Below are 71,740 nucleotides of genomic sequence, written 5' to 3'. Positions count from 1 at the left end.
ATGTTTAGGGAGCAGCTGTGATTCTCTCCAAAATTTTCCATTGAATTACTTCCCAAAACTTAAATCTCTTAGTCTGTGGGACTGCAGAAATCTTGAGCATCTCTCAATTGAGAAGGGATTGCAGAATGAACTTACTTCACTTGATTCCTTGGAAATCAAAGGTTGTCCTAATTTGAGGTCCTTTGTTGAAGAGGAATTTCAAGCTCCAAACCTGACATCACTGGTTTTCTTCAATTGCGGGAGTCTCAAGTCACTGCCAGGGATGCAAAGCCTCAAATCTCTTCAGTCACTGTATATAAACAAATGTCCAGCACTGGAGTCACTTCCCACAGAGGGCTTGCCATCCAGCCTAATCATACTTTGCATTTCTTTTTGTGACAAAATCACTCCCCAAAAAGGGTGGGAGTTAGATAATCTTCATTCTCTAAGTCATTTTGAGATTGAAGGTGGATGCCAAGAATTGGAGTCATTTCCAGAAGAGGGATTGCTGCCAACAAATCTTAACTCTCTACGCATCAGCAGGCTTTCAAATCTTAAGTTTCTAAATGGTGAGGGGCTTCAAAACATCACCTCTCTTCAAACACTTGAAATAAATTGCTGTAACAAGCTTAATTGCTTACCGGAACATGGGCTGCCTTCCGCCTTGTATTCTCTAAGTATCACAGACTGTTCTCTGCTGAATCCGAAGCTTCAAAATAGGAAGGGGAGGGAGTGGTTCAAGATAGCTCGTATTCCTTCCATCCAGCTTGATGAGGTAAAATCTCACAAACAACTCTAGAAGAGTTTGTATGTGAAACACAGTGAACAATACTTTGTCAATGTTTTTCTTAAAGCCTAATCTTGTTTTCATTTTTCAGGTCAGTGATTAATACAATTGCTTGTCGATTTCAAACCAGGCACAATTCTACAGGTTTGTAGTCTTAGATTCTTAGTCAGCTTTAGTTTCTTTCATCTATCTGTGATTAATACACTTCTTTCATCTAACATTTACTAGATTCTGCTTAAAATTTTCCACCTTCTACAGGCTTATCATGTCTTGTTAGTTATAAATATGCAATGAAAAAGATGAATTAATACAGATCATTTAATATTAAAAATTTGGTTATGCACAAAATATTTTTCATTCATTTCAATTTTTGATGGTTGATCTATCAGCATTCTCATTTTTAATATTTCGCAGTTGACACAGGTTTATGGAGAGTGATCCTAAAAGTTCTGTTCATTGGACTCAAGCTGAAGGTTCTTAGATGGCAAATCTTATACTTCCCAAGATCGGGCAATGAAGTTGCGGATGGGTTGGTGAAGTTTAGGGTGGAGAGAGCTAATGACCTGCTGTTGGTTTTACCATAATGTCTACCTGGTGCATGTGGTCCGTGAAAAGAGTTTTCTGGGGGTAAGAACTCTGTCTCATACTCTGCTGCACTTTGTGTTTGCTGGCCTCTGGTTGCAAGTTGAATTGCCCTTGTGCCTGCTAAATATTTGGTATGGCTGGATAGCAAGGTGTTGGAGGGTGCCATCTCCTTGTGCTCTCTGTCACTAGTTTCTATAATTCAAGGTGCCTGGAGGCTTTTAAAGATATGTCACAAAAATGTATAAACATGTTCAGAGTTGGGAGTTGAATTGGAAAGCAGATTGTTTATGGTTTGGTTCTAGACTTGCTTAGTATCAATGCTGTCTTTTTCTGCTTACCCATATGTTACTTTTGCTTTTGGGGATTTAGGGGCATGAAATTTTCCTTTGTAATTGTCTTTTGCAGCTGTGTTCCTTTTGTACAGTAACTAGCTGTTGCTGGTAACAAGTATGAACATCTGTATCTTTGAGTGACTTCTGAAATTACTTACTCTTATTGTGTACAAATACATAGAATATATACTTCTGATGTGTGTTTCTATCAGTTTAATGTATCACTTGAGATTTGTTTGCTTCAAATGGACACGGTGAGCCATTCCATACTACTTTGTCTTCCAAAAGCATTCCAAGATGGAAATCCTCCAAAGTCTGGATTTTTAAACCTCGATTTAGAAGCAACACTTACTGTTTCGTGTTTGTTTAGCTGATCATATGTTCTTGAACTTGCAATTTTTGTCAATGATTCATCTGTTATAAATTTCAGCAGTTTGTTCATGCAAAGACATGGAATGGATATACCGTTAATCATGCAAAGATGGGACTAGGAGAGGAGACAGGAGCTGGGCAGGCCGGCTGGCTAGGAAAGCCAATTAATATTTTGGAAATGTTAAGAAAGTGGCTAAAGGTTGGATGTGCTAGCCTTGCACATCCTTGCTGTTGTGAAGTTGGAAAGTCTTTTTTCTTCTTCCTAACTTTCTGATTTTTCTTTTTCTAATCAAACCCCCTCCCTCCCTCCATTGTTTAAGCCCTTCCAGGCTTCTTTGAAACTCACTCAAAACACATTGTCCAACCAACTTCCCATCTTTCTTTGACCGACAACAACATACTTCTACCTTCCTTTTTGGTATACCTTCATCTATTGTCTCCTCTACCCCTCTCACAATCCTTGTATATAAGTAAGCAGACCAATCTTTTGAAGGGTCGATTGGTCATTTCATTTGAATTAAAATATGTAGGCCATCATCATGAATAGAATAAGGTTTTAACAAACTTCCATCATTATCACAATTATTTAATATGAGTTCAAAACAAGAAATAGCATTCTCCATCTCTCTCAATATTCATCCTCCTACTTTCTGTTTTTTCATATGTTGTTTCTGCAGAAAGTTGAGGAAATTAAGGCAAGAATGAATTGTTCTATTTCTGGTATGAAGTATGTATGGACTCTTGTATCTTGGTGTTACTTTTGAATGATACATTGTTGGATATAAATATGCAGAATATACTTTTGAATTTCTGGTGTGTTTCTAATCCTTTTATATCACTTAAAATTTGTATGCTTTAAAATTGTTTGCTGCCATTGGAAACAAAAATGGCAATCAAACACATAATCATCCTCCAAATGACCCAAGCTGAGCAATTTCTTACAATTGGACCTCAGATTGGAGAAAACAAAAAATTCCCCTTTTTTTTTCTGATAAAAACAGAAGTTAATTTCTTTATCATATATAGGCAATATATAAGCTAATTTATCCTTTTATATATAGGCAATATATAAGCAATATATAGGCAATTTCTTTATCATATCATCCAACTTGAGACTTAAAACATATTTATAAGTTAATTTTGAGCACTCTATGAAAATGTTTGTTTAAGCTCATTCATCTGCTAAAAATTTAGCAGTTTGTTCATGCAATACACAAAATGGCAGATTGTAAGGCAAGCTCTGCCTTTCATGTTCTCCTCTTGCTTTTTTCTGGTGGCCTGGTTCATGCAGTCAATCATTTTTAGAACCTAACTCCATGTTTTCCTGTTGCATTATCTGTTTGTATCAATGCAGTTATGTATGCTTAGAACTTTTATGATTCTGTAATTGTTGCTGGAATTCTTACATTAGGATTATTTCACTATGGTATATGATGCCTATATATATATATATATAATTGAGCCCAGTTTTAATTGAGCCTAGGCTACAAAAGAAACAAAGCTATCTCCCCTCTTCTAGTTATGGGGCAAAGCCCACTGAAAGTGATGCACCGATCCAACCCCCAATTTAATTAATTGCAGGCTTTCTTGCTAGTCTAGGGAAATGTAATATCTTTCTAAATAAAAGGTAAAATACTTAAAAAAGTTACTAATTTATTTTTAAAAAATTTAAATAAATTTTTATTCTTTTATTTGTTTAATCAAACTTTTATACTTTAATTTAAATCAAATAAATTTTTGTAATTAATGGATGATTTATCATTTTTTATCATGTCAGTTAATGTGGTGTATAGATTTATCATAATAAATGATGAGGTGACATGATAACATATCATATGATGTTTTCATCTTTCGTGTTAGTATTATATGAATATAAATAAAATGACAAGTGGTATTTTGATTAATAATAATTATTCAATAACTAGTTATAAGAGTTTATTTAATCTAAAATAAAAATATAAAAATTTGATTAAATACGATAAAAGAATAAAAATTTATTTAAAATTTTTTAAATAATTTAGAAATTTTTCTTAATTATTGATAGGGTGCAATGGGTGTAACAGGAACCATCTGGGCATCAGCAATTGGGGCATCACTGGCTTATAATACTCGAGCAAGAGCTCCTCTTAACCCAAGTCTGAGGCTTAATCATGCCAGGTACCTTCTCTCTTTCAAGCATAATTAACCTGCCCAAATTGCATATTTTCATCAGCAATTTTGTGTTTGAAATGACTTATAAGATGCTTTTGATTTTGATAGGATGCATGCACAAGCCTTAACCCTGGCGGTGCTGTCTGGTGCATCAGCTTACCATTAATATGAGAAGAGTAGCAGCAAGGAAGAGAAGGTTGCCAATGCCTAAAAGAGATTCAGACTACTTAGATTATGTAAAAGTTATGAATGAAAATAGTTTGGTGATGATTGAATGGTTTGATGATGATGAAAATGGTGGAATTAATGATTTAGCTGTAATGATATTGTGCAAGCAGCTTCTTTTCTTAAGAGAACCTTTTGTCTACATGTCACCCTTGTTGATCTTCCATCAGTTTCTCTTCAGTAAAAGCAGGCATGCCTGCTACAAACATTACACTGTGCATCAAATGCAGAAAGAATTGTCTTAAACTATACAAAAAATATGCAAACATGTCCTCCTCTAAGCCCCAACTTGGACATAAACTCTTGTTGATGCTATCTCCTGCAGTATTCTGCAATCCATGAAGCCTGCACCTCACTGCATCTCTTTAATTAGGGTATAACACGTATTTGGGTAGATTTCAACGTAATTGAGTATTTAATGGATTTCAATAATTAACCGATAATGTTTTACCATTAGCATTCAATTTTTCTTTGGATGACATGAATACAACTTCAATTATACAAAAATGATATAAACAAACACTTAAGACAATGTCCCTGTGACAATTCTGATGCTAAAAAAAATCTCACCATTAGATGGTGGAAAGATACAAATAATTTCACTCCATGAATCTGATATTGGTTGGAGAGGGGGTAAAGAACTGTTGATAGCAGTTTATATAGCAAGATTACACCTGTAAGAGAACATATAGCAGTATATATAGCACGTTCCAGTTCCAGCCACCTCTTCATATGCTCTACCGCTCGAAATTTATTTTAGAATACTCAGCCACTTTCAGATTCTTCAAGAACCCATATTTCGGCTTATCTCCAAATTAAATTTGTGTTCGTTGAGACTTTGCCACTGCAAATAACCAATGTAAACATGATAGGGAGTTAATTTTGTGTGTTTTGTTTTTCACGTAGTTAATGCGTAAAGACACACAAGGCAAACAAACTGTAACTCAAGTTTGTACACTCACCTTCAACCAGTTGGAAACAAGTTTGCTCAGCCAGGTCTCTTAATCTTCAAATCTCCACCGTTGCTTGATCGGGGTGAGGCCAGCGAAATTGTTAATTGAAAGTAATTCAAAGGTGGGAAACCAACTTCCTCAAGGTATGCTTCTATGTATTGAGCGTGTCATTCTAGAAAACCGAAGAGATGAACAAACAAACAATACTGGACTTACTTCGACATCTTCAAGTTGGGTCAAGAAATCAGTTAAACTGGCTGGTTGAAGATTTTCGCAGCTTGCCATATTGCAATTGCTAGAGAAGAGGTTATTCGTTTATCGGACCTTGACATCTTTTTAAATTGTCACACTCTTGGATATGTTCTTCCAAAGTGAGATGTTGGGTGGGAAGATCCCCAGTCAGTTTCCTACATCTAAACAAAATGAGAGTGTGAAGGGACGGGAATCTTGGTTCATTGCAGAAAGGTAACCATTGCTCCCAATTTTCCATATTTTCGAACCATATCGTTTCCAGGGACTTGAAGGCGATGACACCACCACCGTAGAATTCGGGGCCCACGATTTTTACTCCCGCCATGCCGTATATGGCGAGTTCTTTGAGCGAGGGTAGTTGCCCAAGTGGTGGCAGTGAGTTGCAATTTTGGCAATTTTCAAGGGTTATGCTCTTCATTTTTGAGAATAAAGCATTCCCTAGCCATCTTGGTAAACTCATACCGAAGAAGTTTTTAATCTGGAGCCTCTCCAAATTCTTGGCAGGCTGTAGCTTGTCAAGTACATTCACTGCATGCTCCGCACTACGATTCTGAGAATCATCCACTGCATTCTGTGTATTACCATTAATACGAGGACTGCCTGCTGCAATCTCTGCATCACTGTTTTGAGGATCATTTGCGGCATTCCTCACATTACCATTAGATGGATCACCTACTGCATTCTGTGCACGACCATTAAGAGGTTCATCTTCTGCATTCTCTGCATGGCCATTATGAGGATTATCCGCTGCATTCTCTATATTTCCATTACGAGGATTACGTGCTGCAATTTGTGCATTGCCATCACGCGGATCAACATCCCATTCCAAAATTAACTCACGAAGGTATTTCTTATCCTTTAAATTGGCCTTTTCTGCATCTGCTGTTTGAGAGACATTCTGTAGTCGCAAGATGGAAAGGTTGCCATGTAGAAGAGAAAGATCCTTTACCTCACTAATAGTTGACCCAATATTGTTGCCCACAACAAAATTAGTCAACAGATGAAGACGTTTCAAATTACCGAAATTTGGAGGCATTTGCGAGATAGGCGTCCCCTTGATGTCAAGATGCTTCAATTTGGTAAGATTTTCCATGCTTGTTGGCAAACAAGTGAGGTCAGGACAATTAGTTGTGTTAATTAGTGTTGCCTCCACCATGCTTCCTGCGCTTGTTCACGATTTGAAGAGGTTATCTAAAGAAGATTGCTGGCCATTATTTTCAAAGCATGCATTTGGAAATAGAGACCCGAATGAAGATTCTACTCTGAAAGCAATTGGTGGAAAAATTGTGGAAAAATGCAAAGGTTTGCCTTTGGCTATTCAAACACTTGGGAGTCTGCTGCATTCTCAAATAGAAGCTGAGGAGTGGGACAATGTACTGAATAGTAGAATATGGGATCTACCTGATCACAAGAGTGACGTTCTACCTGCCTTAAGATTGAGTTACCACTATCTTCCTTCTCAACTAAAGCGCTGCTTTGCATATTGTTCCATATTTCCTAAGGGCCACAAATTTGAGAAAAGGGATTTGGTTCGAATGTGGATAGCTAAAAGCCTATTGCAGCAGCCAAAAAGTAAAAGAAGAAAGAAGGAAGTAGGCGAGCAGTACTTTAATGAACTGTTATCAAGGTCAATTTTCAACAAAGTCATGATCAATCACGTTTCGTAATGCATGACCTTGTCAACGATCTAGCTCAATATATAGCAGGAGAATTTTGCTTCAAGTTCGAGCATGATAGCCCTCCTTAAAACCCTCCAAGGGTTCTCCATTTGTCATGCATATTGAAGCCAAGTGACAAGCCTAATAGATTTGTGGCCTTCTATGAAAAATATAAGCTTTTGTGGACCTTCCTTGCACTCAGATCACCAAATGATGGTAAGACTCATTTCAATTCTCAAGTCTTCAACAAATTGTTTCCAGTGCCCAATTGCTTGCGTGTGTTGTCATTATCATCTTACAATATCATTGAGTTCCTTGATTCAGTTGCCAACTTAAAAAAACTACATTATTTGGACCTTTCTGGCGCTGATATTGGATGTTTGCCTGAAAGAGTAGGCTATTTGCATAACTTGGAGACCTTGAAGTCGTCAGGTTGTCATCGTCTCAAGTGCTTGCCAGCAGAACTGAGGAATCTTACCAAATTAGAGCATCTTGACATCAAGGGGACGCTTATCAGGGAGTTGCTTGATTCAATTGGCAACTTAAAACAACTAGGCTACTTGGACCTTTCTGGCACTCAATAAAATAATGAGATACTAATAGAAAATTATGAATCCCTTTATTCTTTGAAGTGAACACAATATTATTTAATAAATATTGTCATGTACATGGAAGAAGTTACCATAATAATTTATACCAATCACTATTCTAATTCTAAAGATAACTTTGTCCACTAGAAGTAGATGGATAACTTTATCTACTATAAGTGGATGGATAATTTTACCCATTAGAATGTGGGTAGATACCTTAACCCTTTAATTCACTGAAGTGGATAACCCACCAAAACTGGATGAATACGTTTAACCCACCAAAACTGGATGAATACCTTTAACCCATAAAAAATGGATGAAACTTTAACCCACCAAAAATGGATGAATACTTTAACCCACCAAAAATGGATGAATAATATGAAAAGACAAAAATAGACAGAATAAAAAGAATATAGAAAATATATTGTCATCGATATGGCATGAAAGACTATTGGTAACATACTTGTTGTATGTTTTGAAATTTATCAAGCATGATTGAAAGCTACAACATATTATGATGATTTTAATCATGGCCAAGTTGATATAACACATCAAGATGTTGTTGATTTTCTTGTCCACCTTGAGAAAGAAATTATAATTTGATTGATAATGAGAAATATTCAAGAATGAAATTTCTTAATAGTTTGTTGGTATATTTTAGTATAACTCTATTATAAAGATGCTTTTATATGTTTTCGTTATATTTAAATGATATGTTCTTATTATGTGTTTTAATTCTATATTCAATGTTCTTATATGTGAACTTATAAGTTTCTTATTGTATATATTTTGTTTTTATTGAAGAAAAATATAGATATTCATCTTATTGGATCAAAGATTCATAATGTAAATATATGTCTAGTAGACACTAGTACAACGCACACTATATTTAAAGACAAAAAAATTTTTTTCCACTTGATAGTGGAAAAAACCAATGTCAATATAATATTTGGTAGTGCAAGATTAATTGAAGGCTCTAGAAAAGCCAATATTTTACTACTCAGAGGAACAAAGTTCATAATAGAGGAAGGTGCATTATTTTCTACTTAATCTCATAGAAATTTATTAAATTTTAAAGATATTCAGCTAAATGGATATCATATAAGACAACAAATAAATAGAGACTTAATATCTTTATATTACATCTATTATCTCGAGAAAGAAGTGTGTGTTGGAAAAATTACTCACTTTGTTCTCTAGATTGTACTACACAAATATTAGAATGATTGAAATTCATGCTATAATAAATCCAAAAGTTTACTAATGATTTTAATGTTTGGCATGACCCGTTGGATCATCCGAGATCAACAATGATGCAAAAAATTATTGAAAATTCATGTGGTCATCCATTGAAAAATCAAAAGATTTTTTAATCTGATGAATTCTCACGTGTTGCTTGCTTTCAAGGCAAATTAATTATAAAGCTATCACCATGTAGACTTGAGACTGAATCTCTTATATTTTTGAAACGTATTTAGGGTGATATATGTGGATTCATACATCCACCATTTAGACCATTTATATATTTTATAGTTTTAATCGATGCATCGACTAGACAGTCACATGTGTGCTTATTATCAACTTATAATTTAGCATTTCCAAGATTACTCGCCTAAATCATTCGTTTGCGAGTACATTTTCCTACTTATACAATCAAGACTATTCGTCTTGACAATATTGATGAATTTATATCTCAAGTATTTAATGAATATTGCATTTTAGTCGAAATAACTATTGAACAGCTTGTTACTCATGTTTATGTACAAAATGGTCCAGCGAAATTGTTTATTAAACATTTTCAACTAATTGTAAGGCCATTGCTTATGAAAACTAAACTCCTTATTTCTGCTTGGGGGCATGCCATTTTGCATAAAGCAACACTTGCATGCATCAGGCCAACAAGTTATCATAAATTCTCCCTCATGCAATTGGTTTATGGTCAGGAACCAAATATTTTTCATCTAAAAATTTTTGGGTGTGCGATATATGTCCCAATTGCTCCACCACAACACACTATTATGGGTCTTCAAAGGAGGTTAGAAATATATGTTGGATGCAAATCTCCATCCATAATTAGATATTTAGAACCATTAACAGAAGATTTATTCACGGCAAGGTTTGTTGATTGTCATTTTAATGAAACAATTTTTCCAACACTAGAGGGAGAAAATAAGTAGCTAGAAAAAGAAATATTTTGGAATGTATTATCATTATCTAATTTTGATCCTTGCACAAATCAAAATGAACTTTAAGTTCAAAAATAATTAATTTATAAAATATAGCAAATTAGTTGTCAATATATTTATTGACCTAAAGAGAATAATAAAATCTCATATTACAGCTGCAAATGCTCTTACTAAAATTAATATCCTTGTAGGACAAAGCATGCTAGAGGTGTGGGAAACCAATGGGTTGCAAAGATAAAATCTTCAAAAAATAAAGGAGCAAATATACAAAATGGTCAGAAAGATGAAGTAGAAACTCCAGAAAAGGTACCTGACATAATTGATAAAATTTAAAAAAAAATTCAAGTACCTGAAACAATTGAAAATAAAAGTATCTCAATAAATTATGTCATGACGGGAAAAGATGGAACTATAGTGAAATAAACATCAACGATATTTTTATATAGCATTTAATATTATAAAAGGAAATAAGGATCTTGAACTTACATATATTGAAGAATGTAGAAATAGAAATAATTGGCCAATGTAGAAAGACGTAATCAAGATGGAATTGAATTCACTTGCAAAATATGAAGTTTTTGGACCTATGGTCCATACACTAAATGGTATAAAACCAATGAGATATAAATGGGTATTTGTGAGAAAACAAAATGAAAAAAATAAGATTATAAGATATAAAACACAACTTGTCACACAAGATTTTATCCAAAAACCTGATATTGATTATGAAGAGACAAATTCTTTTGTGGTAAATGCAATTATATTTCTATATTTAATTAGTCTAGCAATATATAAGAAGATTGAAATGCGTTTAATGAATATAGCTACAACCTATTTTTATGGCTAACTTAATATGGATATCTATAAGAAAATCCATGAAGGATTTAAGTTGCCAGAAGCATTAAATTTGAATTCTCTGGAAATTTATTCAATCAAATAAAGCTTAATTCTAGACAAGTTACTTATTCAAATATGGAGGTACGACTATTTTATTGTATTTTGTAAAATAATCTATAGTTGCTACTTCTTATAACCATGCAGAAATTTTAACAATTCATGAGACAAGTCGTGAATGTATTTGGTTAAGATCTATAACTTAACATATTTGAGGAACATGTGGTTTGTTAATCAAGAATGACATTTTAATAACTTTAAATGAAGATAATATTGCTTGCATACCCCAATTAAAAGAAGGATACATTGAAAACAATAGTACAAAACATATTTCATCAAAATTCTTCTTCACTCATGATTTCCAAGAAAATGTGATATTAGTGTTCAACAAATTCGTTCAACTGAGGATTTAGTAGATTTATTCACCAAAGCCTTTCTTACTGCAATATTTGAAAAGTTGGTATAAAAGATTGAAAATCATTTTAAAGATCTTAAACAATGCAATCATTAGAGGTAGTAAAATACGCACAATACTCTTCATCAAGGTTTTTCACACTAAGTTTTTCTTGATAAGGTTCTTAATGAGACAGTATTTCAAAAATATATTTTTGAAAAGAATTATATACTCTTTTTTCTTCACTCAGATTTTTTTCCATGAGATTTTTTTCTAATAAGGTTTTAACAAAGTATATTCTTAATACAATGGATATTCAATGGGGAGTGTTATGAATATGCTTATGAATATCTATTTATGTTATGTATATCTAGATTTTGAAGCATATTAGATTGGATTAAGATTAGGATTTAAATCCATCCATCTAATCTCTTAGTATTACTTTTATCTTGTAAATTCTATCTAAATAAGGGGTTATTAGCTTATAAATAGGCCTCTAACTTCATTTGTAAATACACACTTGAATAAGGTCTTCTTATTCTTTCTAAATACTTTATCTCTCTCTAAATACTTTTTCTTGTACTTCTCTAATAGTTATTATTTTAAGTTAAATTTTACAACACTCCCTATTAGGTTCATGTTGGTTATTTGTAGTGACGAAGTCTTATTGAAGACAAGTTTTAGTTTGGATATAAGCCGAAAGGAAATTTAAAGCGATAAAGCATATAAAGAGGTGGTTGGAACTAGAAATTGCTTTCTCATGTGTAATCTTGCCATGAATACTGCTGTCAACATTTTTCATTATCCTTTCCAACCAATATCAAATTCATGGAGGGGCAAAGTTAATCAATTTTTATTAAAGGGTCAAAGGCGAAGAGGAATAAGGGCTAAAAATTTCTAAAACAAATATATTAAATTTAACCAACAATCAAAATATTTATAATAGATAATAATTTTATATAATATATAAATTAAAAGTAATAAAAAAAGAAAGACTTACAATAGTTCTTTAGAAAAGTTGTTCTCAATGATGTTTCTTGGATTCAAATTTATCATTATTAACTTTGTATTCAAAAGGGTAGCTATGTCTTTCTCAATATAAACAACTAAATTATCTACAAAAAACTCATCATCTATTTTATTTCGAAATCTTGTCTTCATAACTTTCATTACTAAAAAGACTCTTTTTATAGTTGATGTAGAAATCGGAAGAGTCAAAACAAGGCGAATTAATCTATCAATCAAGATTAACAAAAATTATGATATATTGCTGAAATTTTAAGCAACAACCAATAGTATAACACTACAACTTATATTTAAAAATTAAATAATAATTTTTTAAATTTAAATACTAAAATCATAGAAAATAAAATTTACATACTAGATAAAAGAAAAACATAGGAACATGACAAACAAAACACAGAACCCATATAACAAAAAAGAAAGAAGAAGAACATGTTTGATGGTTCATAGAAATTTGGAGAAAAAAATCTATAGAAACTTAAAACATATGAATAAATAGAATAGAAATGAAAAAGATACACAAATATAAATAGTAATAATAATATAAATAGAAAGAATAAAACAAAAGAAAACTTTACCATTTCTTAATTTCACACAATAGTGGTTAGTAAGTTCCGTCTTTCATTATCCAAGCTTACAAATCTCTCTTGAAGAATGAATTGTGTCTTAGTGGAGAGTTACAGAGAAAAAAGTAAAGTAAAAATGAAAGGACAAAAGAGAAGAGAAAGAGAAAAAAAGAAAGAGAGAAAGGGTTGTGGAAAAACTTAGAAGTTACGATAAAGCTAAGTGAAGCTTATGAGATCATTTATTATTCTTTATTTGTATTAATTATTAAATAAATAAATTATTTTGAATGGACCTTAAAAGCAAAACATATAATGAATAAAAGATTTAACCCCCTCATAATAATGCTACCATCCCCTGTTCATGGAGGAATGAAATTATTTGTGTTTTTCCACCATATAAAGTTATGAATTTTTTAACTTCAGAATTATCACAAGGATATTATAATTGTATATAAGGATAAATTTCACTTTGTTTTTATTTGTGGAAAGGGGATTCAAACCTTGTTCTGTAGACAGGGGATCATGCACCAACAAATGAGCCAAATGCTCGAGTGCAACGATAAATTTTACTTAAGCTTAAAATGAAGTGATTCTTAGACCATTGGAAAGATAAGAGAAAAAAATACAACTTTCATGTTTACCACTTTATCCAATTCGATCTGGAAGATGGTCAAAAATCATGTCAAAATTGACACACTGTAGTAGTCCTAGGGCAATTATGATTTTTGTTAATTAATTGGGTAAGGTTGCGACTTGCATAGTTTGATGAGGAAATCCCAGCTAAAATTGACTTATTTTTCACCCAACTTGGCCTAACTTCAAAGCCTATAAAAATAACCTTTCGGATGACTTAATAGGAGGACGAAAGACGAAGAAACACCATATTAACAGCTGAAAGTCAAGCTACAAAGTCATTGAAGCTAAGTAGAATTTGAAGGATTCAAGTTGATTTGGAAATCAAGAATACAATTCTTCAGTTTTTCTATATTTTCTTTTATTCTCTTATTTTCTTGGTTTTGTTTTTAATATTTAGATTTTATTCAACGATGATGTATGACTAGATGGAGAACTAAATTTTTAATCTAAGATTATGATTGAACTCAATATATAGTTTGAATTATTTATCTCTCTTTTACTTATGTTTGAGGGATTTAAGTTGCTATTTTATTCTGTTCTTAATGCTTCTAGTTGACTGGCCACCAATTAGATTAAACTGGAAACCTATGTTAAACCTTGACGAAGAAGATTTAGGTGGACCTTGAATAAGATAGCGTATGACCGAATATACTTGGTTGAGTTGGTGGTTTGATTTGCATATAGGGTAGATATACACTTATAAGCCATACGTAGCCAAAATTAGAGAACAAACTTAATGAATCTTTCTTTACTTTAATTTGCATAGACATATAGTAAATTAATTAGGAGATATATTTTTATAAGAAACTCGACAGAGACTTGTAAATAATTTAAGACTCTAGGTTAGCAACTTAATCCATTAAACTAAGTTAAGAAAGAGAGATAATAATCAGATGAAGTATTAAGGGATATCGTAATCTTAGGTCTGGTAGTCATTCACATTTAATAAAGTAAATTTGCTAATAGATTTTAGATTAGTTTTAGTTTTCATTATTAGTATTGAGGGATACGTACATTTGCATGAGCAGAAAAATGAACAATAAAGATATATCCAAATGTTGACTTTTGAGAATAAAAACATCCAGCAAAGTTTGAATTCGAATATTCAACAACTTCTAAGATGTCAAATCTTTATATGTAAACATGAAATCTTCAGTCCTTTGAAGGTACCTTATGACCTTTTTTGCAACACTTCAATGATTTAAGCCTAGATTACTTTGATATTTTCCCAACATTGCTACTGCAAATGCAATGTCCAGTCTAGTACAGACTTGAGCATATATTAAGCTTCCAACAGCCGAAGCATATGGAATGTTTTTCATTTGTTCCCTCTCAAGTTCATTGTTAGGACATTGGTTCAAATTAGACTAGTCACCTTTCATAATAAGTGCAGCACTAGGTGAACATTTTTTCATCTAAAATCTCTCTAAAACCTTATTGATATAGGCTTTTTAAGACAAACCTAAGATATGAATCTTGATGCCAATGACATAAAACGCTTTACCCATTTCTTTTATGTCAAAATGTTGAGACAAAAATTGTTTTACCTCATGTAGCAATCCCATATCATTAGTTACAAGCAAAATATCATCAACATATAGAACCAGAAAAATGATTTTACTCTGACTAACCTTGTGGTATATACATTGATCATAACATTCTCTATGAAACTAAATGAAGAGATAACATTATGGAACTTTAAATACTACTGACGAAAGGCTTGCATCAGTCTATGTATGGACTTTCTAAGCTTTCAAACCAAATGCTTACCTTTATTTGAAATGAACCCTTCAAGTTGTTTCATATCAACCTCGTTCTCTAAATTTCCATTGAGGAATGTTGTTTTCACATCCATTTGATGTAAATTTAAGTCCAAATGTGCAACTAATGCCATGATGATATGGGAAGAATCATTTTTCGAAACATGAGAGAATGTCTCTCGATAATCAATTCCTTCTTTTTTTGAGAATCCTTTAGCAACAAGATTAGCCTTATGTCTATCAATGTTGCCTAATAAGTCTTTCTTGGTTTAATATACCTATTTACAACCAATGGCCTTCCCCTAGTTAGGCAACTCAACAAGATCTTAGATTCGATAATTTACCATAGAACTCATCTCATCCTTCATGGCATCATACCAAAATTTAGATTTATCACCTTCCATTACTTGTGAAAACATCTCTAGGTCATTTTTGATACAAACGTCCTAGTCAGATTCTTGTAGATACATGACATAATCAGTAAAAATTACTAATTTTCTTGCTCTAATAGATCTTTCTTAATGTTGTGTCAACAACCTCTTGTGGAGATTGTTCCACAATAGGTTATTCCTCTTATGGTAATTTCTCAATAAGATCTTCTAAAGCATTTTCAGTAGATGGAGCTTGTATAATTTGTTCCTTAATGTCCACTATATTTGGATGAACAACCAATCCGCTACTTGATGTGGGAGATATATAAAAAACACAAACTTCTTCAAAAACTAAGTTTCTAAGTTGATCACTCCCACTAACTGCGTCATTCTCAATAAACTTAACATTATTTGATTCAACAATTCTACTTGTATGATCTAGACAATAAAACTTGTAACCCTTGGACTTTTACAACGTATCCAATAAAATATCCACTTATAGTCCTTATGCCTAACTTTTTTTTTTTTGGATTATAAAATCTAACTTCAGTTGAACAACCCTAAATATGTAAATGTCTCAAACTTAGTTTCCAACCTTTCCATGATTCAAATGGCATTCTAAGAACCACCTTATTTAGAACTCTATTTAATATGTACGTTGTTTTAAGGGCTTCACTCCATAAAGATAAAAGAAGTTCGGAGTTGTTAAGCATACTCCTTATCATATCCATTAATGTTTGATTCTTTTTTTTGCTACACCGTTTTGAGATGGTGAGCTACAATACCTTACTCTTGACAAAATCAACAAATGAACCAAGTGCTTGTCCAATTCCTTTGTACCTTCTATAGAAATCACCACCTCCATCTGACCTCACAATTTTAATTTGTTTTTCACATTGTTTATCTACCTCTACTTCATATATCTTAAAAACATCTAAAGCTTCGTTCTTTTTATGAAGCAAGGATAGATATATAAATCATGAGTAATCATTAATGAAAGTGATGAAATATTTTTGACCACTTAACCACATAATAGGGCAGCAAATGTCTGTGCATATGATTTCTAATATTTCAGAGCTTTTCATGGCACCTTTTTTAGTCTTGTTAGTCTGTTTTCCTTTAATGCAATCTACACAAGTATCAAAATCCATAAAGACAAGAGTTTCCAAACTCCATCATTTACTAACCTTTTGATTCTCTCAATGGAGATATGTCCAAATCTTCAATGTCACAATATGGAAGATTTCTCATTCATAACACAATGTTTACTACTACCAGTACTATCGTGTGAAGCCATCAAACTATAAGGAACACTATCATTTAAATGAATTTTGAATAAACCATCATCCATTGTACCATTTACAACAATAGTTGCATTTTTTAATAAATTAAAAAATGTTCCAAAAAAGTTGAAGGAATAATACAAAGGTATAAGTCTTAAAACAAAAATTAAATTTATAAAAAAACTTGGAATGTAAAATGTTCATTCTAAATCCAAAACAAAACTAGTTTTTAAAACTAGTCTATACATTCCAACTGCTTCCACACAAGAAGGCATCTAGTTTTCAGAATAGATGTTGTATTCACTCTTTGTCAATTTCCTTAGGTTTAGAAAACCCTGCATCATATTAGAAACATGGATTGTAGAATTAGAATTAACCCACCAAGTGTTATGGGAAACATAAACCATATTAAATTCATAACACACACAAGATATGAGATTACTTTTCTTTTCAAGCCAAGCCTTCAGTTTAGGACAATACTTCCTCATGTATCCTTTTGTTTTACAAAAGAAACACGTGGATTTGTCTTTCATTCTAGTATAGGTAGGTCCATTAAATTTGCCAGTTGCATTTGATTTTCCCTTCCCTTTCTTGTTAGAAGCTTTCTTATCAACTCCTGTTACAAAATGTGCACTTTCACCCATTTCCTGAATCAATTTTATTTTCTCTTAAATATACATGTGTTACAGGAGATTTTGAAAGCATTATATTGAGATAGAAGAGAATACAAAACAAGGTGCAACAGGAAATCATCAGAAATCTCCACTTTTAAGGACTTTGATTGAACAACTCTATCCCTCATTCGCATAATGTGCTCGTGAACACCTTTAACACTAGCAAGCTTCATTGATGTCAACTTGCTCATTAGGTTGCTAGCCAATGCTTTATCTAAAGACTCAAATTGCTCATCAATAGCCTTCATCAGTGTTGGCTCCATTAGTTTTTTATGAAAATAAAACATTCCCACTCATTTATGTCTAACTATGCTACTTGAGTGTGCAGGATGGAAAATGGATACTAATAATAAATTAATCATCAAAAAGGGGAATATCAAAACTCATAAGAATGAGGAGCTACAATTGAACCACAAAATAGAAGCCACTTAGTCGAATAATCAAGGGAGTTAGTCTACTAAAACTCAAAAGTGATGATGGCTGGTTTAGAGATAGAGACGACTTAATCGACTAAGAGGTATTGTTAGTTGACTAAAAGCTTACTACTAGAAACTGGGTTCAGAGACAGAGATGATTTAATCGACTAAGAGTTGTTGTTAGTCGACTAAGAGCTTACTACCAAAAACTGAGATCAGAAGACAGAAACAACTTAATCAACTAAAAAGTATATTAGTCAACTAAGAGCTCTCTATCTAAAAATTTGAATTTGAATATTAGAAGACAGATTAACAACTAGAACCAACTCCAAACTGTTTCTAATGGTCAAAATCTATCAAACATCCATCAAAGTTGATTTTCCAAGTATTTAAGGCACTCCCAACGGCTAAGAAACATATCGAAGGCTTCCAAGATTAAAAAAAAGCTCAAAAATAGCAAAAATTCTCTGTACACTTTCTACACTTCACTCCAATCCTTGTAATTCAGTTAAGCACTTCAACTTGTACCATTCAGATCAGGTTAATGATCATAGGTACATCTTTATTTCTTTTCTCCTTGATTACTTAGAGTGTGCGAGACATTCTAAGGGGATTGATCAAGCTTGGGTTGCTTGATTGATTGTATAGGTTCTAACTCAGCCTAGAAAAGTTAGTTTTGAGTTTTTGTTGATCTCGGGAAAAATCATTGTTAAAGGTTGTGGCTGAGCCTGTGAAAAGCCATTGTTAAAGCTTGGTAGAAGTTTAAGAATTCCACAATTCATAGTTTTTTTGTTTGAAAAATCCTTGGTTGAACAATCAAAGTAGTGGATGTAGGTTTTTGACCAAACCACTATAAATCTTTATGTATTATCTGCTCTGTTTTATTTTTCAGTTTCATTCTTTCTTAAATCATTCCTTCATTTTGTATCAAATTTCTCATCATTGATATTCAATTTGTCCCCGATTAAAAGTCAAGTTTTGTAAGAGCCAAAAAGTGTTATTCACCCCCTCTAGCACAGTTATTTGGGACCAATAAGTGGTATCAAAGCCTGACCCTCATATTTAAAGCTTAACATCCATAGGGTAGATTCAAATGGCTCTTCAAAAATCAATAGTTACTGAGGGACAGACTACCTTTGTTTGATGGCCCTAACTACCCCTATTGGAGCACTAGAATGTCAATCTATATAAGGGAAATAGATTATGAGATGTGGGATGCCATCACTAATGGACCTTTCATTCCCTCGACCATAAATGTAGTGACAAACAAATTATTCCTAAGCCAAGGGCTGTATGGACTGAAGTTGAAACCAAAAAGGTTCAGACAAACTTCAAGGCTATAAACACTTTAGATTATGCCTTAACTCCCATTAAGTTTAACAAGGTGTCAAGTTATACCAAAGCTAAACAAGTTTGGGACAAACTTAGGGTCATCCATGAAGGGACTTCACAAGTCAAGGAGTCCAAAATTGCTCTTCTAACTCACAATTACGAAATGTTCAAGATGGAACCTGATGAAGACATCACCAACATGCTGGATAAGTTCACTAATATTACAAATAAACTCAGTCAAATAGGAAAGCCTATCTCTGAACATGAACTAGTGAAAAGACTTCTTAGAAGCCTACCTAAAACTTGAAAGCCAAAAGTGACTGCCATTAGGGAAGCCAAGGATTTAAATATCATCACTCTTGATGAAATATACAAGTCTTTTCTTACTCATGAGTTAGAGCTTAAAAAAGAAAAAAAAGAAGACAAGAGAAAAGCAAAAGAAAGAAGAAAAAACATTGCCTTAAAAGTAAGCACACTTGAAGAAGAATTAGATAATCTGTCTTATGATGATGATGAAGAATTTGCAATGGTAGCAAGAAGATTCAAAAAACTTATGAGACAAAGAGATTGGAGGCTGGCTAAGAAAGGTTATAGAAGAGAACAAAGCTCTTCATGGAAAAACAAAAAATAAAAATGAATCCAATAAGAAAGAAGATGTCATTTGTTATGAGTGCAAGAAGCTTGAATATTTCAGATCAGAATGCCCCTTGCTGAAGGAAGAAACTCCCAAGAAAACTAAACAATCAAAAAAGGCTACTGTGGCTGCAATGTGGTCTGATAGTGATGTTTCAAGTTCTGATGTTGAAGAAGAGAAAGTGGAAAAAAGAGCAAACTTATGTTTGATGGCCAAAAATGATGAATCCAAGGTATTTTCTGCTCTTTGTAATATCTCAATTGATGAACTACAAAAAGAGTATGAATGTCTTTACGATGAGTTTGAAAAACTAGCATAAAAATATAAAAATTTGAAAAGGAAAACTGCATGTCTTGAGATTGATTTGCAAAAGATAAGACATGATTTCAACTCTATTTTTGAGCAAAGAAGTTATCTTCAAACTGAATTAGAACATTCAAAAACAGATTTTGAAGTTCTAAAAATTGAATTAGATAACATAATTGAAGCTTTACAAAAAGTAATTGATGAAAATACTACTCTTAAGAGTTTGAAAAAAGAATCAGCAAGAAACAACACAAATTTCAAAAGAAATGCTAATGATTTCTCTTCTAGATATTATGTTTGTGATAAACTTGGTCATTTATCTTATAACTACTATAGAAGACGAAGCACACAGAAAACAAAAATGATTTGGGTTCCAAAAGGATCCTATGTTGCAACTAACCTTCAAAGACCCATCAACGTATGGGTACCTATTAAGAAGAAATGAAAATTTATCTTGCAGGCTGAGCCAAACCAAGAAGACATATGTCAAAAAGCACAATTAAAGCAAAAGCAACCATGGTACATGGATAGCGGCTACTCGAGACATATGACTAGAAATGAAATGTTGTTTGCTCAGCTGGACAAGAAAAATGGAGGTACGGTGTCATTCGGAGATGATTCAAAAGGTAAAATTTATGGTATAGGAATTGTTGGTAAGAACTCTCATGCTCAAATTAGTCATGTGTTGTTTGTTAAAGGATTAAAGCACAATCTCTTAAGCATCAGTCAACTATGTGACAAAAGGTTTAAGGTATGTTTTGATTCAAACAAATGTGAAGTCATTGATATAAGTACCAACAAAATTTCATTCATAGGAAAAAGAATAAAAAACATGTATGTCATATTTCTCGAAGATCTTGAATTAAATTGTGAAACATGTCTTTTGGCAAATGATAAAAATGATAGCTGGTTATGGCATAAAAGACTTGGACATGCAAGCATGCATACCATCTTAAAATTGATGAGAAAAAAATCTTGTTATTAGATTGCCTAAACTTAAATTTGAGAGTGATCAAATTTGTGATGCTTGTCAACTAGGTAAACAAGTTAGAACATCCTTCAAATCCAAGAAGATTGTTTCAACCTCTAGACCTCTTGAATTGTTGCATATTGATTTATTTGGTCCAATCAACACAACTAGCTTAGGAGGTAAATCATATGGCTTTGTGATAGTTGATGACAACTCTAGGTACACTTGGGTCTACTTCCTTGCTCACAAAAACAACGCATTACCTGTATTTGCAAATCATTGTAAGAAAGTTCAAAATGAAAAAAGACTTGTAATTGTTAGCATTAGAAGTGATCATAGAGGTGAATTTGAAGGAGATGATTTTGAAAACTTTTGTAATGAAAAAAGATTAGATTATAGTTATTCTGCACCCATAACACCTCAACAAAATGGGGTTGTTGAGAGGAAGAACCAAACTTTAAAAGAAATGGCTCGAACTATGCTTTATGAAAACAACCTACCAAAGTATTTTTGGGCAGAAGCTATCAACACAGCAGCCTATATTCTCAATAGGGTCTCAATAAGGGCCATGATATCAAAAACCTCATATGAACTGTACAAAGGTAGAAAACCAAACATCTCTCACTTTAGAAGCTTTGGCTATAAATGCTTTGTATTGAATAATGGAAACATTCTCTTGGAAAGTTTGATGCTAAGAGTGATAAAGTAATATTCTTAGGATATGCATTGAACTCAAAAGCTTATAGAGTTTTTAACAAAAAGACTTTAACAGTTGAAGAATCTATCCATATACTTTTTGATGAATCTAATGCCTTGCAAAATGAAGTTCTTGCTGATGAAAATGATGTAGAGGACTTTGAAAGACAAATGAAAGAAATGAGCCTAGGGAGAAAACTCCCTCGGAAGAGAAGCAGAATCTCCATCCTTAGAAACTTTGCAAAGAACTGAGAATCAACACCATGATCTTTCAAAGAGTTGGAAGTATATCAGGGATCATCCACAAAGGCAAATCATAGGTGACATTTCTCAAGGAGTCAAAACCAGGAGAGGAATTAGAGAAACATGTGAATTCTTAGCTTTTATCTCACAAATTGAGCCTAAAAGCTTTGAAGAGGCAAAAAAAGAAGAAAGCTAGATATTGGCCATGCAAGAAGAACTAGAACAATTTGAAAGAAATCAAGTACAGACACTAGTTTCCAGGCCATTCAATCACCCAATTGTTGGCACAAAATGGGTGTTTAGAAATAAGGTAGATGAGCAAGGTAATGTTATTAGAAACAAAGCTAGGTTAGTGGCTCAAGGATATAACCAAGAAAAAGGCACTAACTATGATGAAACATTTGCTCTTGTTGCTAGGATAGAAGCCATAAGATTATTGCTTGCATTTGCATGTTTCATCAACTTGAAATTATTCCAAATGGATGTAAAAAGTGCATTTTAAATGGTACCATTCAAGAAGAAGTCTATGTCAAACAACCCCCCGGATTTGAGGATTTTGAAAAGCCTGATTATGTTTTCAAACTGCATAAGGCCTTATATGGATTGAAACAAGCTCTTAGAGCTTGGCATGAAAGGCTTTCAAAGTTTTTAGTTGAAAAAAGGTATGTTAGAGGAAGTATAGACACAAAACTATTCATTAAGAAATACTTGAATGATTTAATTGTTGTTCAAATATATGTGGATGATATTGTATTTAGTGCTACTAATGAAGTTTTGTGCAAGAAATTCGCTAAAGAAATACAGGGTGAATTCGAAATGAGCATGATGGGTGAACTGAAATTCTTTCTTGGTCTTCAAATCAAACAATGTAAGGATGGTATATTCATCAATCAACAACGATATACTCAAGACATGCTAAAAAAGTTTGATATAATGAAGTTGAAGTCAATCCACACTTCAATGAGTCCTTCTACAAGGCTTGATAAAGATGAAAAAGGAAAAAGTATTGATCAAAAGCTTTATAGAGGTATGATTGGATCGTTGCTTCACTTAACTGCTAGCAGGCCTAATATGCAATTTAGTGTATGTTTGTGTGCATGGTTTCAATCACAACCTAAAAAGTCACACTTAACTGTAATAAAAAGAATCTTTAAGTACCTATTAGACACACAAAGTCTAGGACTATGGTATCCAAAAGGATCATATTTTGATCTCATTGGATATTTTGATGCTGACTTTGCAGGAAGTAAAACAGATGAAAAAAGTACTAGTAGCACTTGTCAGCATCTAAGAAACATACTAGTATCTTGGTCAAGTAAGAAACAAAACTCTGTTACACTTTCAACAGCTGAAGCTGAGTACATCTCTTTAGGTAGTTGTTGTGCTTAAATTTTATGGATCAAACAACAATTAAAAGACTTTGGAGTAACCATGCATAATGTACCAATATTGTGTGATAACATGAGTGCCATCAATATTTCAAAGAATCCGATTCAGCACTCTAAGACCAAAGATATTGAAATTAGACATCACTTTATTAGAGACCACGTGATTAAAGGAGACATTAAAATTGAGTTTGTTAACACCTTGCAATAATTAGCTAATATATTCACCAAGCTCCTAAATGAAAAAAGATTCTGTGAGATTAAGAGAAATCTAGGAATGATTAATGTACAGGAGCTTTAGGAAAATTTCTGAGCTTTTCAATCATAAGACAGTAGGCACTTAGTTGATTAAGTGTATCGCTTAACCAACTAAAAGCATTTTGTATATTTTTGTTAATAGACTTAGTCGGATAAAAGCAACACTTAGTTAGTTAAGAGACTGAAATAAAACTGATAAGATTTAAGGAAAAAAGGACAGGTATATCGGGTGAAAAAAAAAAAGAAAAATCGCTAAACTAAAAATAAAAAGAGAGGTAAATTTTTGAATTTTGAAATAGGGTAACTGACAACATTTAAAAAGGGGAGTCTAATGGTTTCCAAAGGAAAAATAACTTCTCTAAACTCCTTTTCACTCCATTCTCTCCCATCTGAAGCCACTCCTCTCAAAATTGAAACGCTTACCTCTCAAACTCTCAATACCTTAAGTCTAATACCACTCAAAATCGATGGCCAAATCCACATTACCCAGTAATATTCTAGAAAAGAAGAAAGGAAAATGACCCATGGAAGGAAGTCCACCAACCAAGATTCAAAAGAAGAGAAAGAAAGATGAGTCAGCTTCGATGATAGAGAAAATTGGGAAGAAACAGAGAGAGAAAGAACAAAAATCAGAGAAAAAGAAGGAAAAAGAAAAATCCATCAGAAAGGTACTCCTCTATCCTCAAAATTTAGAAATAACACTTATGAGGATAGGTTTAGGGAAATAGAGAATGCACCCATTTCATGCAGGAAGTAAATTGACCGGGATAGCTTCAATGAGGTTCTAGAAATTAAAAAGGGTTTATCGAATTATTTTGAAGAGATAAAATTGAAAAAGTTGAGCATTTTTAAGAACAAAACTTATAGTGCTAGCCTTGTGAAGGAATTCTATGCTAGCATTGCATTAGATGAAAATGAACCTCAAGATCTTGAGGATTTTGTTGATAATTGTCTGAAAAATGGAAAGGAGTTTATGGTCACTGCCACAGATTTGAGCAGTCTACTTAAGGTTAACTGTGAAAAGGGAGAATATGAAATCCTTGAAGATTATGATCCCTCATCTTTGTGGGAAATAATCACAAGGAAAAAGGAAAGATATTCATCCAAAAGTTATGCCAGTTTCATTGAAAGCCCTCAGAGTAGGATCCTACATTATTTCATTACCACAGCAATTCATGGAAGAAGCGGTAGCTTCAACTACGTAAGCCTTCAAGATATGTGGCTGATGAAGCATGCCTTTAATGCTACTCCCCTCAACTTAGGTAGATTCATGATAGAAAGGATGAGAGGAACATGTCAAGTTGAGAAGGTGAATCTGCCCTATGTGAACATAATCATCTCATTGGTGAAGAAAAAGGGGATATGGTGCTCGAGATATGAGAATGACCAAGTTAAGAGTAGGGACCAAGCAATCTATCTAGGAAGTTTACCAAAGATGGGATACAAACTAAAAGGAGAAAAGTTTGTTAAAACCCCCAAGGTTACTCCAAGGGATGAGCATTCCATCTCTGCTCAGACAGAGGCTACTTCCTTCTTTATCTCAAATGAAATGATTTTGAATTTGCTAATGAGAATTAATGAGAAGCTCATTGACCAGTCAGCAAGAATATAGAAAATTGAAGATAAATTGAAAGAGCTAGAAAATGTGATGAAAGAAAAAGGAAAATCACCTTTTGGTCCTGCAGCTGAAGACACTTTTGTAACACCAAGTCCAGCACCGGCAGGACAAGCTGCTGAAAGCCCTATTTTCCCAGCTAAAGGAGATGAACCAGAATCTGGTCCAGCAAAGAGATCACCTACCCCTGAACTTGAAAAGCAAAAAGAATCCAATAAAGGTACTAAAGTGATAGGATCTCTTAATGGTGACTCTCCACAAAATGATGAACCACAACGAAAAAAACCATTTCCTTCTAACTCTGAGGAAGTTTCAATAATGGATGTCTTTCACCAAATGGTCAGAGAAGAACAAGCAGAAAGAGAAGTAGCAAAGAACAAGGCTCAAAAGTCAGTATCTACAAAGGCTTCTCTTGAGTCGGTTCACATTATCAGAGAAAGTGGACCTACTGATACAGAACAAGGGTAAGCAGCTGCTTCCACAAAAGCTAAATCCAAACCTACTAGTAAAGGCAAGAAAACCATGACAACAAAGCCAAAATTCCTCAAGAGGAAGAAGTCTTCCAAACTAGCTGATAGAGGCAAACCCTCAATCAAGTCTTCTGCTCAAGATCCATTCTAAATTTCAGACAAATCTTCCCCTGACTGCTCACCACAAAGATCATCACCTATGCCATCTTTTGAATCCCTCAATGTCCACTTTGGAACTAATGAGTCTACCCCCTCTAATTCCTCTTAAGCCAGTGCATCACCCCTATTTTACTGATGACAAAAAGGGAGAAAAAATAGAAAGTTTAGGGGAGATAAGGAAAATAGAAAGCTTAGGGGAGATAGAGTAATTTAGGAATCTAAATCTGACTATGATGATTGGGATGTTATTTTGCTGAAAATTGGATACTGATAAGCTGTTTATGTTATTTTGTTAATTGGATGCTTATGTTATTTTGTTTACTGATAACTTGCTTTCATGATATTCCTGTTGAATTGTGAATGGAATTTGTTTGTGAATGAATATGAATGTCGATTATGCTTTTATGATATGTGATATTTATGTTGGATGGTTAATCGCATTTGTTTTTGGAATGGATATGATTTGCAGATGACAGTGATTGATATTCTGTCACCTATAGATGATTGTTTTATAAGGCTATATAAAAATATTTTGTCAAATGGTTGAATCTATACCTATCATTTTCATTAAGAAATAGATAAAAACTTGTAGAATTGACTAATAAAATCATGCATACATTAAGGGGAAGCCCACACTGAAGGGGAGAAAATTTTCATTTTGTGCAGAACAAAAAGGAACTAATAGACACTGTGCTGTTAATTAAGGAATGTTTTGTCATCATCAAAAAGGAGGAGATTATTGACTCCATTAGTTTTTTATGATAATAAAACATTCCCACTCATTTATGTCTAACTATGCTACTTGAGTGTGCAGGATGGAAAATGTATGCCAATAATAAATTAATCACTAAAAAGGGGAATATCAAAACGCATAAGAATGAGGAGCTACAATTGAATCACAAAACATAAGCCACTTGGTAAGATAATCAAAGGAGTTAGTCAACTAAAACTCAAAAATGAAGATGGCTGGTTCAGAGGCAAAGACGACTTAATCGACTAAGAGATGTTAGTCAACTAAGAGCTCATTGCTAGAAACTGAGATCGGAAGACAGAAACGACTTAATGCTCTCTGTTTGAAAATTTGACTTTGAGCACTATAAGATAGATTAACAGCTAAAACCAACTCTAAACTGTTTCAATGATCAAAATCTATCAAACATCCATCAGAATTGATTTTCCAAGTATTTAAGGCACTCCCAACGGCTATGAAACATATTCAAGGCTTCCAAGATCAAAAAGAGCTCAAACATAGCAAAAATTCTCTGTATACTTTCTACCCTTCACTCCAATCCTTGTAATTGAGTTAAGCACTTCAACTTGTACCATTCAGATCAGGTTAGTGATCATAAGGACATCTTTATTTCTTTTCTCCTTGAATACTTAGAGTGTGCAAGACACTCTAAGGGATTGATTAAGCTTGGGTTGCTTGATTGATTGTATAGGTTCTAACTCAGCCTAGAAAAGTTAGTTTTGGGTTTTGGTTGATCTCGGGAAAAACTATTGTTAAAGGTTGTGGCTGAGCCTATGAAAAGCCATTGTAAAAGCTGGGTGGAAGCTTGGGAATTTCACTGTTCATAGTGATTTGGTTTGAAAAATCCTTAATTGAACAATCAAGGTAGTGGATATAAGTCTTTGACCGAACCACTATAAATCTTTCTGTATTATCTACTCTGTTTTATTTTTCATTTTCATTCTTTCTTAAATCATTCCTTCATCTTGTATCAAATTTCTCATCATTGATCTTCAATTTGTCCCCGATTAGAAGTCAAGCTTTGTAAGAGCCAAAAAATGCTATTCACCCCCCTTTAACACAGTTATTTGGAACCAATAATCAATTCCTTGACATTCTTACAATCAAGTATCGACCCACGAATACTAGTCATAATGTGAGATTTGATAAACATCATACTCAAACGATTTGATCGTTCCCACTGTTCATACAATGCTATCTTAGTTGGAGTACTAATACTCGTAGATATAATCAGCTTATCTTTAAGAAGAGTATAGTTAAGGTCCAAGCCTCCTAAATGGAGAATAACACTCCCTTTTCACCCTTTATAGTTGTCACCAATCAAGTAGGGAACTTTATCATTAGAAATCATAAAAGTTTGATTAACTGCAGATAAATAAATAAACATGCTTACTTAATAATAAATGAGGCACAAACCATCAACCATAAAGATAGACTTATTGATGTAAGACAAACAAAAAATATACATGAATCAACATGTCATCAAAATTTACCCATGGACAAAGATTCTAACACATAATGATTCATTATCTTTTATTATGAAACTAAAAATTATTAATATTTCCCAATACCTGTGGGCTAATTAAGGAAATAAAAATAACTTCAATTTCATCCTAATTAACCATAAAAATAGAATAATATGTCTATGGAGTAAAAATAATTATATAATATGTTTATTTAGAAAATTGATGTCATTCAAAGTTGATGTCATCAAAATAAAATATTGTAAATTTACTTAATGTAAATCTTATCAGAATTAAGATATTGTGGTTAATCTCAATTATTCAAATGTATACTATTATATGGCATCACAATAATAATCAAGATATATAAAAATAAGTATAACACAAATTAGATATTAATTAATTTATTATATAGATAATAATATCTTGATCAAAAATCAAATGGGCTCAATTTAGACTAAATAAACTCCTTCCATGACTAAAATAGTCAAACTAATTAGATCTAGAAAACACAATTAGATCCAAAAATTAGTTTCATTTAAATGAGTTTACCTTTTCTAATTTTATTAGTCCAAAATTTTAGATACGTTATAGCCCATTCAACTTAATAGTTTATAAGCCCAGACAAATTTCATAAATAAACTAAGCCCAATATTATTTATTCTAGCTCAAATTAATTAGTATAAATATACTGAGCTCAATATTGTTTATTCTGGCTCAAACTAATAGCAAAAATAACTAAGCCCAATATTGTTTATTGTAACCTAAACTAATAACATGAAAAGACAATGTTCAATATTGTTTATTTTAGACTAGACTAATAACATAAAAAGACAAAGTCCAATATTGTTTATTCTGGCCTAGACTAATAACTAAAAGACTATGTCCAATATTGCTTATTCTGGCCCATCTATGCAATATAGATAATAAATAAAGAATTTAAACTAATATGATGGTCCCCTCATTCAGTTTCAACCCCCAACCGTTATCCAACTCTCTCATGGTGGGGGAGGAGAGTTAGAAAAAATAAGTGAACCGTCTCCAACCTTCAAATTTTTTCATATCAAGTCTAATATATATACAAGCTATCATATAAATTTCACTTGCATGTCATTGCTTTTTTACCAAGTTTTATCTATTCTGCACACCTACTTCTAAACCAACAAAGCATCTAGTTCATTATTTCTCTAAATAATTTTTAAAATATTATTTTAGAAATATATAAAAAAATTATAAATATATAATTAGTATCACATCTCAAATATGTTAGGCAGAGATTATTCTAGCTCTGGTATGTTTAAATTCTCAAACACATAAATATATACATACATACACACATACATACCCATATAAAATTAATAAGGCATAGTGGAAGTAGAAATTAATAATTTTGAAAAATATTAATTAACATAATGTTTTTTTTGCTAACGAAAAGGATTTGATAGTCAATATTTGACATTATGTCAAGATTGGAACTTTCCATCATTATAAAATAAGAGTTTTAAATACGAACAATCATGATAAATAACCTACCAAATACTCATTAGGATCATGACACTAATCTCCAACCATAGCAAATATCAATGTCTCTTCTTTTTGAGTTCCTAGCTTTTTCCTTTTCAAGTTCTTCAAGCTGCAAGCTTTTCTTTTTCCAAGTCTTCTAACCCAATAGTAGTTTTCAGCGATGGTAACAAGGTGTTTATTTTCTAAAATTGCCTAGGCTGGGGACCCATATCTTTTTCCTTTAAATGAGCAGAACTCTTCCACCAAAGAGACAATGCTCTCTCCAAATTAGGAAAGTTTCAAATAATAGGCAGTCATCACATTCCCATTAAAACTATAACACTTATTCCATTAATATTATGAAATCTTAAAATTAAGACCATTTAAGTTATCGGATATTTGAATTAAAAAACCCAACACTTTTAACATAAGTTAGTAAATTGAAGAGATCTTCACATAGCAGAAGGTAGAGAGTGGCCTTGAAGCCGATGCAGACAACAAGAGCACCAGAAACAAAGAACAATACGAGTTTAAATGAACATTGTCACAACTGCTGTCACTGTGTCGTAGCTCCTTTCTTGTCATTCAAAATAACCATGAAAGGAAGAACATTTGCAAAGCCATGAAAGAACGGTTAATACTTTATGTTACATGACACAATTACGATAATATAAACACGAATTGTCAGGTCTTTAATACTGAGTGCTATTTGGTGCAACAGCTTACCATTACTATGAGAAGAGTGACAGCAAGCAAGAGAAGGTGACCAATGCCTAGAAAGATTATGCTAGATACCAATGAATCTTAATTGCTAATGTTTCTCTATGCTTTAATGGTTTGATAATGATGAAAATGGTGGAATCTCGTAGCAGGCAGTGACATGCATTGTTTCTCCAAATATATTTCTCAATAGTTAAAAAAAATTGAGGAAAATATTATTTTCCTTTCTTGTGTAGGAGGAGCCCATGTCCAATGAAATTGGACTTGAGTAACGTGGGATACAATCAGGCTTTGAAAGAATTAAAGGGGGAGAGCCGTCGAAGTAAGGCCGAGCCCCTGTCCAATGTAATTGGACTTGAGTGTCGCGTCGAATTGAGTTAAGATTATGCTTGGAAGCTTTCCTTTACCTTGTGATTAAATAAATAAATAATATAACGGAAGAGCCTTCGAAGTAAAGCCGAGCCCCTGTCCAATGTAATTGGACTTGAGTGTGGTGTCGAATTGAGTTAAGATTATGCTTGCAAGCTTTCCTTTACCTCGTGATTAAATAAATAAATAATATAACTAATATATATGATTATTTAATATTAACAATTAGGACTTGGAACTTATTTATTATTATTAATTTAAGTTTTAATTTTTGAAGTAAAAAAAGTATTTAAGTATTATACATCAATAAATGCTCAATGAAATGATTTTCAATATTTTCTTCTATATTGTTTTGGTGTTAAAAAATCTTGTAAAAGTTTTGATTAATCTCATTATACGTCAATAAATGTTTAGTGAAATGATCTCGTCAGTACAAAACATAGAACTAACAAAATTACCAAAAAAGGAGCAGAAGTGGAGTTGGACACCATAGTGTCAAGAAGCCTTCGAAGGTTTGAAGGACACAATAATGATGGATCCTGTTTTATCACTCTCCGATATTACAAAGCCCTTCGAGGTACAAACGGATGCATCAAACTTTGCCCTTGGAGAAGTGTTGCTACAAGAAGGACATTCGATTGCATTCAAAAGTCGAAAGTTGAATGAAATTGAGAGGAGATACATGACACAGGAGAAAGAACTACTAGCAATGATTCACTGTTTACGAGCCTGACGACATATCTTGCTAGGATCGCAATTCATGGTTAAGACCAACAATACAACTAAGTCATTTCCTCACACAGCCAAAACTTACAACTAAGCAAACAAGATGACAAAAGTTCTTAGTCAAGTTTGATTTCTCCTTTGAGCACAAAGCTACAAAAGCGAACCATGTGGTAGACGCCCTCAGTAGGAAGGCCGAATTCGTAGCTCTAAGGGTGATCACACCAATGACAACTAGTAAAGTGACCACAGATATCCATAATTTTATTAAGAAAAATTTGCATCAAAATCCTCAAGCAGTGGCCATTAGGAAGTTCCTAGAGAGTGGAAGGTCGAAATACTTTTGTGTGAAAAATGGACTTCTACTAATGAAGGAACCACGCATATATGTTCGAAGCGTGGAAAAGCTTTGGCAAAAATTAATGCGGGAATGTCACGACACTCCTTGAGCAGGACATCCTGGTTGGTAATGGATCGTTGCACTACTGAAACAGGGTTACTATTAGCCTCGTATGCGGCAAGATGTGATGGATTATACGAAAATATGTCTCATTTGTCAGCAAAACAAAAGTAGATAGATACAGACTGATTTTATTATCTTTTCAAAATTTATCATTTATAACTTTTTTAACGTTTATTAAATAATCATTGAGAACAAATAAAATTTTAAATCGAAGAAAGTGACATTACCTTGGAACTTTGAAGCCTTTCCTTGATTTATAATCTCACATGGTTAACCCAAGTTTGCGATCATCACATCACACTACACATGCACGACACAATCATGCAACTCTCACGAGCATTTAAGATATCCAAAACTTAAATAATTTAATTCTGTAAAAAGTTTTCAATTTTAAATAAAATCGAATTTCATCTAATGAATTCATTTAAAGCAAAATTTATACATTTACCATTATCAATCAAAAATTTTTAATTATGATTAAACCACTCCAAGAGATACGCTCTTTAATAATTTCAAGAAATGAAGTTCATAAACACTTAGTGATATACTAGAAATTGTACAAGTTATATGTAACTAAGTTGACTTATCATAAATTACTATTAGTAAATGTCACTCTTCGATGATCCAATAATAATATTTTTATCACATTAGATGAAACAAATAAAAGAGACAAAAGTGTAAGAAGCGTAAACTAGATGGGCGACTTTTGAATTCATTACACTTATACATTCCTGAAACGTGATAATATTTTGTGCCGTACCACAGAAAAAGAATTACTTTGGTTTCGATGAAGCCTTTTGAACAATGCAATTGCTTCGAAAGTAATCCGACCTCATCATGAGAAACGATTTTTCAGTTGTATTAATTAATTTCGTTATCACTTTCTTAATTATGCTAAAAAATTGATTATTATTTATTTAAAAAAACATACACTTTTTGAGATTAATGTACAGTGTGCCACATGGTCAAAAAGTGAATTATTCTCATCAAACCATAGCATTATTAAAATGACACATCATTTATATTCAAGATAAAACTTTAACACTATAATTAATTGTTATTAAATTAACTTTAAAAAGGTATAAGAATTAATTTCAAAAGCAGGCCTTTGTCTTAATTTGATAGTCTACTTTTTTTTATGCTTTATTCCTCTTTTGTTTTCCTTTTTCTTTGTCTAGGGAACATTAATTGTTGAAAATTTCTAAGGAATTGCTTTATCATTAAAAAGAATAAAGCAATGGACTAATACTAGTTTGTATTTTCCATTGACGAAAGGGACAATCGATAAATATTAGTGGGTATCCGAGAAAAAGCCTAGAAAATAAAACAAAAGATAACACCAGCATAAAGAATAGTAGGAGTATCAAAGACAAAGTGGTGAGTGGAGGTCACTTTATCCGATGGTATCTTATACCAAAAGGAAAGAATTCCTTGGCATCTTGGAAGGACGATGTTGCCTTTGCAAAGACTCTTTTTTCTTTTCCTGAATTTCATTCGATTTATTTGTGGCTAATTACAAAAGCAGAAGCATCAGGCAGTTGATTTCTCCAGAAAAGCAATAAGGTCAGCACTTTCCTGTGGCTTCTTCAGATAGCTGATTATAGATACTTTTTGTCAGGGTATCGATACTTTCAAGACAAAATACTGTCTGTCTGAAATGTATCAATACTCTTCCTTTGGGTATTGATATTTTTGAAGTTGACACTTAATCTTTGACATGTCCAACAAAAGTATCGATACTTTTATGCATGACATGAATGAGGTATCAATTCTTTACCTTTAGATATTGATACTTTTTAGATAGAATGGTTTACATAGTGAGATATTGATACTCTTGACTTAAACTGCATGATTTTGAGCTTTTTTAGCATTAAAGCATGTCCAAACACTTGGCCATTTTTCTTGAAGGTTCATGGGGACTTTGGATGAATTTTAAGAATTTGTTTTTGCAATTTTGATCATTCGTTTAAGTCATTTTAAAATATAAGATCAATTGTTAAAGCTGACAATCTTATATTTTTTTATATGACAAAATCAATGAGCAAAATTTGTTAAAAACCTTTTGAAAACTCCCCTTAAATTTTTAAGTTGAAACTTTGTTGATTTTTCCAGGATTGATTTTGAAAAACTCCCCCTCACTTTATGCTAAGTTTGGAAATTGAATTTTGGATCAAAATTTCATTTAAATGCAATGTCAAAGTTCTAGACTTCATTTAAGTCCAAGTTAAAAACCAAAATAACATGTGCAAACTTGCTCAATACTTCTTCCCCTTTTTGTAATATCAAAGAAAAATGTCATTTCAAAATCATGTTTCAATTGTTAAAGTACCAAAATGATATGAAATTTAAGCATATATATAGAATTATAATCAAATAAGACAACAAGGAAATACTTGAAAGTGATTAGTATTGAGATGAAAAAAATAGAACCATATATAGATAAAAAAATATATATAGCCAATATCCAAAATAAAACATGCATAGAGACTATCCAAATAGTGCCTATATGAGATACAATTGCTTTTCTATAATCAGGCATTTGAACATAAACATTCTTAATTATCCTTGATGATATGAAAGATTTTAAAACATGCTATATGATTAATAGCACCAGAATCAATTATCCAAGTATGACAGTCAAACTTGAATGCAGGCTCAGCAGATAGTCTAGTTTGTGAACAAAATGAATTGGATATCATACTAGCGAGTGCCAAATTAATAATTGAAGGATTATGTTGGTAAGAATCCATACCAAGGTTGTTATTGGAGTTGTTTGAGGGTGGATTATCAATTGAAGCATTTCCTTGCTTGTTGAGGAGGACCATGAGTTTCTTATATTGATTTCTTATTAGAGACATGTTTGAACTAGCATTTGAAACTTCTTCACACTGATCTGGTTGCAAGGTTGCCACGGTATTATTGACATTGAAAATTGTTCTTGCATTTTTCTTATTTGTTCTTTCCCTTTGTAAACTTAAAATTCGATGGGAAACCAAAAAGTGTGTAGCACTTATCCCTGACATGACCAGATTTACCACAATATGAACAAACCAGATTAGATTTCTCTTTCTTCCTTCCACCTGTTAAACTAGCCATAGCCGATGCCTCATGAAAAGGCTGTCTATAAAGGATTGATCTCTGAGTTTCTTCTCTAAGGACAAGGTTTGTAGGCCTCATCAAGAGTAGGAAAAGGCTTCATCAACACCAGCCGAGATCTCAATGGAGCATATAACTCATTGAGTCCAATATTTTTCTTAACAATTATTTTTACATATTTTTGTTAAGATTTTAGGAAAGTTATATAGTTTTAACTTATGTTGGCATCTTACTGATTTTCGTTTAATTATTATAAATTTATGCTTATATTCTTACTCTATGTTACAGTCATAATTATCATAACTTAAATTTTAACTTGATTATGATACTTTTTACTCATTTTATATTAAATATTACATATTTTTATCTTTATTTTTATAAATTTACATTAATATTTTCAGAAGGGTTTTTTTTTTGTTACATTAACATTTAATTCATTTGTGTGGAATTATGCTTTTCATTTAAAAATACTTGATAACTACTTTTTGAGGAAAACAAATTACTTTAAACTCTTTTAAAAAAGAAAAACTAAATATTAATCTTTTCTAATTTGCGTTTATGTTTTTATATCATTTTTATAAACATTTACATTAAGATTTTAGAAATGTTAATTTCAACTAATTAATTATGTTAAAATTTTACTTATTTACGTTAAACTATTATGAGGTTATGTTTGTTCTTATTCTTTATTACAGTTATAATTATCATATCTTAATAATACATTTTATTTATCTTACATCAAAAGAGATGTATTTTTATTTTTATTCTTACATGTTTACCGTAATATTTGAAAAAAATTAATTTTTTCTTTTACCTTAACATTTTATTCATTTGTATGGAATTATATTTTTCATCTAATAATATATGTTAATATTTTGACAAAAGACAATGGCAAGGTCCCATGGGGCATGAAAGCCATCTCCAATGCCATTGAAGCTTATTCACAAAGCTGCACTGGAATCTCATTCAAACACATCCTACGTGAGGCAAACACTGTGGCAGATGGATTAGCTAAAGTGGGAGTTACAAGAACAAATAATTTTAGTGCCTACTTCACGGACTCGAGCAGGGGTGAAGCCATCTAGCTTCTGTCTTTCTCAATTCATGACTTTCTTGGTTTGATGTGTTTTGCTTTTAAATTGTTGTAACAAGAACAAATGATCCGCTGTGTCTTGACGCTAGATGGTTGATTGTGACTTTATGGTTGTTATGATTATTAACACATCAGGACTCCCTTAATTGCTGCCCGTCCCTACCTTGGGAACTTTTTCGTATTCTGCCAGTCGCAATGCGACCTTCTCTCTGTAAGTCTCTATTGAGACACATCTTAGAGCAGTAAAACTACCAGTGTTTAAAAAAATATATTGCGGATTAGTTTTTTGTTTTTAACTTTTGATTTTATTTTACAAATTTATTAATGTAAACGGTCAGTTCTTATGATAGGGAGAGGAAGCGTTACAAATAAGTAAAAAAGATATACGGAAAGCGATGAAAAAGAAGATTGGAGCAGTTCTTAAAGTACTAAATATCATGGGAGGTGGAAGAAAATAAGAAGAGAATTAGAGAAAGTTAGAGAGAAGCACTAAAAAAGTGAAATCCCTCAAATGAATTGTGAACATTTTATACATAGTGTTAGAAGTGATGATTATTCAAAAATAGGCTTTAATGCGCATAATAAGTGATATTATTATGAAGGGTTTTAATGTGAGAAATCAGTACAGTAACCCATTATATGGATATTGAAATGGTGATTTTATTACATATAATGAGTAACAGTTAGAAACTCATTATATGACAATCAAAGTAATTAGGTGTAATAAGATTTGTTTTCGAATAGAAGGTATTAAAAAAGAGGTATATATGAAAAGCTATAGGATAACAAGTTAAGAGAAAAAAGTATACATGAACAAGTACAAGAAAAAAAAGTGTACATAAACAAGTACAAAAGAACATGGTAAGAGAAGAAAAAACTTGTACTCTAAGAAAAGATTAAGAGGAAGACCTCTTAATTACCCCATATTTGAGCCACCAAGACAAACTTTTTAGAAATAAAAGTAACTTGTGAACCTTACTACTTATTTTAGGTTATTTTCACTGTTATCCATGCGAATTGATTATTCTGTACGAAATAGTTGTTCTACTTGTATTAATTATTCTGTATAAAATTGTACTCTACTTGCTCTAATTATTTTGCATAAAATAGTGCTTCACTTATTTCAATTATTCTGTATAAAATAGTACTTCATTCATTCTAGTAATTCTTATTATTCTCTATAAAGTTCTAAACTGTAAACCAATTCTTGAAGAGAATAAATTAGTAGCTAAAATCAACAATCTACAATTACCGGATCAACTGACAGCTTTTACCTTTCCCCCTTTTTAGTTGGATTCAATGGTATGGTAGAACGTGTCTCTCGCGAATTCTTCTAAAACTGAGAAGAAATTGCTAACAAAGCAAACCAAGTCAACCTTAGTCAAGGCAACGCCACAATTAACAAGGAAATATCCACAGAAGTTACTCTTCACTCTCAAGTCTTCCTCCAATCTAGTTTTTCCTGGTTCAATCCTTCTAGCTCAAGAGGAGAAAATGGTTACAGAAGCTGTGGTATTGGCCGTGGGAGGGGCATTTCTCTCGTCCACTCTGAATGTACTGTTTGACAGATTGGCTACTGTGCAGGCCCTCAAGCCGATGATCAGCCTCTTCCGGGGTACGAAGTTGAGAGACGATCTCTTGCAGAAAATGGAGATATTACTGCTAACGGTGGAGAAAGTTTTTGGTGATGCCGAGGAGAAGCAAATTCTGAACCCTTCTGTGAAAAAGTGGGTGGACAAGCTTAAAGACGCTGCCTACGATGCTGAGGATCTACTGGATGCGATGGCAATTGAAGATCAGGTTCAGGAGGAGCAGGTAAAAGACTTTAATACTCGCCTTGACAAAATTGTTCTAAAACTGCAACTAATTGCTGAGGAAAAAGACATCCTTAATTTGAAAGAAGACCAAGGAGGGAAATCAATCCCAAGATTACCCACAACTTCCCTGGTCGATGAATCTGAAGTATGCCTCAGAAACAATGATAAAAAGCATATTCTTGATATTTTGTTGTCTGATGGATTGAATGGGCAGAAGATACCTGTGATTACAATTGTAGGAATGGGTGGGATCGGAAAGACCACCCTTGCTCAGTTTTTGTACAATGATGACAGGGTGAAGAACTATTTTAACTTGAGAGCATGGGTGTATGTCTCGGAAGAATTTGATGTTTTCAAGGTCACGAAAACAATTTATGAGTCTGCCACATTGTCGAGTTCTGATATTAATGACTTAAACGTGCTTCAAGTTACATTGGAGAGGACATTGATGGGCAGAAAATTTCTACTTGTCTTGGACAATGTTTGGAATGAGAGTTATAGAGCATGGGATCTACTGCTTAGACCCTTACAAGTTGGTGTCCCTGGAAGTAAGATCATTGTAACTACACGTAGCCAAACTGTTTCATCCACGATGCGTAATGCGCTTGTTCATGATTTGAAGAGGTTATCTAAAGGAGATTGCTGGGCATTATTTTCAAAGCATGCATTTGGAAATAAAAACCCGAATGAAGATTCTACCCTGAAAGGCATTGGTGAGAAAATTGTGGAAAAATGCAGAGGCTTGCCTTTGGCTATTAAAACACTCGGGAGTCTGCTGCATTCACAAGTAGAAGCTCAGGAGTGGGACAATGTACTGAATAGTAGAATATGGGATCTACCTGCTCACAAGAGTGACATTTTACCTGCCTTAAGATTGAGTTATCACTATCTTCCTTCTCATCTAAAGCGCTGCTTTGCATATTGTTCCCTATTTCCTAAGGGCCACAAATTTGAGAGAAGGGATTTGGTTCGAATGTGGATAGCTGAAGGCCTAGTGCAGCAGCCAAACAGTAGAAGAAGAACGGAGGAAGTAGGCGAGCAGTACTTTCATGAACTGTTATCTAGGTCAATTTTTCAACAAAGTCATGATGAATCACGTTTCATAATGCATGACCTTGTCAACGATCTAGCTCAATATACAGCAGGAGAATTTTGCTTCAGGTTTGAGAATGGTAGCCCTCCCCAAAACCCTGCAAGGGTTCGCCATTTGTCATGCATATTGAAGCCAAGTGACAAGCCTTATAAATTTGAGGCCTTCTATGGAAAAAATAAGTTTTTGCGGACCTTCCTTCCGCTCAGATCACCAGGTGATGGGAAGACTCCTTTCGATTCTGGAGTCTTCAACAAATTGTTTCCAGCGCCCAGTTGCCTACGGGTATTGTCATTGTCATCTTACAATATCACTAAGTTCCCTGATTCAGTTTGCAACGTAAAACAGCTACGCTACTTGGACCTTTCTGGCGCTGCTCTTCGATGTTTGCCTGAAAGAGTAGGCTGTTTGCATAACTTGGAGACACTGAAGTTGTCAGGTTGTCATCGTCTCACTCTGTTGCCAGCAAACCTGTGGAATCTTACCAAATTAGAGCATCTTGACATCAGTGGAACACCTATCTTGGAGTTGCTTGATTCAATTGGCAACTTAAAAGAACTCGGCTACTTGGACCTTTCTGGCACTAAAATTCATTTTTTGCCTGAAGGAGTATGTTCTTTATATAACTTGCAGACGCTGTAATTTGTCACGTTGTCCTCTGTTAGGATAGTCTTGAATTGTAGTTTGATTATGATTGTTTAATTCTAATTAAACTAATATACCTTTTTTGAGATAGTTTTTAAATCTAGTTAGACTATAACAACATTTTCTAATTATATTAGGATAAGATTTTTGTATTTGGCACTATAGAATGATCCTATGGGGTTAAAGAATAATTATCACCTATATTTAGAGAGAGTGATTTAGGTGTACGTGGGATAAGGGGTATGAGTTTGAGACTGTTCTTGTAATCTCCTGATTTTTCTTTTAGTGAATTTTTCTCTGTTGTTTTGCCCGTGGACGTAGGTCATCAAAAGACCGAACCACGTAAATTCTTGTGTTCTTGTGGGTGTGCTTGATTTCTTTCTTTCTTTATTCTATTGATTGGGTTAGATCTTGGGCAATTCTTTAGAGACAATTCCGCAATTTCCCAACAAACTGGTATCAGAGCTTCAAGGTCTTGGATCAATCTGAATCTCGCTATGGCAACTTCGTCGACCAAGTATGAGATTGAAAAGTTTAATGGAAGAAACGATTTCAGCCTGTGGCGTGTTAAGATGCGCGCATTGCTAGTGCAACAAGGACTGTTGAAGGCACTGAAGGGAAAAGAGCATCTTCCCTCGAATTTATCTGATGGTGAGAAAGATGACCTTATGGAAAAAGCACATAGTGCTATTCTCCTTGCTTTGTCTGATGAGGTGCTAAGAGAAGTCACGGATGAAGAATCTGCTGCTGCAGTGTGGTTTAAACTCGAAAGTATTTATATGACCAAGTCCCTGACGAATCGGCTTTATATGAAGCAACGATTGTATACTCTCAAGATGAGTGAAGGTACGTCCGTTAATACCCACATTGATGAATTTAATAGAGTTATTCTTGATTTAAAGAATATCGATGTTAAAATTGAGGATGAGGACCTAGCCCTAATTCTTTTATGTTCTTTGCCTCCATCGTATGAAAATTTCGTGGATACTATGCTTTACGGCCGAGACACTCTCACTTTCGAGGATGTAAGGGCATCTTTAAATTCCAAGGAATTAAAGAAGAAAGTTGGTGGTATTCGGAATGAAAATCAAGCAGAAGGTTTGGTTGTAAATAGAGGTAGAGGTAAAGAGAAAGGCTTAGACAGAAAAGGTAAATCTAGAGCAAAAGGGAAAACTTGCTGGAATTGTGGTCAGAAAGGGCATTTTCGTCAAGACTGTATCAAATTCAAGGATGATGAAAAGTTTAATAAGTCTGAGAATACTGCAAACGTGGTTGGAGATGACTTTGATACTTTTGAGGAAACTGATAATGTTCTTGCAATTACTAATTGTAACCTGATGGATACATGGATCTTGGATTCGGCTTGTTGCTTTCATATATGTCCTAGGCGTGATTGGTTTACAACTTATCAATCTGTTAATATGGGCACTGTACAATTAGGAGATGATTTCTCTCTCTCAGTTGTTGGAATTGGCACAATTAGAATCAAGATGTTTGATGGTATGGTAAGAACACTTGAGGTAAAACATGTCCCTGACATGAAAAAGAATTTAATATCCTTGAGTTTGTTAGATAAGAAGGGCTACAAATATAGTGGCCAAGATGGTGTCTTGAATGTATCTAAAGGAGCCTTAACTATCATGAAGGGCAAGTTATCCGGTGACCTTTATTGTCTAGTGGGAAACACGGTCATTGAAACTGTTTCTGTGGTCTCATCTAATGATCCTGAAGATGATGTAACACGTTTATGGAATATGAGATTTGGTCATATGAGCGAGAGAGGGATTAGAAAACTAAGTAAGCATAGTTTGCTGTGTGGTCAAAAGAGTGGAAAGCTAGATTTCTGTGAGCAACATAGAGTGAAATTTAGCACTAAAACTCATCAAACCAGGGGTACAGTAAACTACATCTATTTAGATTTGTGGGATCCTTCTCCGGTGGTATCAAAAGGTGGATCATTATACATGTGGATCTTTATTGATGATTTTTCAAGAAAGGTGTGGACGTATCTTCTAAAGGCTATGAGTGAAGTGTTAACCACCTTTTTGCATTGGAAGGTATTGATCGAGAAGCAGACTAAGAAAAGGATCGAGAGCTTTCGAACAAACAAAGGTTTGAAATTTTGCAAATGTGAGTTTGGTCTATTCTACAAGAATGAGAAAATCGTTAGACATCGCACTGTCGACAAAACACCATATCAAAACGATATTGTAGAATTGATGAAGAAAACACTTTTGGAGAGAGCAAAATACGTGTTCTCAAATGTTGGCCTAACCAAAGTATTTTGGACAGAAGCTATCAACAAGGCTTGTTACTTGGTAAATCGGTCTCCATCAACTGCAATTGAATTTAAGACTCCCAAGGAAGTTTGGTCTGGTAAGCCCGCTGATTATTTTATATTGAAAATATTTGGTTGTCCTGTTCATGTTCATATGAGTGATGGTAAACTTGAGTTGAGGGCGACAGAGTGCATATTCCTAGGCTATGCATATGGGGTGAAGGGTTATTGGTTGTGGTGTACTGATTGTAAGTTTCCCAAGTTTATGGTGAGTCGGGATGTTACCTTTTACAAGTCTGCATTACTTTGTGGGATAAAGTCTAGAATTGCAAACACATCAGACCAAGAAGTTGGCAAACAGGTGGAGCTTGAAATCAATGCTCTTGTGACAGTGCGAGATGATAGTGAAATCCAGAAAGAATTGCAAGAGGTACAAGAATTGGTATCTCAACGAAGCATTACTTGTATTGATGGGGATTTTGATTCTTATGTTTTATTTGTGGAAGTAGAGGTTGATGAGCCTTACTTTTATCATGAGAAAATTATATATGTCGAGTCTTCTAAGAAGATTGAGTCTCTACACTGGGATCGAACATGGGAGCTTGTGAAAACACCTAAAGTTACTATTGAAGTTGGCTTAGTGTGTGAAGGAGGTGCAAACATTAGTCGTAATGTGGTTGGCTTCTCCAAATCAGATTTTGCTGGTGACCTAGATAGTAGAAGATCTCAAACGGGATATGTGTTCACTTTCTCAGGATCTGCAATCAGTTGGAAAGCAGTTCTTCAATCAACCTTTGCTTTGTCTACAACTGAAGCTGAATATATGGCTGTGACCGAGGCAGTGAAGGGGGCTTTGTGGCTTAAAGGCTTGGTTAGTGATCTTGGTTTTGAACAAACACAAACAGTTATGTTTTGTGATAGTCAAAGTGCTATACATTTGACTAAAAATCAGATGTTTCATGAGAGAACCAAACACACCCAAGTCAAGTGTAACTTCGTTCGAAAGATTATTTCTAAAGGTGAGATTGTAGAAAAGAAAATAGCTACAGATGAAAATCCGGCAGATATGCTAACTAAGTCATTTTCTGGGATAAAGTTCGAGCATTGCTTGGACTTGATCGGTGTTCGTAGTGCTTGAGGCCTATTGGGGTAGTGGCGGTGTCGACAGAGATTGGTTCGTAAGGTGGAGCTTGGTGAGTTCAAGCCTAAGGTGGAGATTTGTTAGGATAGTCTTGAATTGTGATTTAATTAGGATTGTTTAATTCTAATTAAATTAGTATACCTTATAAATAGTCTTTAAATCTAGTTAGATTAGAATAACAATTTCTAATTCTATTAGGATAAGATTCCTAATTAAATTAGGATAAGGTTATTGTATTTGATACTATAAAAGGACCCTATGGGTTAAAGAATAATTATCACCTAGATTTAGAGAGAGTGATTTAGGTGTACGTGGGATAAGGGTTATGAGTTTGAGACTGTTCTTGTAATCTCCTGATTTTTCTTTTAGTGAATTTTTCTCTGTTGTTGTGCCCGTGGACGTAGGTCATCAAAAGACCGAACCACGTAAATTCTTGTATTCTTGTGGGTGTGCTTGATTTCTTCCTTTCTTTATTCTATTGATTGGATTAGATCTTGGGCAATTCTTTAGAGACAATTCCGCAATTTCCCAACATCCTCACCTCACTTGTTTGCCAACATACATGGAGAATCTTACCAAATTGAAGCATCTTGATATCAAGGGGACGCCTATCCTGCAAATGCCTCCAAAGTTGGGTAATTTGAAACGTCTTCTGCTGTTGACTAATTTTGTTGTGGGCGACAATAGTGGGTCAACTGTTAGTGCGCTAAAGGATCTTCGTCTTCATGGCGCTCTTTCCATTTTACAGCTACAGAATGTCTCTCAAACAGCAGATGCAGAAAAGGCCAATCTAAAGGATAAGAAATACCTTCGTGAGTTAATTTTGGAATGGGATGGTGATCCGCGTGATGGCAATGCACAAATTGCAGCATATAATCCTCATAACGGAAGTATAGAGAATGTAGCCAAGGATCCTCATGACAATGATAATGCACAGAATGCGGTGGATGATCCTCCTAATGGTAATGCACAGAGTGCAGCAGATGATCCTCATTGCCGTGATGCAGAGATTGCAGCACTCAGTCCTCATAATGGTACTACACAGAATCCAATGGATAATCCTCAGAACCGTAATGGACAGAGTGGAGGGGATGATCCTCAGAATCGTAGTGCGAAGCATGTAGCTAATGTACTTGACAAGCTAATGCCTGGCGAGAATTTGGAGAGGCTCGAGATTCGAAAGTACTTTGGTATGAGTTTACCAAAATGGTTAGGGAATGCTTCATTCTCCAAAATGAAGAGCCTAACTCTTGATAATTGCCAAAAATGCAACTCACTGCCACCACTTGGGCAACTACCCTCTCTCAAAGAACTCACCATACACCACCTGGCTGGAGTAAAAATCGTTGGTTTCGAATTCTACGGTAGTGGTGTCGTGGCCTTTAAATCCCTGGAAATGTTATGGTTCGAGAATATGGAAAATTGGGAGCAATGGTTACCTTTCACAAATGAACGAGGATTCCCGTCCCTTGGCAAACTCCTAATGATTGGGTGTAGGAAACTAACGGGGAATCTTCCCGTCCAGCTTCCCACTTCGGCAATGCAAATCGATGATTGTGACAGATTAAATGTATGTCAAGGTGCCACAAAGCAGTAGTCTCCTCTTTAGCAATTGCAATATAGCAAGCTGTGAGATTCTCCAACCAGTCATTTTAAATGATTTCTTTGACCCATTGTCTAGTATTGTTTGTTCATCTCAAAAAATAGAAGCATACCTAAATGTCTGATTGTCCATTGAGAACAACTGTGTTGGCGGAACAAACTCGTTTTGAATCGGTTGAAGTTGACTGTACGAACTTGAGTTACAGTTTGTTCGCTTGTATGACTTTACGCATTGTGATACCAAGCTGTCCTACATTGATGAATCTTTGTAATGTTTGACTTGATTTATCAGGTTTACATTGGTTATTTGCAGTGGCAAAGTCTCACCAAACACAAGTTTTAATTTGCTGAGTATTGTAAAATAAATTCGAGCAGTATAAAAACTGTTATTAACTTTTTTGGATTTTTATTTGGTTATTACTATATGTGGTCCTATTTGTGTGTAGAAATTCTACGTAAGCATTCATCAATGTCATGTCATGTTAGGGGTTATCCACATCAACAACTTTAACGGAAAAAGCTTGATTGATTGGTTAACAAATTTTAAAAGTTGGACTTGATTTATAAAAATTATAATAGAGCGATTAAATTTAACATTTTGATAGATTATAGGGGCTAAATTAAACAATTTGATCATTCAAAATTTGGCCATTAAAATCTTCCAAAATTTCACGTCAACACTAATAATTAATCACGTATGCGTCACGTCAGAACTTTAAATGAAAAAATTTGATTGTGTTAATGATTTGACTGACATTAACAAATTTTGAAAATATAAGAATTTGATTTATATGAATTAAAGTATATGGATTAAATTCAACATTTTGATAAAATACAGTGTCATAGTGTGATGAGTTCTAGCATAAATCTTTTTTGTTATGTGTGATTGATTACTTAAGTGAATTTATATTTCTAATGAGGTCTTAGACTTGACTTAGGTTCATTATGAAGAACAGGTTTGGTCTACGAAACAAATTTGGGTTCAAAAGGAAGTTTGTTTACGTATGAGGAAAATATTAGCACCCTCACAACACCCATTTAATTAGTACCCTATTAATTACATGTTTTTAAGCCTTACTTAATCTAGTACAATATTTAATTCCTTTCCCTATTTTCCTTGCTACTTTCTTTTATTAGTTTTCTTTTTACGTAAATAAATAAAAATTTTTTATGTTGAAAATCCCCAAACACTTATGGTAAAATTTGGAAAATTTTCTCATCTAGAAATTTTCAAGAAATCATTTTTTATTTTCTTGAGATTTCATCATTGGAGAAATTATTTATTTAATTATATAATTTTATCTTTTTATTTTATTTAAACACTTATGTAAATCCTTTGTATTGAAACTTTTTCAAAATTTTCAAAATCTTATGGTAAAATTTAGAAAATTCTCTAACCTAAAAATTCTTGAGAAACCACTTATGATTTTTTTTAAAGGTTATGAAGTTTGTTGCAACAACAATAAATTGAAGTGGGCCAAAATAACAAGAGTGGGACAAACTAGTGAAATTCAGCCCACAAAACCTCCTCCTTCTAGTTGAAGCAAAACTATGCCGTTTGGCTTGCGGTATAAAAGCTCCATTTTCCCTCTTTCTCTTTATTTCCTACTTCTTTTTCTCTCTCTAAGTGAGAGCTTTCCCCTCTAAAAGAAAAAAAACCTCTTCTTTTTTCAAATTCCAGTCACTAGCCACTGTGTCAATCATCGTCCACCATTGTTGGCTACCATTCACCAATGACTGAATTTTACCAAACTTTCTCAAAAAAAAATCCTCTCAATGCTCTTGTCCCTTTAATCGGAATAGTTTCTTTAGAAATTAAATGGATCTTCCTAGATCTAAAAAAATCGAAACCCAAAAACCAAAAAAACTCAAGAAACACAAACACTATTTTTCTTTTTTCGATCTCTCTTTTTCTTTTCTTTTTTTCTCTCCTTATTTTGATCCATGGCTTGGCTATATTTATAGCCAATTTGTTGTATTTCTATTTGAATTAGTTTTTGAGTTTCGATTCAATCTAACTTAATCTTTTTTAGGCTTAATCTAGAAGTAAGATTGGTGCAAACATATCTTATCCTTTCATATTTATCTCTCCCTCTTTTTTATATTTTCTTAATTTTCATATTTTTTATTTATCTTCTAAAATTTACTACACTCAGACAAATTGAGATGTCTACATACTGAGATCAAATTTAAAATTGCACCAATTTTTTTGCCTCGTCTTAAAACTATTTATTTGTTTTTCTATGGTGAAATGACATAGTAATGGTGAAAAGTATAGCACTGATTTAATTAAGTTTATGCTCCTATATAGTCCTTTTACTAAATACTAGTGTGTACGCATAAAAGAATTGGTTATGATTTAATTACAATTAGTTATATATTTGCATGTTGCGTGATTTTTTCAAAATGAATAGACTATAGAATATGCTTAATTAGTTAAAAAAAATTAAAAACTTGAGAGAAAGATAATATTAATGATGGTTTTGAAACTATCAGTTCAAAATTAGTAATTTACAAATATATAATATATTTTTATTTAATTTTGATTTTAAAATAATTTTAAAATTATTAAAATATTACTAATATAATTTTTTTTAAATAACAAAACATTAACTAATATTTTAAAATATTACTAACTGTCCTATTTTTGAATATGCAATTACATTGAATTTAAAATTTTGAATGATTATATTATGTAGTTTTTCTATTTTATTTTTTATTGTTTATGAATGGATTATTTTTATGATTGTCTTGAATTGTGTTTTGATTAGGATAGCTTAATTCTAATTAAACTTTTATACCTAGTTAAGCAAATCTTTAGATCTACTTATACTAGGATAACATATCCTAATTATATTAGGATAAGATTATTGTACTTGGCCTTATAAAAAAACCCTTCGTGGTTAAAGAATAGTGAACACTTAGATTTAGAGAGAGTGATTTAGGTGTACGTAGGATAAAGGTTGTGAGTTTAAAACTGTTTTTGTAATCTCTTAATTTATCTCTTAGTCAATCGTTCTCTATTGATGTGCTTGTGGATGTAGGTCATCAAAAGACCAAACCACGTAAATTCTTATATTCTTGTGGGTGTGCTTGATTTCTTCTTTCTTTATTCTATTGATTGAGTAAGATTTTGAGCAACCCTTTAGAGATTATTCCGTAATTTTCACAATAAATTGGTATTGGAACTTCAAGGTCTTGAGTTAATCTGAATCTTGCTATAGCAACTTCGTCGACTAAGTATGAAATTGAAAAGTTTAATGGAAGAAATGATTTCAGCTTGTGGCGCGTTAAGATACACGCATTGCTAGTACAACAAGAACTGTTGAAGGTGTTGGAAGGAAAAGACCATCTTCCCTCAAATTTATCTGATGATGAGAAAGATGACTTTATGAAAAAGGCACCAAGTGCTATTCTCCTAGTTTTGTTTGATGAGGTGCAAAGAGAAGTCATAAATGAAGAATCTATTATTGCAGTATGACTTAAACTCGAGAGTATTTGTATAACCAAATCCCTGATGAATCAGCTTTATATGAAGCAACGATTGTTAACTCTCAAGATGTATGAAGGTACATCCGTTAATACCCACATTGATGAATTTAATGGAGTTATTTTTTATTTAAAGAATATCGATGTTAAAATTGGGGATGAAGACCTAGCTTTAATTTTTTATATATTTTTTGCCTTCATCGTATGAAAACTTCATGGATACTATGTTATATAATCGAGAAACACTCACTTTGAAGGATGTAAGGACATCTTTAAATTCCAAGAAATTAAAGAAGAAAGTTGACGGTATTCGGAATGAAAATCAAATAAAAAGCCTAATTGTGAATAAAGGAAAACATAGAAAGAATGGCATAAACAGAAAAGGTAAACCTAAAGCAAATGGGAAGACTTGTTGAAATTGTGATAAAAAATGGCTCTTCAACAAGACTGTACCAAATTCAAGGATGATGAAAATATCAACAAGTTTGAGAATACTACAAACATGGTTGAAGATAACTTTGATACTTTTGAGGAAGCTTATAGTGTTCTTACAATTACCAACGGTAACCTGATCGATACATGGATGTTAAATTTTGCTTGTTGCTTCCACTTATGTCCCTAGCATGATTGGTTTACTATTTATCAATCTGTTGATATAGCAACTATACAATTAGGATATGATTTTTCTCTCTCAATTATTAGGATTGACGCAATTTGGATCAAGATGTTTGATGATATAGTAAAGACACTTGAGGTGAGACATATCCTTGACATGAAAAAGAATTTCATATACTTGAGTTTGTTAGATAAGAAAGGCTACAAATGGGGTTGCCAAGATAATGTCTCTAAGGTATCTAAAGAAGCCTTAACTATCATAGAGGACAAGTTATCTAGTGACCCTTATCGTCTAGTGAGAAACACAATCATTGGAACTATTTCCGTAGTCTCATTCAATGATCCTAATTATGATGTCTTATATTTATGGCATATGAGATTGGGTCATATAAACGAGAGAAGGATGACAAAACTGAGTAAGTGTGGTTTATGGTGTAGTCAAAAAATTGAGAAGTTAGATTCTTGTGAGCATTACATCTATGTCAAACAACATAGAGTGAAATTTAGCATTACAACTCATCAAACCAAGAGTAAAGTAAACTATGTCCATTCAGATTTGTGGGGTCCCTCTTCGGTGGCATCAAAGGAGGATCATTATACATGTGGACCTTTTTTGATGTTTTTTCAAGAAAAGTATGAATGTATTTCTGAAGGTTATGAGTGAAGTGTTAACCACCTTTTTACATTGAAAAGCATTGTTTGAGAAGTAGACTGGAAAAAGGATTAAAAGCGTCCAAACAAACAATGGTTTGGAATTTTATAAATGAGTTTGGTCTGTTTTGAAAGAAAAAGAGAATTCTTAGACATCAGTATTGCAGAGCAGATGAAGAGAACACTTTTGGAGAAAGCAAGATGCATGCTTTCTAATGTGGTCTACCCGAAGTTTTCTGAATAGAAGTTATCAATAAGGCTTGTTACTTGACAAATCAATCTCTATCAACTACAATTGATTTAAGACTCCCGAGAAAGTTTGGTTTGGTAAGCCCTCTGATTACTCTATATTAAGAGTATTTGGTTGTCCTGATTATACTCATATGAGTGATGGTAAACTTAAGCCAAAGGCGACAGAGTGCATATTCCTAAACTATGCATATAGGGTGAAGGGTTATTAATTGTGGTGTACTGATTGTCAATCCCCCAAGTTTATGGTGAGTTAAAATGTTACCTTTGACATGTTTACATTACTTCATGGGTTAAAGTTTATAATTGCAATAACATTGGACCAAGAAGTTGGCAAGAAAGTGGGGCTTGAAATCAATGCTCTTGTGATAGTGTGGGATAGTAGTAAAATCCAAAATGAATCGCAATAGGTACAAGAATTGTTATCTCATATACAACAACGAAGCATTACTTGTGTCAATGATGATTTTGATTTTTATGTTTTATTTGTAAAAGTAGAGATTGATAAGTCTTACTTTTATTGTGAGGCAATTACATGTGCAAAGTCTTCTAAAAAGATTGAGTCTCTACACTAGGATTAAACATGGGAGCTTGTAAAACCATTGAAAGGTACTATTGATGTTAACTCAATGTGTGAAAGAAGTGCAAACACTAGTTGCAATGTGGTTGGCTTCTCCAATTCAGATTTTGTTGGTGATTTTGATAGTAGAAGATTTCAAACAAGGTATGTGTTTACTCTCTTAGGGTCTGTAATCAGTTAGAAAACAGTTTTTCTATCAACTATTGCTTTGTATACAACTAAAGTTGAATATATGGCTGTGATCGAGGTAGTGAAAGAGGCTTTATGGCTTCAAGGATTAGTTAGTGATCTTGGTTTTGGACAAGCATATGTAATTGTGTTTTATGATAGTCAAAGTGTCATACACTTGACTAAAAATCAGATGTTTCATGAGAAAACCAAACACATCCAAGTCAAATGTAACTTTGTTTGAGAAATTGTTTCTAGACGTGAGATTATAGTGAAGAAAATAGCTACAGTTGAAAATCCAACAGATATGGTGACTAAGTTAGTTTCTAAGATAAAGTTCAAGCATTGCTTAGACTTGATTGGTGTTCGTAGTGCTTGAGGCTTTTTTGGGGCATTGGCGGTGTTGGTAAAGATTGGTTCGTAAAGTGGAGCTTAGTGAATTCAAGCCTAAGGTGGAGACTTGTTATGATAGTCTTGAATTGTGTTTTGACTAGAATAGTTTAATTCTAGTTAAACTTGTATACCTTTGTTAAGCAAGTCTTTAAATCTAGCTATATTAGGATAACATATCCTAATTGTATTAGGATAAGATTATTGTATTTGGCTCTATAAAAAGACTCTATGAGGTGACAAAATAGTGAACACTTAAATTTAAAGAGAGTGATTTGAGTGTACATGGGATAAGGTTCTCTGTTGCTGTGCTAGCGGACGTAAGTTATCAAAAGACTAAACCACATAAATTCTTGTGTTTTTGTAAGTGTGCTTGATTTCTTTCTTTCTTTATTTTATTGATTGGGTACGATCTTGGGCAACTCTTTAAAGATTATTCTGCAATTTTCACAACAGTTATTTTATCTATGATGTCTAATCATGGAGTACCCCGAAGAACTATGTTTGGTGTTGCTTGTTGGCAATTGTGGAAGTGGAGAAATCTTACAATTTTTGTAGGTCGCTTAATACTAGCTAGGAGTCATTTTGAATATAGTGAAAAACATGGCTGGTGCAATAAAGGATGCCATGGCTATACCGTCAGTACTTGGAGGAAACCTTAATAAAAAGGAGGAGGTTTTATTGGGTTGGTTAACGCCACCATTGGGTTGGATTGCAATTAATTCAAATGGAGCTTTCCGTGGTTCGATTCATAAAGTTGCTGCTGGTGGAGTTCTTAGAGGACCAAATGCCATATGGCTTGGGGGCTTGCTTGCAAGTTGGCTGTGTGCACTATTTATCATGCAAAATTATGGGGCATCAACCATTGGCTCTAATTAGCTTGGGAGAAAGGTTTTCCTATAGGTTTTTTTTTAAAATTAAAAGAGAGGGGATTCAAACCTTACTTTTTAGATAAAAGAATCATGTATCAATCAATGAATCAAATGCTCGAGAGCTAGATTTTCGTATAGTTAAATTACAAGTTGATAATAAACGGTAGTGCAAGCTGTTACTTCTTCTTTAATCATCCTTGTGCTAATTTGGATCTAATACGAGCAATTAGAGAAATGTTACATTGACAATAGGAAGTCTCAGTAAATCACATTTATTGGGAAGGTAATCAACTATCTAACCTCATGGCTAACAAAAGGTTTGGGTTAAAGGTTGATTTCCAATTGTATGATAGTTCTCCATATGAAGTTACATCGATACTGTGGAGTGATATGTGGGGAGTTTGCTTCACTTGTATGACTAGAGAATAAAATTATATTTCCTAAAAAAAATTACCATATTAGTATAACACTTAAAGGAGAATACAATAAGTAATTACATCCAAAATCAATTATTTTTTCTGCCATACACTAACTCGTAATTTCCATTACACCTAATCGAGATTCCTCCTTGGCTCAATTGTTTAAGCAAGCGAAAAGTCCCAAGTCCTTTTGTTACCGTTTGTGTTCCTCCGAAATCCCATTAGATCAACCAAAAGCAACCTCTTTCTTGCCGTTGCCTTGAGTTTGAAATGGTTGCTCTGCGTTTCGATGGTTTGCCGGGTTCCATTGCGTTGCTGTTAGACAAGATCCACTCTGTTCTACCATTAGCTGCCATCATAGAAGATACAACATTTGCTTCACTTTTGAAACGCTTGAAATCGTCACTGGCGAGTATTAGCGATGTGATTCACGACGCAGTGGGGCCACGGCGCAACAGTCACGGCATGTATGATTGGCTTCACCAACTGCTATATACTGTCTTCAACGCAGAGGATTTTGTGGATGATATTTTATTTGAAGTCGCAAGACTCAAAGTGGAAGCTAAAGCTCGGAACCTCGAATCCCTGGAACTAAGGGACGTCCGTGCTTCTATCAAGAATTTAGTTTTATCACAAGATAGGAGGCCAAGATGGAATATCAGAAACCTTGTGGAAACTACTGATGCCATTGCTAAAGCAATGAATGAATACTGCATCAGGAAACGAGAAGCGAATGATGAATTGCAATTATCGGACAGCTTGCCTGCTATTTCTTTGCTAGATGAAGCCGCAATCTATGGCAGAGAAGAAGACAGGATTAACATCCTCCGCTTTTTACTTCAAGGGGCTGAAAATCTTGATGGGATTGCCTTAGTTGACGAGGGTGGGTTGGGTAAGACCACCCTTGCGCAGCTCGTATACAACGATGAAAAAGTGAGTGCGCATTTCAAACTAAAAGCATGGGTAGCTGTTCCCATGGCCTTTGACCTTTATAAAATCACCAGGACAATTCTTGAGGCCACCACTTTGTGCAGTATTGAGGATCTCATGTCACTTGAGCTCCTAGATAAATTAAGTGCAAGCTTAGATGGGAAAAGATTTCTACTTGTGTTAGACGATGTTCAGTATTTGAATAATAATGTATGGTACGCCCTACGAACTTCTCTCAATTCTGGTGCAAGGGGAAGCAAGATCATTGTTACTACACCCAAGGAAGAAGTGGCATTTGTTATGGGCTGTTCCACTCTTTATCATCTAAATCCATTGACAGAGGATTTTTGCTGGTCCCTGTTGGCAAAGTCCGCATATGCGGGGAGGGATAGAAGTGAGGTTATAACGCTAGAGGATATTGGCAGGAAAATTATGGAGAGCTGCCGCGGAATACCTTTGTGTGTAAATGTAATTGGAGGGCTCTTGCGTTTCAAAAAGACCCGTGAAGAGTGGTGCCATGTCCTGGAGGACCTGCAAAAAGCTAATAACCATGATTCAATCTCATCAATTCTCCTGTTGAGCTATTATCACCTTCCTGCACTGCTAAAGCGCTGCTTTGCTTATTGCTCGTTGTTTCCCAGAGATCATGAGTTTGACAAGGAAGAACTGGTTCTCTTGTGGATGGCGGAAGGCTTTCTACAAAAGTCTAGTGGCCCATCAATGGAAATGGTAGGTGCTGAATGCGTTGACGGTTTACTGAAGAGGTCATTCTTTATACCAGTCGACAACTCACATTTTAAAATTCATCATTATATGCATGATTTAGCTAAGGCTGTATCTCGAGGAGTTTGTCTCAGATGGGAATCTTGTACAATAATCCGATCTGCAATACCTAAGAGGATTCGCCATCTATCATTGCTAAGCCAATATCAATTACGTGTCATTCTTGAAATGAAGAGCTTAAGGACCTTCTATTTGATTGATTGTCGATCTTGTCAATTAAGTCCCAAAGCACTGGAGGCCATTTTTCCAGGACCACAAAGATTACGAGTCCTATCCTTACCTCATTTTCAACATGCTGAATTGCCCCCTTCAATAGGAAAATTGAAATATCTACATTACCTAGATGTCTCTCACAGTGCAGTAACAAGTTTGCCTGAATACTTGTGTACTCTCTACTTTCTACAAACATTGATATTGACAAACTGCTATTCTCTTCTCATGCTACCCCAAGGCATAGTCGAGCTGGTTAACTTGCGAAAGCTCAGCATTAAGGGAGCTGGCTTGAAGCAGATGCCAGAAAAAATGAGCAGATTAACAAGCCTTCAGAGTTTGACTAATTTTATTGTGGGCCATGGTGGGTCAAGCATTAAAGAACTGGGGGCACTTCCAAATCTCCATGGATCGCTGTCTGTTTCAGGGTTGCAGAATGTATCTTCTCCTTCTGATGCATCGGCAGCCAATTTGAAAGCTATGCGATATCTTGATGAACTAGAGTTGGAATGGAGCTGTAACAATGAAGATCCAGCAACAGATCAGAAAAAGGCGCTAGAGAAGCTAAAGCCTTCTGTGGAGTTGCAAAAGCTTTCAATTCGATTTTATGGTGGTAAAGAGTTTCCAAAGTGGTTGGGAGATTCTTCGTTCTCGAAGATAATTTCTTTACATCTCAGCGACTGTATTAACTGCAAGTCGTTGCCTCCACTTGGGCGGCTGTCATCGCTTGAACATCTCATTATTGAGAGGATTGGAAGAATAAAGAGCATTGGCCATGAATTCTATGGGGTAGATGTAGCTGGTTGTAAACCTTTTCAGTCTCTTAAGACTTTAAAATTTGTGGAAATGTCACAATGGGAAGAATGGATACTACTTGAAGTGGATGGCCAAGAATTTCCCTGCCTGGAAGAGTTTTGTGTTATAAACTGTCCACTATTGAAAAGGGATTTACCAAAGAGCCTTCCAACTTTGGTAAAACTGGAGATTTGTAATTGTGAACAGCTCGAGGCTTCACTTCCACAGACTTCAGAATGTTGTGTACCGAAGTTAGACAACTGTGACAAGGTGAAGAAGATAAGTAATGATAATCAGACAGCACCTTCATCAAGTGAAGATCGAAATCAGCAGTTTTCTTCCTCCTCGAGTAGCAATAAAAAACTGAGGGAACCTCTAGATCTTCGTGGATCATTGCCTAAGTCAAAATTTCAGGATGTATCTTCTGCTTCTGATGCATCAGAAGCGAATTTGAAAGCTATGCCATATCTTGACGAACTAGAGTCGGAGAAGACTACTCAAGATAAGACACTGTCAAAAATTGATGGTGAAATTGCATCAGAGTTCTCTTCAAGGATGACTAAGGTTCCAGGCAATGAACTACAGTTGGAATGGAGTAGAAATGACGAAAATCTAGCAAAGGAGAGGGCAGTGCGGTGGTCGGAAGTTTCTGCACTTTCCACAATAAGATTTCTATGTATCAGTGACTACAATAATTGCTCGTCATTGCCACCATTTGGGCAGCTGCCATTTCTTGAAAATTTCATAATTCAAAGGATTGGAGGAGTAAGAAGCATTGGCCCTGAATTTTATAGGATAGATTTAACTTTTCGGAAACCTTTTCAGTCTCTTAAGACTTTAAAATTTGGGGAAATGTCACAATGGGAAGAATGGACACTACTTGAAGTAGATGGCGAAGAATTTCCCTGCCTAGAAGAGTTTTACCTTATAAACTGTCCACTATTGAAAGGGGATTTACCAAAGAGCCTTCCAACTTTGGTAAAACTGGAGATCTGTGAATGTGAACAGCTTGAGGCTTCACTTCCACAGACTTCCGAGCGTTGTATACTGAAGTTAGACAACTGTTACAAGGTGCAGAAGAAAACTCAACATAAGACACTATCGAAAAGTGATGGAGAAATTGCATCACAGTTCTCTTCAAGTATGACTGAGATTCCAGACGATGAACTACAGTTGGAAGAGAGTAGAAACAACAAAAATCCAGCAAAGGAGAAAGCAGTGCAGGAGTATCCAGAGCCGTCTAGAAAGTTGGAAGAGCCTTCAAAAAGTGATGGTGAAATTACACCAGAGTTCTCGCCAAGTCTGATTCATCAAGAGCAAGATCATAATCAGCCAACACCTTCACCAAGTGAAGATGGAAATCAGCAGTTAATGGAACTGCCAACTGACTTGCACAGCCTCAGAATTGAGGGATATGCTTCGGATAAGCTACCTAAAGAAATATTGGGGAGATCTTCGCTTCAGCATTTATATATCATTGATTGTATTTCCCTCCAGTCCTTTCCCCAGTCCCCTTCACTAAAAACACTCTATGTCCATAACTGCCAAAAGTTAAAATTTCCGCAACCAAACAAAGTGATGAACCAAGATGTAGGGCTAGAAGATTTATGTTTAGGGAGTAGCTGTGATTCTCTCAAAATTTTTCCGTTGAATTACTTCCCAAAACTTAAATCTCTTAGTCTGTGGGACTGCAGAAATCTGGAGCATCTCTCAATTGAGAAGGGATTGCAGAATGAACTTACTTCACTTGATTCCTTGGAAATCAAAGATTGTCCTAAATTGAGGTCCTTTCTTGAAGAGGAATTTCAAGCTCCAAACCTGACATCACTGGTTTTCTTCAATTGCGGGAGTCTCAAGTCACTGCCAGGGATGCAAAGCATCAAATCTCTTCAGTCACTGTATATAAACAAATGTCCAGCACTGGAGTCATTTCCCGTGGAAGGCTTGCCATCCAGCCTAATCATACTTTCCATCTCTTTTTGTGACAAAATCACCCCCCAAAAAGGGTGGAAGTTAGAAAATCTTCATTCTCTAAGTCATTTTGAGATTGAAGGTGGATGCCATGAGTTGGAGTCATTTCCAGAGGAGGGGTTGCTGCCAACAAATCTTAACTCTCTACGCATCAGCAGGCTTGCGGATCTTAAGTTCCTGGACAGAGAGGGGCTTCAAAAACTCACCTCTCTTCAAACACTTGAAATAAATTGCTGTGACAAGCTTGATTCCTTGCCAGAACACGGGCTGCCTTCCTCCTTGTATTCTCTAAGTATCACAGACTGTTCTCTGCTGAATCCGAAGCTTCAAAATAGGAAAGGAAGGGAGTGGTTTAAGATAGCTCGTGTTCCATCCATCCATCTTGATGAGGTAAAATCTCACGAACAACTCTAGAAGATTTCTTTAATATGTATGTGAAATACAGTGAACAATACTTTGTTAATCTGTTTCTTGAAACCTGATATTGTCTTCATTTTCAGGTCAGTGATTAATACAATTGCTTGTCGATATCAAACCGGGCACACTTCTACAGGTTTGTAATCTTAGATTTTTAGTCAGCTTTAGTTTCTTTCATCTATCAGTGATTAATACACTTCTTTCATCTAACATTTACCAAGATTCTGCATAAAATTTTCCACCTTTTTTCAGGCTTATAATGTGCAATGAAAAAGATGAATTAATACAAATCATTCAATATTAAAAATTTGTTTATGCCCAAAAAATTTTTTTATTCATTTCATTTTTTGGTGGTTTGGCAGTTGACACAGGTTAGGGAGTGCCATCTCCTTGTGCTCTCTGTCACTAGCTCCTTTAAGTCAAGGTGCCTGGAGGCTTTTAAAGATTGTTAACAAAATGTATCAACATGTGCAGAGTTGGGAGCAGAATTGGAAAGCAGATTGTTTGTGGTTTGGTGCTAGACTTGCTTAGTATCAATGCTGTGTTTCTCTGCTTACCCATCTGTTACTTTTGCTTTTGGGGATTTAAGGGCTTTAAATTTTCCCCTTTGTATTTGTCTTTTGCAGCTGTGTTCCTTTGTACAGTGACTAGCTACTGCTGGTATCAAGTATGAAAATTTGTATCTTTGAGTGACATCTGAAATAAATCACTCTTACGGTGTATAAATACATAGAATATATACTTCTGATGTGTGTTTCTATCAGTTTGATGTATCACTTAAAATTTGTTTGCTTCAATTGGATTCGATGAGCCTTTCCATACTACTTTGTCTTCCAAAACCATTCCGAGATGAAAATCCTCCAAAGCCTGGATTAAGTGGTTCCACTGCTCTATTTCCCAGTCAAATAAATTTTTTCTCAGCTCAATCTTCTCCGAGTCTGGATTTCTAAACTTTGATTTAGAAGCAACACTTACTGTTTCATGTTTGTTTAGCTTATCATATGTTCTTGAAGTTGCAATTTTTGTCAATGATTCATCTGTTGCAAATTTCAGCAGTTTGTTCATGCAAAGACATGGAATGATATACTGTTAATGATGCAAAGATGGGACCAGGAGAGGAGGCAGGAGCTGGCCAGGCAGGCTGGCCTAGGAAAGCCAATTAATATTTTGGAAATGTTAAGAAAGTGGTTAAAGGTTGGAGGTGCTAGCCTTGCACATCCTGGCTGTTGTGAAGTTGGAAAGTCTTTTTCTTCTTCCTAACTTTCTGATTTTCATTTTTCTAATCAAACCCATTCCCTCCCTCCCTCCATTGTTTACTCCCTTCCAGGGCTTCTTTGAAACTCACTCAAAACACATTGTCCAACCAACTTCCCATCTTTCCTTGACTGACAACAACATACTTCTACTTTGCTTTTGGTATACCTTCGTCCATTGTCTCTTCTACCCCTCATAATCCTTGTACATATGTACGCAGAGCATCTTTTGAAGGATGAATTGGTCATTTCATTTGGATTAAAACATGCAGGCCATCATCATGAATAGAATAAGGTTTAACAAACTTCCATCATTATCACAATTATTTAATTTGAGTTCAGAACAAGAAATACCATTCACCTTCCTCAATATTCATCCTCCTACTCTCTGTTCTTCCATCTTAGTTTCTGCAGAAAGTCGAGGAAATCAAGGCAAGAAATGGATTGTTCTATCTGCAGTTCGATGCCGTTCATTCTGAGGCCCCCAAGGAATACCATCTGTGGAGCATGCTATGAAGGAGCAAGGAATGTAATCACCCTGATGAACAAGCTTGATCAAAATGATGGTAAAGGAAGCGATAAAGCCAGTAATGTCCCTGTTTCATCTTCACAAAATTCGTGTAAGGCAAGCTCTGCTTTTTCATGTTTTTCTTCTTGCCTTTTTTCGGGTGGCCTGCAGACAATCATTTTCAGAACCTATAACTTCATGTTTTCCTGTTGAATTATCTGTTTGTATCAATATGATGCCTGGCTACATTGGGTTGATTACAGCATGGAATATGATGGCTAGCTACATTCATGACTAGCATTAGATTTATTTATTGGATATGAAAGCAACAGAATTTTTGTTTAGCACATCATTTTGCTCTTAATTTATGGTGTAATTCCTTCAAAGTTCAGACCTTGAATCACAACACCTCTCATGTCCATTATTATAATACACCTTTCAAGACCTAATATTCTTATTTATTCTATATTACAAATTTACTCTTCATGGCCATTGACAAAGCCATATTATAATACAAAAGATAGTTGAGTTTGAGCAAGGTTGACCCATTTTTTCTTTTCCAAAAAATTTTAATTTTGAATTCTACTCACTTCGTGTTTTTTTTTTTCCTTTGTCCATCTTCCCTTTTCGGAATGTTTTAAAATATACGAGAGTTTTCTTTAGACACCCGAAACTTTTACTTTTTTATATTATGAATTTATTTTTTATAATTCTTTTTGTACTTTTTAATACAAAAAGACATTAAACATCTCTGTTATAAAAAAATTTTAAATTAGAATATAAAATACATGAAAACCGAAGTTTTTGTTTTAATCTTTATAAAGCGGCTCCTGTCCTGGTATACACAGGCCAGTTTAAATTGAGCCTGGGCCACAATAGAAACAAAGCTATGGCTATGTCCGCTTTCTGTACTTGTAGGGGCAAAGCCCACTGAAAGTGATGCACTGGTCCAACCCCAGTTTCATTCATTGTAGGATATCTATGATTAAAAATTTCAGGGAAATGTTGAAAAGTACAAAAACAGATTCCAATTCATCTACTATTGTTGTTTTCTCTTGAAGAAATTTTCTTGGTAGTAAAAGTCAATCTTGTTCCACATTCCAGAATGTAGGCTAAAGTAGGTGTTCTTCCTTGTGTTAGCCACAGCCACTTGCAAATCTTACCAAATGGATAGCAAGCATGAAGGATATAGAAGATGATCTGAATAAGAAAATAAGCTTCTTGAGTGGGCTTCTTGTGGCTTTCAGAGATCAAATTCACACTGACATTCAGCTCAAGCCTGGCAACCATGGACCTTGCATACCGGCACACAGAGCTTTACTAGTAATTCTCTACCAACCTCCCAGGCCTTATGTTTTTATTCTCTTTCCTGTAAACTGAAATCAATTATTCATTTAATGAATCTACAGGCAGCAAGATCAGAGATCTTCAGGAACATGTTAGACTCAGATGGCTGCAAGGCTCCACCAAGTGATACCATTACTCTCCCAGAGTTGAACACTGAAGAGCTGGAGTCTCTCTTGGAGTTTCTTTACAGTGGGAACCTGCCCTTTGACAAGCTAGAGAAGCATGTCTATTCATTGTTTGTTGCAGCAGACAAGTATGAGATCCCATACTTGCAGGAGTTCTGTGAGAGGTTCCTGTTGAGTTCCTTGAATGCCTCCAATGTTCTTGAGATCCTAGAGATCTCAGATGTTTGTTCAAACAAGACATTAAAGGAAACTGCATTGAACTTCATTGTTAGAAACATGGAGGATGTAGTTTTCTCAGCCAAGTATGAGGTTTTTGCACCCAAGAACCCTCACCTTGGTGTGCAGATTACCAGGGCATTTTTAATGGATTCCAAAAGCAAAAGAATAAATGGGGTTTGATACCATTGCCATTTGATGATATGTTTAGGCAAAAGAAAAAACACAATTAAGGGGAAACCACCAAGAATGTATAGAGACATTTTTACATGGAAAGATGCAAAAGCAATAAAAATTTATGATTTGTTATAACAAATCATAATTCCATTAAAATACCTTGCTGAAGCTCATCCAACAAATAGGGTGAGGAATGTATACTACTTTGCATTAGTGTAAAAAAAACATATTATGGGTTTAAATTATATAAAATTCCATGATTTAGAGACTAATTCCTACTTATTTTCATCTATTTTTTCCTTATTTAAATACTCAATACTCATTTTCCATCTATATTATTAAAAAATCCAAAATTTAATATAAAATACATCAAAATTATTTTTTTATCTTAATATCCCTGAAAATAAAAAAAATAAAAATTTAGAGACAAAGGAAGTAGTTTATTTTAAGCACGGATTTATATTTTCAACTCAAAAGACATGTTTATTAGATCAAAAAAGATGCTTAATTATAAAGACCTATCTCATCTCTTAATAATATAAGATTCGTAACATTTTACTTTACCTAATTACACAATTATGCAATGTCCTCATTGCATTAGTTGTTTACCCATAGAAGAAATGAACCCTTACTCTGGTCCGACCCTTATATCTCTCATGCTTTTACGAGAGTCTCCCATCAGTAAAGATTTAAGTCTGTTCTGATATCATTTGTTGCAATTACCCATTCCTCAAAAGGCAAATTTGATGAAATATGCAGTGCCACTGCTTATTATAAGCCACCTAAGAACTCTCTTACCTATGTGATGTGAAATTTTAAAAACACTTTACCTATTTTCTTTCTAAAGTACTAAACGTGACATTAAAGATAAACTAAATTATTATATTTGATGAATAATTTTACTAACAATATATTCACAGTTTTATCAAATACATCAAATATCAGCATTTTTATTGCAATTATAAACTATCAATGAATTCATATATTAAGTGCCTATGAGTATGTATTATTAATATAAATTTCCATTTTCAAAAGCTCCTTGTCTCATATTCACAAAGCCAAGAGAGTCCTTTCCTTTGGATAAAGTGGCCTCCACTCACCACATGGCCTTTGGCTTTGATGCTTTAATACTTTATTTTTCTTTATGAATTTTTTTTATTTTTCATTTTTTTCCTAGACATACCCTCTAATAAGTTATCACCTTTTTAAAATGGAAAAAATGCAAACAAGTACTAGTGCAGGGCTTTAATCTTTTCAATAAAGCAATTCTTTACACATTTATCAACATTTAAAGTTCCCTTTTCAATTTCTTTTTTTTTTTGAATTCATACACTATTAAACTTAAAAAATTACAATACGTTATTGTAATACTTGTCATTCTTTTTTTTACTCCATCTTTTTTTTTTTTGAGATATTTCAGAATGATGTCATTTTTCTTTTATATAATTCTCTTACTTTTTCCATATATCAAATTTATTTTCATAATTTTTTAAACTTTTTATATTAAAAAAATTGAACATTTATATTGTAAAAAAATTTTTAAATTTTAATATGAAATACACCAAATCAAAAATTTTATTTTAATTTTCGTAAAAATCAAAGAGAGATAAAAAACCCAAACAGAGGAGTATAAAAAAGAGAGAAAATACCAAAATTTCATATTAAAAAAATTAAAATATATACTTAAGGTGAAAATTTCAACTTTAACCTTATAAATCAGCTTTGCTAATTCAATTATTCATTCACTTTTTTCTCCCCATTTTCTAACTTTTTCCTATAAAGAATGAAAAGTTGCCATACACGTGGGAAGCACGTGAGCACTTGACATTGGCTGAACCGGGTCGGTCCGCTTTCAAACCCGAAACCTTCCTGTTTATAAGGAGCCCCTCGTCTACGGCAACGAGTGCTGTCTCTTCTAGTTCCAAGACGATCGGAAACAGAGAAGAACAATGTCGGGTTTTCATTTCGAAAGACCTTCATCTATTCATTTCGGAGCATTCTCAAGCAGCGGTACCACCTCTGCCTCGGGCTTCTCGTCTCCGTTCGGTTCATTTGCTTCACCTCCTGCCAACACCGGTCCTTCCACCTTCGGTTTCTCTCCTGTCGGTGTAAATTCAGGTTCATAACTTTATGTCATGTGTTTAGTCTAGATTGTATGCTATTGATCAAAACCCATTTAAAGTAGTTGCATCACGGGTCTAGATTTTATGGGATTAACCAAAAACCCACTTAAATTGGAAAAAAAAAGCATGAAGCTTAAATGATTTGGCTTTTAGTTACTGAAAAGTGTTTAGCATATAGGGAATGACAAAGGTGCTAATGATGTAGAATTATTTCTAGATAATGCTGCTGTCTCTTGTCTGCGTTGTAGGTAACCATGCTTCAAGCGGTTCTTCCCTCTTTGGTGCAAGTACAGGTTCATAGTTTTCTCTCTCACTTTGTTTTTCTTAAAAAAAAAAAAAAAAAACTATGGGTTAGCTTCATTTTGAGAAAAGGATTCTTATTACTTTCCTTTTAATTATTCAAAATTTGCTTCATAATGTAAGTAAGATGGTTATTGCGTTGTAACATGTGGTTAAAATGAGTAGGTGTTTGTTTGTCTTGACTTCTACAACAAGGGGATTTCCAAAAAAAGTAATTTTTTCGAAACTAAAAGTGGGAAGTTAAGTTTCAGCCTTTCTTAGAAAGTAAAATGTTTTAATTTTGACAATACATTTGAAAAGCTTTAATTAAATAGGGCTTTGTTTTTATAAAAAAATCTGAGATAGATAGATTCTTTATTCTGAACGGAAATCTTTTGTCTCTATTTAGTGTCTCGTATGGTGTCTCTTTTCAAAATTTTGCCTGTTATTAATCAAAAACCCATTTACAATAGTCGCGTCACGCATCTGGATTTTAGGATATTAACCAGAAGCCCATTTAAAGTGAAAAAAAATATAGAAAATAGATTCATGAAGCTTAAAGGTTTAGTTTTGGTTACTGAAAAGTGTTTAGCAAATAGGGAATAACAAAAGCGTTAATGATGTAGGATTGTTTCTAGCTAATGCTGTCTGTGTTGTAGGTAACCATGCTTCAAGTAATGCTGCTTCGGCAACTTCAAGTGTCAGTGCCGCTACTCCCCAAAGATTACCCAGTAGGAGGTACTTATAGGTTCCTTCTTGTTGCTAACTTTATAGTGCATTTTAGAACTCTTTGCTGGGTTTAAAATCGCCCTTTCCCAATTTTATGTGAATGCTAAACTCTGATGCCTTTGTTTCTGCGATTTTTTTGTCAATGAATCCATAGTTATCATGAGTTTCTTATTTACAAAACCCATCTTCTGCCTCCTCATTTTCATCGCTTGACACAATATTTATTTTATATAATTCTTACAAGCTGGTAAGTTTATTGTTGCTTTTAGGTTTGTCATTTGTTTTCTTTGTTCTGCTGTATTGTAGCAGACTTTGTGGGGTTTCCCGCTTTGACATTGGCTAATGCAAATTTCGTCATCGGGAAAAGGAAAATGAAAAACTGAAGTTATTTGGATATGACTCGTTAGTGGCACTATGGAGAGGGCTAAAACTCTGTTGTAGAGGGTGCCTTTTTGGTGGTGGAGTTTGTTGGGGGAGACGATTGTATTGCTTTCAAGCATTAATTAAAATGGTCTGTCTTTCATAACTTTGATAATTTATAAGCTGGGAGCTATATCTCAGCTGCTATCCTGTGCGCTTTATAGCTTACATAAAAGTGTGCAAAATATTCGCACTAACTGTATAACATCCTCCTTGAGTTCAGTCTCATGTCCTTTTTATTTCTCTGCTTGTATCAGGACAAATTCAACTGCCCCTACTTCAAAGAACGAGGTAATTATGTTTTCTGAAAATTTTTGTGACATAATAACCTTCTCATTTCTGTCGTTGTTAATCTTGTTTCAACCTGCTTCTACCTATATCGGCAATTATAGTAATCATGCTATATAGTCAGGGGCTAGTTAATTTCTTTTAACAAACCAGCAGCTAGCAAGTTGAAAATAAGCAGTAGAGTGCCAAACGGGCAGGTTTGGTCAAGTCATTTTGGATTCGGATGACAGGTTCATGTTGCTTCCGATTTGGATCGTTTCGGGATTGGACTGGGTTTAGTTTGAGTTAGAAGGAAACTGATTATTAAATTTTGCATTTTTAGTGTTAAGTTTAGGGTATTATGGTTTTGGATCACATTGGTCTTGGATTTGAATTTTTAAGGTTACGTCTTTGACTCTCTGGTGAAGTCAAGTTTGGTCAGGTTGGAGTTCAAGGTTTTTTGGGCGGGTTTTTGGGTTCGGATTCATTTCTCCACCTCTACCAAGCAGTTTACGGTTGATGAAGTTACTTCATAAAGTTTAAACCTTGTGGGACAAAATAAAAGTTACACTTCCTGTTGTGAAGGCACTTATTTTTCAAATGCCCAGCTAAAAGTTATTTTTCTCATAGTTTTCTTGTTTTTGTATCTTTAAACATTGATTGAAAAATTATATCATTCAAAAACTCCTTTATAAATTTGAAATTCTGCTAAAATAGCTCTTTTTTTGGGGTATGCTGATGTGTAATCTCAACCTCTTTTTGGCCACGTCGTATATGTGGCAACTGAATTGAGGATATCTTAGCTCCTGAAAGAAGAAAAAGAATCAATCTGCCTGAGGTGGTTCCTTTTTTCTGAATCGGGGTGGGGGAAGTATTTATAAGAGTATTCTCTAAATTGCTGGATATTGAAGTCTGTGTCTTTCCATGTGCTATCCCCAGCCACATGCAAATGTCAACAAAGCAATGTCTGGCTTAAAGGATACAGAGGATGATTTGAAAAAGAAAATAAGTTTCTTAAGCGGATTTGTTGTGGCATTCAAAGAACAAACCCACACTGATATACAGCTTAAGCCTAACAATGGGCCCTGCATACCTGCACACAAAGCTTTACTGGTAACACTCCTTAGCTATGTTTGTATTTGTTTCTGTTTAAGCATTGATTACACTCACACATTTACCTATTGTGTAGGCTGCAAGATCTGAAATCTTTAAGAATATGCTGGACTCAGATGGCTTCAAGGCTCCACCAAGTGATACTGATACCGTCACTCTGTCTGAGTTAAACAACGAAGAGCTTGAGTCTCTCCTAGAGTTTCTTTATACTGGGAACTTGCCCTTAGATAAGTTGGAGAAGCATGTTTACTCTCTATATGTTGCAGCTGATAAGTATGAGATTCCATACTTACAAGAGTCCTGTGAGCGTTACATGCTGAATTCCTTGAATGCATTGAATGCTATTGACATTTTAGAGATTGCAGATGCTCAGTCAAACAAGACACTGAAGGAAACTACTTTGAACTTCATTATCAGAAACATGAAGGATATAGTTTCCACGACAAAGTATGAAGTGTTCGCTTCCAGTAACCCGGCTCTTTGCATGCAGATTACAAGGGCGTTTGTTGATGCGAAAAGCAACTGAGTTAGCTAGTTGAATTTGACTATACCAATGATGGAAGAAATGGGGTTTTAGGAGTAAAAAAATTTGGGATGCTGATGCAATGCAACCAGTGGTTAGTTACTATGTAAAGATCATTGTAAATATGACTTTTTAGAACAAATTTGTCCTTTGAATGAATCACCACAACTAGTCCCTGTGTGAACAGATCATAATATTGTGCTTTGTTTTGCTTTCATACCGTATGTATGTATGTGTGTATGTACATAATTAGATATTGCTCATATTCATATCAGATTTGAGATAGAATGTTGCGCCAATTTGCTGATGTCAGTTGTCTGACTCTCACCACCTCAACAGTGCTGATTTAGCAACCTGGCATATTAACTTTTAATGTAAATGAAGAACATTCATGTTTCACGTTTGTTCACTTCTTATCTTCTTTCTCCTCTTCTTTTGCCAGGAATCTAAACCAAATTAATATTATATGGATGATATGTAATTTTTTTTTGCTTCGATGTTGACACTGGTTGTACTGCCATTATTAGCTGTTTCCCTTTAATGGAGAATTGCCTAAGAATCTTATTCCATGACCAAGTTTGGATTAATAATTAAGAGATTAAAAGTTAAAGTAAGCCCCCACCTTTATATTCCCTTCATCCATTAGCTTGCTTATAAATGGACATGAAAAGTGAAACCAAGAAAGAAATCATTCCTTAACCACAAAGATTTTGAGCGGAACCTAAATAGCTCTCATGGCCGAATGGGATGCAGTATGCCAGAAAGAACACAAGTCTCAGGAGGACAAGCCTGGGTACAACTCATCAGGTCTGTCTTGATTTTACTTTTTGTTTGATTTCTTTGGCTTTTTGTGTTGGATTATATGATGGAAAGATTAGTTTCCAACAGGAGAAAGGAAGACAAAATGTTGTCCAAGGACAACAAAGAAAGGGGAAGGAGGCTTCATGAATATGTTGTAAGTCTAACCTTTCTTCAATCTTCCTCACAAGCCTTTAATTTATACTTTCTGCATCCTAAATTGACTGTCAAATTTAATTTCATATTCAGCTGGAGGGCCTTGGGCTGCTGTGGACTCCTCTCAGCTTGCTATGAACCTAAGACATCTCAGCCCTGATGATAGGGAATTTGCACAAAGGCAATTACATGATCTGCTCTCCATCTGTTGGTATTCAATGGTGTGAGAAAAGAACATCCCAACATTATCTTTATTCTCTTTAAACAAATTTATGTAATAAGGGAGACTACTTGGCATCTACATGAGCAAGTTTATGTAAATACTTTATCTTCCATGGAAAATTAATATAATTCTTGGGTTTTGATGGCATAAAGAGTACTTATTCTAATCCAAAAACTGATGGTTTTTACAATAAAGGGACAACTTAAGAACTTCTTTTTAAGTTTTGAAAGATTAGTGTGGATAATTGGACACGGCATGTTTGGGTGGGGGAATGGTCTCTATTTCTTAAAAAATTCTCCCTTGTTATTTGGTTGCTTTTTGGAGGAAGAATGACTATTTCTCAAAACCTTACAAAATCTTAGAATAGTTACATATCATCTCTCTATAATATTAACTATTCCACATCCATAGAAATAGAGTCTAAAATATTTTGGACTAAAATGTCCTTATTTACTTTTAAAAATTACAAACATAGACTTATTGTCACGACCCGGAACCTCCCTCAAGCCCATGACAATCGCCACAACGTCCCGATTGACACTAATTATCCGGAATGCCAACCGGAACCCGGCAAGGCTTACATATCAGTTTCTTTCCTTTCCTGTGAGCATTCATTGTTAAATATCGAGTTTTAGAGAATATATATTATTTTAGATAAAAAACAATCAAAATAAAATTTCGCCACACAGAGGTATTTTGGTCATTTTTTTTTCAAAAATTTCGAAACTGCCTAAAACGTAATATACAAGTACAAAACACATAATTCATATTCAAAATGAGTTTAAAAGTCTAAAATCTTCATTTAAAACGAAATTACGGTTATTTGAATATAATAAGAAAATAAAAGAAATATTAAGGAAAATATTCTATTTTCTTATAAAACAATATTTATAGAGTTATACGTGAATAATTTTTATAGCGTAAAAGCTAAATAAATTTATACATACTGAAATACAGTAAGCCAAAATATTTAATTTAATTTACAATAACAAGAGGGCCCCCGAATAAACAAAAGTAAAGAGGACTGTGAACCTACGGTTTGGAAAATGCAGATCCAATGGTAGTCCTCGATGAGATCAGCTATCTACAGTCTATACTGAACCTGAAATGGGTGGAAAGGAGTTGGGTGAGATTTTGCAATCCCAATGAGTAAACAGACATTATCATAAATATCTAAAGGCGAGTAAAATGGAGGCAAGTTTAAACAACAAATTTCAACCCATTTCATAATGTTTTCAATTTATTTCTTAAACCATAAAATATTTGTAATTTACCAAAACAGTTGTTAAGGCTTATGTCTTTTATTAAAACAAGGCTCAAGCCAAAACTAATCCTCGGGGATACCTTGGCCGAGGCATCTAACCGAGTCCGCCAAGGGTGTTAAAATATTCACACGTGAAACACATTTTTATTTTTAAAACCAGCCGTCCCTTGGCGTTGGCCGAGTTACACATTCACGTGGGGGTTCGACGTGAAGTGAGCTCTAATACTACCCCAGGAGTTACCCTCCTCGCCTCTACAACCGGAGTAACTATATAACTGGGTTTACCGTGCCCCTCTAATAGGCAGTCCACGGAAACCCGTCACTGCAGTGACTAACCCACCAATTTTAATAAAATTTCGACAGTATAACGTGGCTTTTATTTATTTATCCAGCCTGCATAGTAAAACAACTTACATAAATTTCCCAATGCATTCACAAAATATAGCCACATATACTCATTTCTCATAAGCCATTCCTAGGAAAATATATATTTTTCAAGTCAATTTGTAGCCTCCAATTACTCAATTTCATAATCAATACAATATATTTTTATTTGTCACATTTATTCCTAAAACATCAAAAATCCCGTTTTAATCTCGTTCTCATTTCATAAAATACATAAAGGGCATTTAAAATAAACTCTAGATAATTTACAATAATAATAAGTTTACTCACCGTTTGTACAAACTAAAAGCTTTCTAAGCGCCCCGATCACTACTCGTCGGGTACGACTTCTTTGCCTTTTCCGGAAGGCTCTCCTCCTAGACACATTACAAAAATTTACACAATTCATCACATTGATGCTAAATCACTATATAATTAACTTAAATCCTATACTAATGCATGGTATGAAATGCAATAGCCTAAAACGGCTTAAACGCGGTATTAACCTATTTTTGGCACTTTGCCCGATAAATTGCTAACGCGCTCCATTTTAGCTCTAAATCATCCCATTCTCTCTCCAACATTTCTAACCATTAAATATCAGCCAATAACCTTCTAAAAACAACAAAATCAGCTCACTCCCTTCCTTGGAAAATTCGGCCAAAAATGGGACATTAACTCGGTTAATTTTCTACTTTGTTTTTCTATCACGTTTAATCGTTTTTCATCATTTTCTCTTCATTTCCCTTAGAATAAAATCAATTCATCATCATTGTACAGCATTGAGCATCCAGCCAAGAGTGGGTATTGTGAAAATTTAATGATTTCTTGCCCAATTTAATTTCTAAACACATTTAACTAACTAAAACTATCAATTTAACTAAAAATCAAAACCTAAAAATTTCAATTTCTCTCCCCTAGAATTTCGTCCAGCCCTTGATATCACTTTTTGATCTCTCTCCTCAAGCATGCTAAATGGAAATAAAGGCATAGGAAAGGTAGAAATCAAGCTAAAATCGAAAAATCTTACCGTTAGACGCGTAAACGGTCGAAAACCGCGAATTTCCCTTTGAATTTTCTTGTTTCTCTTTGGTTTTTCTTTTTTTCTTCCTTTCCTCTCTATTTCCTCTCTTGTTCTTCCTTATGGCCGGCCAGCACTTAAAATTTGGGTTTAAATGGGCTGACTTTTCATTAAAATAATATTATATCATTAAAAAATGCCACATGTCACTTTCCCATTGGCCCATTTTTAAAATTTCATCCATTTGTTTCCAAATTTTCACCATACACTTGTCTCATATATTCATAGCTTAGATAAAATTCTCAGACTCATCCAAAGTCTCGGTGGAGTAATTTTTGAAATTTACACTTTTGCCCCCGTAAAAGTCAAAAATTACATTTTTGCCCCAAAAATTGAAAAATTGCCCATAGACATATTTTTCATCCCTTATACTCATACCATTCTCCAATTTGTCAAATTTGATCTAAATTCTCTCAAAATCTCAAATTTTGTCCGTGGGTGGCAAAATTACGATTTTGCCCCTACACTCCAAAAATCACCAGAATTAAACTTTTTCACTTCCTATCATTAAATTATACTCTAAACAGTTAATCTTGGTAAAAAATTTCACTCCATGATCAAATTATTATCTTAGGTGGTAAAATGACGATTTTACCCTTGAACATCAAAATTTCAAATTTTACCCCAAATGAACCCTCGAACTCCGAACAATAATTTTTAGTCATTCCTGGACTATAAAATATTAAATTTCATCCTAAAATTCCTATTTGAACTAATTCGAGGTTAAATCAACTAAAGTGTACTGTTAGGTACGATATCGGATTTCGTCTTTTCTTAGGTGCTTTCCTAGCATAATAACATGCTACTCAATGCATGTATGTCATCACATGTATTTATAGGGTCGGGTTTTACACTTATAAAATTAATAATTTAAATTAGAAAATTTAAAAATTATTAATATTTTAATATTTTCATTCTAATAATATTTAACTGATAAATTAAATATTAATATGTTTAAATTATTAAGTGAAAATATAAATTAAAAAAATGAAAATATTGAAAGATTAAAAAATAAAAAATTATACTAATACTTTAATAATAAATTATTAAATTACTAAAACTTTAAAGTTTTAATGAAAATAAAAATTAAATGATTGAAAAAGAAAAAATTGACTTAATTTTGTTTTTTGTTACTAAATTATATAAAGAGTATTTTTGTTTTTGATGGAAATAAATCTTATTATAATAAAGAGTTTAAGTTTTTAATTATATATTATAAAAAATAATATTTTAAATTTCAAAATTAATTAAAATTATCAAAATTTTAATCATAATAATATTCAAGTTATAATAAAATATTAATATT

General features: G+C 33.9%; 7 protein-coding genes and 1 long non-coding RNA gene across 14 annotated transcripts in view; 7 read left to right on the top strand and 1 right to left on the bottom strand.

The window, feature by feature from the left end:
• Positions 1-1,824, top strand: part of LOC108663794 (putative disease resistance protein At3g14460) — a 3,390-nt gene extending 1,566 nt beyond the window's left edge. The window contains exons 1-3 of one of the 2 annotated variants that reach the window (XM_018129158.1): positions 1-754; positions 858-910; positions 1,190-1,824. The exon at positions 1-754 is cut by the window's left edge and continues 1,566 nt beyond it. In XM_018129158.1, coding sequence (XP_017984647.1) covers positions 1-754; positions 858-869 — 766 coding nt within the window. In that variant the 3' untranslated portion in view covers positions 870-910; positions 1,190-1,824. Of the gene's footprint in view, positions 755-857; positions 911-1,180 lie in introns of both variants that reach the window. The other variant, XM_018129157.1, reaches the window with a different exon arrangement.
• Positions 4,928-6,792, bottom strand: LOC18587389 (putative disease resistance RPP13-like protein 1). The gene is made up of 2 exons (XM_018128923.1): positions 5,394-6,792; positions 4,928-5,275 (listed from the first exon to the last, which is right to left on the bottom strand). Exon 1 carries the CDS (start codon positions 6,790-6,792, stop codon positions 5,692-5,694), a length of 1,101 nt encoding a protein of 366 aa, XP_017984412.1. The 3' UTR covers positions 4,928-5,275; positions 5,394-5,691.
• LOC18587388 (putative disease resistance RPP13-like protein 1) lies at positions 6,791-7,878 on the top strand. Its single transcript, XM_007011140.2, has 2 exons — positions 6,791-7,263; positions 7,497-7,878. Exons 1-2 carry the CDS (start codon positions 6,791-6,793, stop codon positions 7,876-7,878), a joined length of 855 nt encoding a protein of 284 aa, XP_007011202.2.
• On the top strand, positions 37,616-43,902 carry LOC108663793 (putative disease resistance RPP13-like protein 1). Its single transcript, XM_018129156.1, has 2 exons — positions 37,616-39,899; positions 43,844-43,902. Exon 1 carries the CDS (start codon positions 37,831-37,833, stop codon positions 39,883-39,885), a length of 2,055 nt encoding a protein of 684 aa, XP_017984645.1. The 5' UTR covers positions 37,616-37,830; the 3' UTR covers positions 39,886-39,899; positions 43,844-43,902.
• On the top strand, positions 52,553-58,732 carry LOC18587386 (putative disease resistance RPP13-like protein 1). 3 transcript variants are annotated; one of them, XM_018129152.1, is made up of 3 exons: positions 52,553-57,421; positions 57,532-57,584; positions 58,502-58,732. In XM_018129152.1, the coding sequence occupies exons 1-2, from the start codon at positions 52,613-52,615 to the stop codon at positions 57,541-57,543; spliced, it is 4,821 nt and encodes a 1,606-aa protein (XP_017984641.1). In that variant the 5' UTR covers positions 52,553-52,612; the 3' UTR covers positions 57,544-57,584; positions 58,502-58,732. The 3 variants fall into 3 exon arrangements, with proteins under 3 accessions (XP_017984641.1, XP_007011200.2, XP_017984640.1); XM_007011138.2 differs by lacking the exon at positions 58,502-58,732 and adding an exon at positions 57,923-58,189; XM_018129151.1 differs by lacking the exon at positions 58,502-58,732 and adding an exon at positions 57,811-58,189.
• On the top strand, positions 58,856-61,093 carry LOC18587385 (BTB/POZ domain-containing protein At3g56230). 4 transcript variants are annotated; one of them, XM_007011136.2, is made up of 4 exons: positions 58,856-58,996; positions 59,107-59,326; positions 60,356-60,532; positions 60,619-61,093. In XM_007011136.2, exons 1-4 carry the CDS (start codon positions 58,968-58,970, stop codon positions 61,078-61,080), a joined length of 888 nt encoding a protein of 295 aa, XP_007011198.2. In that variant the 5' UTR covers positions 58,856-58,967; the 3' UTR covers positions 61,081-61,093. The 4 variants fall into 4 exon arrangements, with proteins under 4 accessions (XP_007011198.2, XP_007011197.2, XP_017984649.1 ...); XM_007011135.2 differs by having other exon boundaries at positions 60,350-60,532; XM_018129160.1 differs by lacking the exon at positions 58,856-58,996 and having other exon boundaries at positions 59,021-59,326.
• LOC18587384 (BTB/POZ domain-containing protein At1g01640) lies at positions 62,975-66,808 on the top strand. The gene is made up of 6 exons (XM_018129440.1): positions 62,975-63,192; positions 63,446-63,490; positions 64,136-64,214; positions 64,883-64,916; positions 65,832-66,005; positions 66,082-66,808. The coding sequence occupies exons 1-6, from the start codon at positions 63,024-63,026 to the stop codon at positions 66,529-66,531; spliced, it is 951 nt and encodes a 316-aa protein (XP_017984929.1). The 5' UTR covers positions 62,975-63,023; the 3' UTR covers positions 66,532-66,808.
• On the top strand, positions 67,186-67,852 carry LOC108663812. Its single transcript, XR_001929913.1, has 3 exons — positions 67,186-67,335; positions 67,417-67,483; positions 67,576-67,852. It is a non-coding gene; the product is annotated as an uncharacterized LOC108663812 (long non-coding RNA).

Source organism: Theobroma cacao, chromosome 10 (genome assembly GCF_000208745.1).
Source record: "Theobroma cacao cultivar B97-61/B2 chromosome 10, Criollo_cocoa_genome_V2, whole genome shotgun sequence".
NCBI lineage: Eukaryota > Viridiplantae > Streptophyta > Magnoliopsida > Malvales > Malvaceae > Theobroma > Theobroma cacao.
Note: the sequence above shows the minus strand (reverse complement) of the source record. Positions and strands in the feature narration are given on the sequence as shown.

Bases quoted from the DNA above. Each gene is read 5' to 3' on its own strand.
- LOC18587388 (XM_007011140.2), top strand. From the start codon at position 6,791: ATGCTTCCTGCGCTTGTTCACGATTTGAAGAGGTTATCTAAAGAAGAT. The intron at 7,264-7,496 runs GTCAATTTTCAA...CCTTGCACTCAG, and splicing joins TTTAATGAACTGTTATCAAG to ATCACCAAATGATGGTAAGA.
- LOC18587389 (XM_018128923.1), bottom strand. From the start codon at position 6,792: ATGGTGGAGGCAACACTAATTAACACAACTAATTGTCCTGACCTCACT.
- LOC108663793 (XM_018129156.1), top strand. From the start codon at position 37,831: ATGGTTACAGAAGCTGTGGTATTGGCCGTGGGAGGGGCATTTCTCTCG.
- LOC18587386 (XM_018129152.1), top strand. From the start codon at position 52,613: ATGGTTGCTCTGCGTTTCGATGGTTTGCCGGGTTCCATTGCGTTGCTG.
- LOC18587385 (XM_007011135.2), top strand. From the start codon at position 58,968: ATGCAGGCCATCATCATGAATAGAATAAG. The intron at 59,327-60,349 runs GCAAGCTCTGCT...TCCTTGTGTTAG, and splicing joins CTTCACAAAATTCGTGTAAG to CCACAGCCACTTGCAAATCT. The intron at 60,533-60,618 runs GTAATTCTCTAC...ATGAATCTACAG, and splicing joins CGGCACACAGAGCTTTACTA to GCAGCAAGATCAGAGATCTT.
- LOC18587384 (XM_018129440.1), top strand. From the start codon at position 63,024: ATGTCGGGTTTTCATTTCGAAAGACCTTCATCTATTCATTTCGGAGCA. The intron at 64,215-64,882 runs GTACTTATAGGT...TGCTTGTATCAG, and splicing joins CAAAGATTACCCAGTAGGAG to GACAAATTCAACTGCCCCTA. The intron at 66,006-66,081 runs GTAACACTCCTT...CCTATTGTGTAG, and splicing joins CTGCACACAAAGCTTTACTG to GCTGCAAGATCTGAAATCTT.